The 72,089-nt window shown below is 47.3% G+C and overlaps 1 protein-coding gene across 1 annotated transcript; it reads left to right on the forward strand.

Moving 5' to 3' along the window:
- Positions 1-19,238: 19,238 nt before the first annotated feature.
- LOC139055798 (uncharacterized) lies at positions 19,239-48,507 on the forward strand. The gene is made up of 4 exons (XM_070533350.1): positions 19,239-20,830; positions 43,312-43,383; positions 44,846-44,864; positions 48,467-48,507. Exons 1-4 carry the CDS (start codon positions 19,490-19,492, stop codon positions 48,505-48,507), a joined length of 1,473 nt encoding a protein of 490 aa, XP_070389451.1. The 5' UTR covers positions 19,239-19,489.
- The last annotated feature ends 23,582 nt before the right edge of the window (positions 48,508-72,089 follow it).

A 72,089-nucleotide genomic window follows, 5' to 3' on the forward strand; every position in this document is an offset into this window, starting at 1 on the left:
GAATAACAAAAGCTGCAGGCCGATTATTGAAAAACGCAGGTGACAAACGTGTTCTGGAAGACAGTCCACACGAGCCAAATGCAGTGATCACTCTATGGCACGTAAAAAGTTTGTTCCCACAGCAGTTAAAGTTTTAGCAATGGAAGCCTATGGAAACAACGAAAATTTGTGCTCAATGTTTGAGGCAAGAACGATGACTGTAATAAAACTATCCCGTCTATCGTAATACGCAGTGCAGCGTATGTAGTCCGGAGACTCAGCTTTCGATTTATGCCTCTCTCGACTCTCCATATATGGCGTAAGACTGTTCCCGAAAGCGATTTTTGTGACACTGTCGTGAAAATTGCCGTAGTATCTATAAAAACATGAGCGTACCACTTGGCGAACCCTCGGTAGCCGTGGCCGAGTGGTAGAATAGCGAGCACCTTTCGTCCCGCATCACAGCGGCCGTGGTTCGATTCCCCCTTCGCAGCGTTTTTTTTTTTTTAAAGCAGCATAGGACCTAGTTCTGTAGTCTCTCACTAGATGGCAGAATCACAAAACCCAAGATTTGCTTTCGGTTTTGGTTTTTCAGCAGCGCATTTTTTGAAAGCCGCATAGGGCTTATAGTCTCCTACCAAATGGCATAAACACAAAACTCAAGAATTGCTTTCGGTTCTGGTTTTCCAGTGGTGCTCTTGAAATATTATGCTTTCTGTTTTTCCTTCATAAAACGTAGCAGTATCGTGCTCATTTGTTAAGTCATCGCTTTTATGAAGGTTTTATTCATTGGACAACCTAACTAGAAGCTTGCGCATGGCTTTGTGTTATGAAAAAAAAAAAAAAACTTTCGTGCTTTGTAGCGTGGAACCTGCAAGAACAAGATGGCTATTCTTATTGCGACCTTCTGGAAGGTCGGTTTTCTTCGACTTTCGGCTGTCCTTAATGGCACACACTCCGAGCGAATGACGTCCAGCTGTGCCACAATGTTACCCGGTGGCCAGTGCCATTCCTATGCAACATTCGTGTGGAACAAAGGGTCTGCTAGGCTGAGTCGCTGCCCGAACGTTAATTATTTCTAAATATTCGTCCAAATAAGAAATGCACCAACTAGGAGATGTGCAGCGTCTGGATTAGTAGCTACTGTTAATGTGTTCCCTACAGCCAAGTGGTATCAATCCGTAGGTGTGGCCGTAAAAAGCCATTTGAATAAATGTCCTTCGTTCGGTGCATTTGATTTTAATGCGCAGCATTCTTTGTCGAGTACTCCTGCAATTTGGTAGCAAAATCGTGCAATATCGTATCTGTAACGCCAAAAGCTTGACGCATTTCCCATATAAATATATAAGTCTTCATAAAAAGGTTTGGGGTGACCAACCTGAAATTGGAAGTGGCATCAGCATAAATTGGGGCCAAGGTGAATTTAGCAGTGATATGGGAGTGGCCCTACCTAAATTTGGGGTGAAATGGTAGTGAGCCAAGCTGAATTTGAGGCTGATATGGGGGTGGCCCAAGCTAAATTTGAGGTGATATAGGGGTGGGTAAGCCTAAGTTTGGGGGAATATGGGGGTTGGCCAGCCTGGATTTGGGGATGATATGGGGGTGGGTCAACATCGATTTGCAGGTGGTATTGGAGTGGGCCAATATAAATTTGGCGGTGTTGTGGAGGTGGGCCAATCTGTATGTGGGGGTGATATGGGGTTGGTCCTACCTAAATGTGGGGGCAATCTCGGGGTCGGTCAATCTGAACTTGGGGGCGATGTGAGGGTGGGCCAACCTAAATTTTGGGGTGCGTCGACTGGAATTTTGGGGGACGATTTATGGGAATTCGTGGGTGGACCAACTTGAAAATTCGGGGTGGCCCAATTGAAATTGGGGATGGGCCAACTCCAAGTTAAAGGCTGGGCGGAAAAAAATCGGGCGTGGCCGACTTAAAATTAGGGGGTGGGCCAAATTTAATTTGAGGATGTGCCAACTTGAAATTTGGGGGTGGGCCTATATAATGTTTGGGGGTGGGCCAATTGAAATTTGGGGGGCCTGTTTACGAATAGTTAGACAGCACCAGTGGTGTTTCTGCATCTTTTTCATCATCACAAAGTATGTATATTAATAATTGTTACCTAATACTCCTCAAGGTGAGCTACCACTCGAGCCTTCCCAGCCCACTGGGCTGATAATGTCACAGAAGTACTCTCATCGTGACAACTGCGACGTTCAATGCGGAGATCACATGAACAAATCGCAGACTTAGCTGACCATTTTCACATCAATGTCATTGCTAACACTACTCGCTCGTGCTAGAGGCAACACAAGCTGACAACTGTCATAATTCAACTTTCACTCGCACGCTAGTCGACACGCTCTCAGCGCAATATTTCGCCAATCATTGGATAGAGCCTTGCTGGATGTTTTACTGTCATGTTGCGTCGTTTTTCACGAAGGCCGTCTCCCGAAAAGAGAATAGATTTTTGAGATTGACGAGGCAAGCTAGTATATAACTCATACGAAGCAAATGTATAAACGGTTATAGTGATTTTTCAAAAATGAATATAAGTAAATAAGATTTCAGATGGTATTGTTTCGACCGGGCATGACAACGAGTTTTTCCCGCCTGTCACAGTGCTTTGACCGAAAACCTAATCATTTTGCTCAAACGTGTTGCCCAATACTACATCTGCTAAATGTAGAAAAGTGCGGTACGTGGTCACAGCTTCAAAGCCAGTCTATTTTGTGTACGGTTGTTGATATTGTAGTAATGTGGAGTTTTCTTCTTTATAAGAGCACAAAAAGAAAAATATAACAAATGGTAGCTAAGTGCAAAGTAAATTGGAAGATCTGAAACCAGCAATTATTTTTAATTTGTGGATTGGTCTTCTCCACCGGTAGATCGCTGTCGCATTACTTCAAAGAATTTTGTTTGTGTGCAACTGCAGCAAAAACGAAAATACTACGATTTCATTGCCAGGACCTTTATGCCCTCCACACACACAAGGACACCAGATACTTGGCAATATCAGTTTATAAATTGACATTCTTTTGCTAATTTCAGTGTAGCGTGGTGCCTGCGGACGGCGTATTTTCTTAGTATCAGTCCAGTGTTAGCAGTGAGAAGCATTTCGGTCTACCATTCCCATGAGGGCATACTAGCCATTGTAGCGCTTTACTGTATGACAAATTAAGTGCTAAAAACTTCGTGTGCCTTGTCCTTTCCGCGGGTCGTCCATCCATTCTGTTATGGTGACGATCAATGTTGTGTCCGTCAGGCCTCCTCCTCATTTTTAGCTTCACCATCGCGAGAGTGGACAGAGAAAGGAAGCTTTCTTCACTATCAGCCCCAGCGGGATTCCACCACTCGTAACTGCTGCAATTTGCATTCAGTGACTGGGCATGCTAAGCACATCCTTAGTTTCACAATGACTAGAGTACGCAGAAAAAGTAGAGCTTTGGTCGCTATCACTACCACGAACCCATGTCAATGCAGATATAAGTAGGTGCAGGGGCTGAGTATGCTAACCTCTCCGCTACCACCTGCTTCCACCACCTTAGATTTTCCAGGCATACCTGCTTCTTGTTTTTATCGCAGACGCATGCAGGATAAACGCGGATAACTAAAAAATCTCAGCGCCCTTCCACTCTGTGAAGAAACATGACCTGCAAAGCTGTGTATGTGGGTCCCTTAATGGTGAACTGCACCTCCACCGTATGTCGGCCCCGCATTGCACTGTCTTCGGGATCGGCCCACGTATGGGGAGTGCTGAACGCCTGCTTCATATCCGCCGCGGGTCTCCCCGTCATGGCGTTACATTCGGGATCAGCCCACATATGGGGAGCGCTGAACGCATGCTTCACCACCGCTGCGGGTCGGGCCGGTATTACGCTACCTTCAGGATTTGGCTCTACACGCGGACGCGATAGTGGAGAAAGTAGCCCTTAAGAGGAAGCTTTAGCTCTGGTGGTTCTATCTAAATAAATGTAAAAGGAGAATTCGTTTTTCTCGACAGCCACTGCATCTAATTTGACAAGGTTTATTGCATTTAAAACAAGAACTTAAAATGTAGTATCTGTTGGTTTCGAATTCTTGAATTAGGCCATCATTTGTTTATTCAAAATTGTCCAAAATTGCAAATTTTAAGAAAACGAAACCATCAAGTTTACAACTCTCTTTCGGCAAAGAAAACTGATATCAAAATTATGTACATTGCATCTAACAGCACCTCTAAAGCAGACAAAATTTATATATTACGCATGAATCTTAAAAAATTTAGTAATATGGAAATACAGCTTTTCTACAACCCTTGTTCGCAACGTAACGACTTCACGTAAGATATAAACCGGCATATTGGAATTGTCTAATGGATGCTGTTTACAGAACTGCGATATCAGTTCTTGATCTGGAGTTAATAATTTGTAAACTTCGTGCTTGTGTACTTTTCGCACTTTCGAATTGATGAATATCTTTTACCAAAATTCAGGCCCTAAATAGAAATTCCGCTTCCAATGGTCACTAGAATTTACCTTTCTCTCCCGAATCCAACAAATTTCATTAAAATCGGTCCAGGGGTTATCTAAGAAAAGCGTTTCGGCTTTTTACATCTATTTGAATAGGCCGAGTCGGAGTAGGGCCCGTGTTAAAGCTTCCTCTTAACGACTTCGCTGTAAAAAAAGAATAAAAGAAAACAAAAACGCTGCATCCATCAATATCGCCGGCTCAGATTTCGTCATGATGGCACCGTCCCCATCGGCACGGCTCCGTGAGCAGCTACCAAGCTGTTCACTTTCGTTATCTTCCTTCCCTCGGCGGCCGCGCATTGTCTTGATGCCAGGGGCGCGCTAAATCTGCACCATCATTCCGTCATGCATCGCTTCTGCGACCAAGCAAGCTTTCGGCGGCACACGTACACTGCCGCATTGACACCAAAACTTTAAACTGCTTGCTTTCGAGAAAACAGCATGAATAAAAATGGAAGGCGACTATAAGGCCACGGGGAATATGTTCTCGGGGCCATACTATTGATGACAGCATCCCGAAAGGCTAGATGTGGTCAGGTTGACTTTACAGGTTTGGAAGGAATGACTGACGGTCTAGCTGCTTCATTATCACATAAACAGCGCTTGAAGTTGTTAGCGCAGTTTGTGTGTGGTTCCTCCTTTGTGTCCCGTGGTGAAATTCTGTTCTTTCTGTGGCTTTACAGATGTTCCTTTCCTGCTTCAGTTACGCCTTCCAAGAGCGTTTACTTGGAAAATTTTTGTTTGCATGACTCTTACAGAAGCATGTTTTTTCGATTGGCTGCATAATCTCGAGGACGGGCTCCAAACTTCTCATTTTCTTTAGCCACGTAAGAACCATTACTGAAAATTTAATTAACGTAGCTTTGTTAATTACGCAAACAACTTCTCAACTTACTCCGCATCTAGACTACCAATCTGATCACTCGAATGATAAAATGATGTTAACATTGTTTGTATCGTTTCAATAGTTTTGTTTAGTGCAGTTAAAAGCAGCCGGCATATTGATGCTGTTGTGGACTTCTTATAAAGTAAGTGTGAAAGCTTGGACAGGTTATCTTGACACAAATCAACTTCATGAGCTTAAGCACATGTGCCCAACGTTGCACGACTGCCTTTACAACCGATTCTTATATATTATACAAGAAGCACCTCAGCGCTACGGTACATCCCACAAGGTGTGCGAGAACATTGTGTGCGCTCCCGATTAAGTGCCTGAGCGTTGGTGGCATCAGGCTCGGTTTCCTGGCATCATAAGGAATAAAAACTGCTGCCTGGAGGAAAGCATTGGGTACATTTTCAATACTTTGTAACATATGGATCAGCACGGATGTGCACGTTAGAACGAAAAGTACTGAAATATTAAGATGAGGCTTACGCTGGATGTATTTTAGCTGTCTAATGTTAAGATCTAAAGAAGAAATACTGTGATTTTGTGACAAATAATGCTGACATGAAATATGAGCTTCGACACAGTACCCGTGGTGGAACTGGCCCCTGGACTATTGGGATACATTGAACCACGATACGCTGGTTTGATAGTTCGCGCTTGAATTTCCTGTATGTCGGCGCCGCTGTGCAGTGTTGGAGGCCCTTTTTAAACGACAAGCACTATTTTTCAGCTAATATTGAAAGCAACTGTATTCCTTTTTTAGGGGGGGGGGGGGGCTTTTTTTTTAGCGTCTAACCACAGTTCCAAAGTTATCAGTTAGCTCAAGATGCGCCTGCATGTGTTTCTAATATCCAGTATGTTGTCACGGATTCAATAGCGAAAGAGCGTTATCTTATCAGATTGCGCGCGTGAAGCAAATACTGGCCTACATTCGCCGTCACATTTGAGGACCCGAGATTGCGCTGCAATGTACGAGCATTTCAGTCTGACGAACTGACGCTTTGAACCATAGATCGGAATCAGAGGAAGCACTTTGCGCGCAGCCATCGTTGCGCTTTGAGCGTTTTCTTTTCCAGCGCAAGCTCACCTTATAATGAGATATATTCGTGACTCACTCTTTGGAAGTGTTTTGTTCTTGACATCCCTACAATGTGAGAGTATAGAGGCGCTCCATCTTCATTGAGTGAATACTTGGAAACGGACTAGGCCTTTTCTTGCGTCTGCGTTTACATACTTACCGCATCAATTTATATTTTATAAGCTAATTTAGGAGGCTGGAAAACGCAGCAACCTTTTATTAACAGGACGTTTTAATAACACAGAAAATATAAATGCTTATTAGTCGGCTTTCACCTCATGGTAAGGAATTTCAATAAAGATATCTTTATGATAATTAAAAGCCTATCCTCTTGACAACGTTTAATCTGAGTTCCTCTTTGCAAGCTGATACAGACTTGCAGGTGGTTCGTATCGGGGGCCCTCAACATATGTCTAACCGTCAAACAAAGAGTTATTCCGAATGTTTAATTTCAGGAAGGTGTGTTACCCTCCTGTCTTTCATTCCCGTTCGCAAACACGCATAAGACGAAAGTGTTGCATGAAGAGCGTCGTTAGTCAAAACCAATGAGCTAGCGTAACTCACCTCGCTTATATCGCTGTCATTTAGGCTTATATAAGAAATATATATATTTTATATCGGCGCATCACGAATCCAAAAAGAGCTGTCCGTGATCAGCCCAGCTAGGTTTCTTTCATTTCGTACTTCGTAGTAGCGGCTAATAGTAGCTCACAAAGCAGAGCACCGAGTGTGGATATTGCAGAGAAGGTGTTCTATATACTGTCTCGTCACCCACCGAAAATTGCCCGCCGTGCTACTGGCCATTCCTAGGAAATTGTATATGTGACGACCAGCCATTTGCAACACCGCAACTTTGTTTTGCGATTGGAGAGTCCAGGTGAGAGAGAGGGTGGTTATGTAGATAAAGACACGCTATTTTCTGCAGTAACATAGGAATGCATGAATGAATGCCTTCATTTATTGAGAAAAAAGAAGAGCAAGCATCAGTGGAAGCCCGTCTCAGCAGATTGGGAAAGAAGTGGGGGACAAAGAGGAAAAGCTGGAGGTCGGGTGGCAGGCAAAGTCGCAGTTTAGGGGCAAGAGAATATAAGCAAGAGTTGGTGAAACCAGTTGAATTCTAGTGTAGATCTGTGATGTGGCGAGTAAATGATTGGAGTCACCGCCAAGCATCCGTCATTTGCGGTAGTATAAGCACCCGCCGTTCTTGGTAACAAACTTTTACTGAAAACCAATCTTCGCAATTAATTATTCATCAGCCATACTTCGCCACGTATTTCTTAGTGGCAGGGTCAGTGGATTTCAACTACGCTGTCGCGACAAGTTACGACCATAACGTGACGCTTGCGGTTACGGTTGCCATACTCGTGACTCTTACTATTGCGCGAATACTATAAACATGGGTTTACTGCACAAGTTAGTGAACAGACATTTTAGAACCGCGTTTCTCACCTTACATACGCTCAACGCAAGCACCATTGCAGCATGTTACGGTGCGCGTCCCTTCAAGACAAAGACGAAAACAAAAGAACGCGTTGGAAGATAGGGTACCGACTTGGGCCTCGTGCCAAACATATCCAAGCCAATAATATTTATTTTATTTCAATACCCTAAAGGCCCAATGCGGGCGTTACGTAGGGGAGGATTCATCAAAGAAAACTTAACAATATACAACACAGAATATGAACGGCTGAAGACAGGAATAAACAAGTTAATAAGCCAGGTACAAGTTGACAGGGGAAAAAATGGCTAGGAACAGGTACTGAAAAAATGCACATGTAGCAAATCCCACAAAACAAAACAAAAATCGCACCATCAGAAGTTACAAAACATGTCATCTAATATTCCACGGAACGTTACGGCCCACACGCACACAATGAAAAAAAAACGAAAAAAATGCACATCATTCTACAGTGGAATTTTCTAAGCATGACCAAAGAGCTGTTTGAAATGATGATGTTCCAGCGATAGCCGCAATGCTAGAAGGAAGCGAATTCCACTCTTCAATAGCCAGGACCAAAAGTGAGTATTTGTATCGTTCTGTCCGAGCGAAAATGGGTTAGTCTTCTTCATGTGATCTACACAAGCCGGTGTGTGCGGCACCGGGAGAAGATGTGAACTTGCGGATGGTGTGTTGCTGTGGTAGAGAGTATGGAAAAAAGATAAACGGCTGTGCTTTCTGCGCATGACCAGAGGTGGGAGACGGACCGATATTTTCAGTATTGTTACACTTTGATACCGAGAGTAACGGAAACGGATGAATCGAGCAGCCTTGTTTTGTATAGATTTCAACATGTTAACAAGATAGGTATAATGATGGTTTCAGATCACGGATGCGTATTCTATCACAGGCCTGATTATCATGTTGAATGCGTGTAGTTTTGTGTCCTGGTTGACTTGGTGTAGTCGGCGTCTAAGAAGACCAAGTTTTTTTAAGTGTTTGGTAGTAATCAGTTCAATATGAGTGCTCCAGGATAAATACGAGCTAAAATTTACACCGAGGTATTTTACCGACGCTGAAGTTTCAATGATAGTATTATTAACTGTGTGGGCATTAGGAATCGTCTTAGCAGCGGAAGTAAACTTGAGATGTATAGTTGTGTCTGCGTTAATTACCATCTGCCCTACCGCACCAATGAGTTAGCTCATCAAGATCAGTCTGGAGAGCAATAATGTTAACAATCATGCCGTCGTTTCTATGCAAAGAGGTTATGTATTTAAACTTCTGGAGTGACAGTCCAATCCGCCAGCTACGGGAGCGCTTGAAGCCTCCGGCGGCCATATCGTTAGAGGAAAAGGAGCACGGCTACAGTACGAGGCTGCAAGCACGCGCGACGCAACTGTGCTTGCGGTTCTGCGATGAAAAATGAAATGAGACCCCTTTAGGAAGTATCAGTCAGTCAATATCAGTCCGGCATTGTGTGTCGCTGTTGTCAAAAAAAAAGAATGTCATGGTGGTGGGTGCCTTGTGCTCTGTGTACAATATGTTGCGAGAACTGAAAAACAGTCGTTTCCTGTTTTCTTCATTCAGTAACCTGCCGCGTGCATCGGCACTGTGATGCCCTTTCGTCGATACGTGGTGCCGGGCCGTATTGGCAAAACATGACCTTGATATATAGTATCCTTATGCCATTTCTTAAAAAAAATTCACTATTTTTGTTAATGAGCGTTTTTGCTTTAAACCTAGAAAACAATAAAAATATTCAACGGTAGGTCTCATTTTTGTCCGGCGTTTCAGTTCTAGCTGAAAAGAGTTGGTGAAAGCAAATTTACAATAAAGCTAAGGCGACCTACCAACTGCACGAAGCCGCAAGCCTACATGCGCTCCAATGAGGGTAACCTGCCAAAGTTAATGTCATGCGTCAATGGCGGCTCAAGCAATCTTTACTTTTTTTTTGTTTCTGCATCCGTTCTTCCTGCGTCTGCGGCAAAAACGAGAAGTGGGAAGGCAGATAAACGGAAATTTGTGGAGGCAGGTGGTAGCGTAATGGTTAGAGTGCCCATCTCCCAAATGCAGGATGCTGTATTTGGGAGATGGGCTCGAATCCCGGTGGTTTGTTTGGGAAGACAGCTTTCTGTGCACTCTGGTGACTGCGACGCTCAGAATTAGGCGGCAGCCTGACGACAACGGTCGCCGTCAACGTAACAGAATAAGCGGGCGTGCAAGGTCCCACTTAAAGCCGAAAGTACATTCAGAGGACATACGCTATACTCTTGTCGGCAAAAAAAAAAGGGATCAGTAACGAGCGGTGTTGTTGAGCGACGCTGTAGACCGATAATGTCACCATAGACAGGACCATGCTCCAATCCCGGTGCTCAGCGGAAATATACGTCGACAGCATTTCAACTAGCGTGTTATTGATACTTCATTAAGGTCATTGCATGTTTGTGTTGTGTCTTGCAGGAGCGAGTAGTATAGGAGATGACACTGGAGAGAAGGCGGTGAGCGAAGTCCGCGAAAAGTAATTGAGGATAGCCATATTGAACGTCGACACCGTGTTGAAGAAAGCCTACGACTTCAGTTGCTCACCCGACAGAAAGGCTTGAGTGGTAGCATACCGCTGGGCGTATTTGGTAACCACAGCGATAGACACACACTTTGCGGAAGTAAACAGAGGAAAGGCACGTAGTGAGTTGGCCGCCCTTTTCGAGCTCTGGTATAGCTTGAAAAATGAATGTGGCGAATTATGACGTACCAAATTGTATATGCCAATCCAAATGAATCAGCGTGGTCATACTTGCGCGACATGCCATGGTGGCCTGCCACCAGGACATCATGAAGTTGCAGCGATGACAGTTTTCATTGGGTACTTGAGGATAAAAACGAAAACATCAGAGACGTCCGAGGTATGTTTCTACGGTATAAGAACACATCGCTCTCGCCCCTTCCCCCCCCCCCCCTCGAATAACTAAATCAGGAATGTAAGCTTACGAATAGGGGCATCATAACATCGAGCACTAGGGCGCTTGTTGATCTTGTTCAGGATGACGTCAGCGTTTCATTCAGCGTTTATTTCTGAGAAAATGAGCTGGAGTTACGTTTATTTGCATCACAATGGCGGGCGTAATCAGGCAAACATTGACAGCATTTCATTAGAGGGTGCCTGACTACTCTGTGGAGATTACGTTTAACAATGACAACAAACACAGAAAGCTTTGCTTACATCGATTCGCACATACGTGGGATACGCATAATTTTGTGACTATCAATTTAGATGCTTCAGAATGGCGCTCATTAGCCCAACATTTCCATCCACAGTGAGCAAAAGCGGCTGTCGTATCCACAGTAGAATTGATTTAAATGGCTTTAATCCCATGGACATATCGCCGCCAACTTCCGTGGGGATGGAGTCGTCAAAATTGAATACAGCTGACAGGGAAATCAGGAGGTTGATGAACGACAAGAAGGCGGAAGCTTGCACAAGACCTCAGGGATATAAAATGACTTTTTGAGCAGCTTGGTCAGGGGGCCATGCAATGGTTTTCACGTCTATTAAAAATCCTCCAAAATATTAACAGAGGCCGACAAAAATGCGCCAATTTTGGGAAAAGTGAAACCGCTGGAAATTTCACGACAGCCTTAGCCTAAATATAAAAGATGACTTAAAAATAAGAAACCATAACGTTGAGAAGGTGGTCAAATTCTGGCACAAATAAATCGGCTGTTGAAGCAGTTCAGCTGAAACGCAATGGTGCGAAATAAGGCGAGAATGTCGGCAAGTGTTGAAGAAAGGTCAAGTAGGTCCTGTGGCCGACGCCAGCGCTCGGCAGCTGTCAAACGACTGCACGTATTAGCGAGATGCCTGGTCGTCAGTAATTACAGTATGATTCGGGTCTGAAATATTGGTCGCGGATTCCATCACATTGAATACAGTGCATTCTACGGTGTCATTCTTGAACAGATGGTACCCATTCTCTCGCAATGAGGATGGGAACAAATTGTCTCACGTGCCAGCTGTCCCCTTCCTCCTACTGCCAACATTCCTTTCCCTCCGTAGTTGCTTAGCTTTTATTGGGTTCGGCTGCTAATCACGAGGTCTCAGGATCGAATCCCAACCACGGCAGCCGTATTTCAATGGGTTTGAAATGCGAAAACCCGCATACTTAGGGTTAGGCGCACGTTTAAAATCCAAGTGGTCTAAATTATTCCCGAATCGTCCACTACGGCGTGCCTCATAATGAAATCATGGTTTTGGTAAGTAAATCCTCATAATGCGTTATGTAACATTCGATAAGGATGCCCTGGGCAGCCGCACAACTCTTGAATACAATTAAGTCTCAGGAGTTCCGCGCGAGGTCTTTGAATATGTCATCATCATCATCATCATCATCATCATCATCATCAGCCTGGTCACGCCCACTGCAGGGCAAAGACCTCTCCCATACTTCTCCAACAACCCCGGTCATCTACTAATTGTGGCCCTGTCGTCCCTGCAAACTTCTTAATCTCATCCGCCCACCTAACTTTCTGCCGCCGCCTGCTACGCTTCCCTTCCCTTGGAATCCAGTCCGTGTATAATAGCTGTGTCTTACCAGTACTCACCTACGGGGCAGAAACTTGGAGGCTTACGAAAAGGATTCTACTTAAATTATGGACGAGGCAACGAGCTATTGAAAGAAGAATGATGGGTGTAACGTTAAGGGATAAGAAAAGAGCAGATTGGGTGAGGGAACAAACGCGAGTTAATGACATAATAGTTGAAATCAAGAAAACGAAATTGGCATGGGCAGGACATGTAATGAGAAGGGAAGATAACCAATGGTCATTAAGGGTTGAATATGTGGATAGCCTTTATGGCGTTCGATAGGTGCTGGTCTACATTGCGGCTATATAATAAAGGCGGAACGGCAACATGGTAGCGAATGTGGAGAACATACAAATCCCGCATATATTACTGCACAATAATTTTAAATAGCGTTCTTGCTTCACGCACGTGGATAACCGACATAGGAGACTACTTTGGAAGCTAACTGCAAGTACTGTATATATCGTACGCAAGGGTGTACCTGGCCTGGTGGCAAGTACATGTGACGTAATATTGCGAGCAGCTTCGGCCATAGCATGCTAACGGATGACGACATGAAGTGACTAGCGCAAGAGAGGACAGGGGACACTAAAGACGCTACAAGGACAAGCGCCCAGTTGGAATTTTGCGCTTATCCTTGTCGCCTCTTTAGTGTCCCGTGTCCACTCTTGCGCTAGTCACTTTAGTATGAAATACCAACTAGCCCCCTCTCACACCCTGCGACGACACAGGGACAGTTTGCTCAGGTCTTGTTTCGTGACTTTTGTGTCAAGGTGAAAAACCAACATATCCATGTATATGTCTTAATAAGCACATCTAGACTTGCAGCTGCGGCGATAGCCCATGAGTGCGCATTGCAAAGTCGCTAGTGAAATAATTGTGTGCACCTTAACGAATTCGATAAGGGAAAATCAAAATCCATCCACGACGGCGTCTCTAGTAGGCGCTGTGTGATGTTCGGACGTTAACTATGTATGCCGATTGAAGAAAGGCTGCCCCGGAGTGCTTCTGACGGTTAGGCTAGCTTCTTTACTCCGTAGAACGAAAAAAAAGAAAAGAAAAGAACCGCATCAAAAGCCCAGAATCAACAATTGCTCGTCGCGAGTAAACGCTGGGTGACGAGTAATTTCCAGGCGACGAGCGAATACGCTTGATCAAGAACACTGATAACGCCGGCGGGACAAGCATTGTGGCGAAGTTCAATGCGCAGGGATAGCTTTTACTTTTTTATTTTTGTTTGGTTGACGTCATCACGCGTCACCGCGGGAAGTTTGAAAAGTTTAAGGTGAGTACGCCACGTGGTGGCATTCACGGGAACTAAACCCTTGTGTCCAGAAAAGCTGGATACGTATTCCCGAATATTTGTAAGAAAAAAATTGAATCACCTGACTTCCAGAGAAACCACAGAGCAGTCGTTGGGTTTAAAGTGCCCTCCCAGAGAACAAGAAGTCTGCGCCTGTCCCTCCTTGCGCCACAGCTGAGGACCAAGCTGCAGCCTTGACCGCATCCCCGACCAGTATCGCGGTAGCCGATCCTGCCATTCCTGACAGAGACTGCACCTCCGGAGATGCTGTGATTGAGCGGACAATTGGTGGTGGTGGTAAAGTGTTGCATACATTTGTTTCCAGGGACGATGCCATTACTACTGCACATATCAATTTTCTTTTTATCCATTGGATTCAACGTACTAATGCTGCAACATGTGGGTCCTCCCAACGTTTTGTAGCAGTGGAAAACGCAGCTTTTTTTTATATAGTAGTTGAAGTGGTGAAGGGAAAAATCACATCTTCTTCTGAAAGATGCCCGTCAACCTTACGTCGACTTTTTGCGAGCAAGCGCACTATAGGCGATAACTTAAGCCAACTGTTCCGCAGCGGTCTCCTACCTATTACAACTTTTACGAAGATGCGGATATTTATCTGACGGGAGTAGTCTGGAAAAACACAAGGCAAAAAAAAATTATTTGCTCTTCTTATGAAAACGCCAGAACCGCACTAAAGCAAGCAAAGGTTTCAAGGAGGAGCTTTTGTTGCTAGACGAGGATTATGTATCCAACTCCGCTTGTTTTTTACTGGGCCTTGCGAGAAAAAGAAAAGGAGAGCGGTGGAGACAAGGAACAAGAAGAAAGAAATACAAAAAGAAAGAAGAGTGAAGCTGCTTGCTGCCGGAAAGAAGGGTTCTGCGAAATATCCTGAGGAAACCTGCTAGGGCTCACACTAATGAGAAGCAAGGCTTACCGCGGAAACAGGCGGGTCGTTACCTCTCGGCGCCGCATAAAGTGGTGAGCGAAATTAGGTAGCCTGGAAAGGGATACGAAGACAAGGCGAAATGAGGATAACCGAAAGGATAACCTTTTTCTTTCGCCTTTTCTCTTTCTATGCAGTTGGGCCTGCATTCACTTTTCTTCTTTCATTGTAGAGTAGTTAATCCACAGGGAACACATCTAAAATAGGCTCTCGCAGCGTGCGGGGCGCATTCAATGGGCACTCAGGCTGCGTGTTAAAGTTTTACGCACCCGTGCGATCGCAGGAAGCAGGCGAGTAGGAACCATATATAGGAACTGGAAAATTCAAAGAGTGAAGTGAGCGGGACTGGGTATCGAAATATGTATTTCTGGAACATTGTATCAGCATTATATGAAGAAGTGAGAACGACAGAAAGCTGAGCTAGTTGGTAAGGATTCATTATGCCAAAAAAGGAGGTGAGACGTGCAGCCAGGACACAAGAGTAGAGAAGTGGACAACACGAACGCCGACTATCAACTGAAAAAAGCACTGAACGTCAGTCTCCCTTCAGTTGATAGTCGGCGTTCGTGTTGTCCACTGCACGCCTCATCTCTTTTTTGCATAACCAAGAAGTTACTTAGTCATACACGTGCGCATACGCACACGCATGGGGACATGCAGAATATATGCGGTGGATCGCCTTGACGAAAGCCCTGCCACAGCTGAAAGCGTTTGTCAGCTTGCATATAGGTGTTTAGTGCGCGGATCCATAAATTGTCCGGTGACATCTGTTCTTTGTGTGGCTTTCGCATTCGATGAGCTGGTCGATGGTGTGGCACAAGCATGCAACTCGCTGCCTAGAGAGTTTGTGGCACCGGGCCACCATTCGCGCGAGCCAGCATTGTTGCCAATACGCAAGGTGAAGAGAACGGCATGTACATTAGCCGCTTTTATTTACTTAGTTTGATGAGCGGTGAGGCTTGGGTCGAAGGAGAAAACGACGACGTAAACTAAACTGCTGTGTGTGAGATGTAATGAGAATGATGCAGCACGCGTTAAAGGCTTTTCGCTGATGAAATGATTGGCTATGCCTACCTCATATTGGGATTCGATCAAAACGTCAATCAGTAAGAAAAAGAAACGTGGGAGAACGCAAACAAATATAGCGTTTTACGAGGAAAACTTAGACAAGTAGAAGTTCGAGCGAGAAGCTTGAAAATAAAGGAGAGCGACAGAGAGCAAAGAGAGACAAGAAGGAATGAAACGACGAAAAAAAAAGAAGTAAAAGAAGTCCGACGATTACGATACTCCTCAATGCGAATTTTGAGTGCCGCTGTATACATGCTTTCCTTTCACCCTCAACCCAGGAACAGGCGCCCAAGAGCTGCGCCCTAATACTATGGCGCCACTCAAACGTCAAACACTTGCGCGCTTTGCTCAGTCTTTGACAACTCAGAACACGAGCTTTGACGGCGCCTCGCGTTGCGGAGCGACGAAGACACGTCGTCCAAGTGGGAGGCTGCCCTACGCAGTCGCGAGTTTTAAGCCCAACTATACGCCGTCCAATGGGTCCGCGACGTGGCGGAGAGGCTAAGCCTTTCTGTCCCGACGTGGGAGTGGCCCGCTACGTGCTAGTGCATGTTCCGATGTACCTCAATAAAGTCTTTCCATCCATCCATCCATCTCATAGTCTCGCGCGGCACTGTCTTTCTCCTCACCATTTCACCACACTCCCCTCCTGCACTTTCCCTTCGCGCTCTCTTCGCTATCACCGTCTTCCATCTCCCGCTGTGCTCCGCGTTCGTTCTTTCATCCTTCGCGGTGCTCGTTCACTCGGTTACGAGGAACGCCGAGACACGCCGACGCTCAACGCAGGAACGGGCGCCTAAGGGCTGCAGTTTAATATGAAACTTGACTTACACTTGGCCGAGGTCAAAAACAAGTTGCTGAAGTGAGGCTGCTGCTTTCGGAACTGAGTTGGTGGGATGTATGGGAGAGGTTGCACGCATGCGTACGTGTTTGTGTGTGCGTGCTTGTTTGCACGTGTATGTGCGTGTACATGTGCCTGTGTGTGTGTGCATGTGCGTGTACGTGCGTGCCCATGTATGTGCGCGTGCACATGTGCGTACGTGCGTGTGTGTGTGATGGAAATTTTCCAAGAAAATGCGTTTGGTTTATCACTCAAGTATGAATTGCCAAAGGATGGTGGAATTCGGTTTTTGGATTTATGTTTGAATATTGAGCCGGAAAATGTCTGCTGGTGTTTTTCGCCGCGAACGAAAAGGTCGTTCTTGAGCTATTATTATTCACAGCATTCCAATATAGTTAAGAGCGGTATTCTGTACAACCCTCACAATTTATTATTCAGTACCGGTCCATTTCATCGGATGCTGAAGTTAGGATTGGTTAAGCTGCGGTACGCGTGAGGAAGAGACAGGAGCCCCCTGCCAATCATCACTTCAGCAGCAGGGCAGATGGACAGGCCCAGTAGGTGGACATTTACGGAATACCTTCCCCCCCCCCCCCCTGTTGATCACTTCTAGCGCGTATGTGAACTCTTCTTTCAACAGAGACCCCACAATGGCGCTGTCCTCGCGCACAAGATTCTCGCAACACATTGAATAGCAGGTTGCTCCTGGCTTAGTAGAACTTAAAGACTGGGATAATTGTTATTGAATTAAAATTAGGTAGAGTAGATTGAAGTACGGGTCACAAAAACATGGTGAGAGGTAGACCTGCACTCGATAATAAGACTTATTGAAAAAGAATATTACAGAGAAACGAACACAGTAAACCGTAGTTACAAATATGTATATTTCTTTCGCTTGGGTTGCCACTTGGCACAACGTCAATATGGAACTAAATATAAGCATGAAGGCCCACTTCATAGAGATACTGCAATACTGATTTATAAAATGTGTTGTCCATAATCCCTCTTTCATATTCCTCAGCTTGATCACTGTTCAATTTCGCACATTTAAGCAAACTTTCGCCAATCGTAATTGTCCCAGGACACGTCCAATGTAGAAGGAGGTCATCCGCTGCAGACGCCGAAGCAGCGCACTTCTTCCACTGGACAATGTCTTCGTATGGGTGACCCCAAGTGGAAGTGACGGTTGGTGCAAGTGCAGCCACGCCCTGAAATCTTCGGAGAGAGAATGGTTGCACCAGAGAACGATTGTGGGGAAGGGAGCAGAGATGCGATTGGATCACGGTCTACCTACTACGGAGGCACAAAACACGGAGACAAACGCGGACCTGCACACATGACGCCTCTGCCACGGCACGAGACCGACGGAGCAGCTCGTGCAGGAGCACACACCGTCATGCCTCAACCTCCATCATTGTGCCCCGACAAGAAGGCTACAACGGATAAAAATACCACGTGGCTTCCTCCGCACATTTATCCTAGCGCGTGGACGCCGGTGGATGGATTTTTCTGGTACTGAAAACAGAGCGGGGGTCCGGAGGAAGGGAAAGGGTGGAGTTACGGGTGTCGAGAAAGAGGGAACAATCTGGTCCACGAGCTCATTCTTCTGATCATGACCACGTGCCTGCACCCAGTGGACAGTAATGTTCGCACGTTTATAATTGTTAATTTTGTGCATCTGCTCACAAATACGTAACGTTTTCGTTACTTGTTTGAGATGAGGAACTGCGCCGAGGCTGTGAGTGTATATGTGGTCTCCGTTGATATTAGGCAAGTTGACAAGGTTTTCTATCGCATCGTGTATAACCTGCAGCTCAGTTATTAAAGGGTCTAAAAAGCCCACTGCATAGCTGTGAGTGGGTGGATGTCAGGGTGTCCAGAACTTCGTAAGGCTATTTGTCCTCCTTTTGAGTGGACTTTATTATTGTTTCCTATCTGTCACCGCTACAGTAGATCATGTTAAACGCAGCATGTTCCTGGCGGCTGTAGCCTCCAACTAAGTAACGTAATGTCTTGAAGCAAAATGAGTAAGCATGCTTCGCGTCCGCGTTTGATTTCCCCATTTCCACTTCTTTGTTTTTCTACTCATTTATTAAGCTAAAACGTTCATCTGAGAGACAGGGCCGACAAAACGCATTCTTTTGAAAGTTTTCTTTCATCTTATCAGATGAAAGGTGATGATGGTGATTACGTACATGGATATACAATGCAGTGCACACTCCGCGCTCACAGTAGGTTGATTTGCGCCATTGCAAACCGTCATGAATTGTGGCTCTACTTCGCTTCTGCAACCAGCCGGGAAACTTTGTAAGAGCAGAAAACGTGCGAAAGCATGCCAACGTGTTTCTAGTTCACGTCGGCATGGCGTTGCTATTTTAGAGGAGGCGGGCGAGGCAAGAAGATAAAAAAGGAGGGCCTGTCTGTTTGCTGCAATAACTTCCGCCGCCTTTCTAAGACCAGGCAACTCTCGCCTTAAGTCTTCTTTCCACAGTTTCCTTTTCATTTGCAAAAGCTCGTGATGTGCGGTTACAGCGTCGGAAGCGAGGTGCGTTTTCTCGAGAAACGTTCTCAAGAAGATTTAGGGAGGAAGAAGAAGAAGCGGAGCAGTGCGGACGTTCGTCGCATGGGCTTCGTAGATTCCTACCCTCACGGACTATCTCGACCCACCGGGCCGCCAACTTTTGGGTTGGATCTGAGAGAGCTAACAAGCTGGATCAGCCGGACACCGATTTCAAGACGGTAGGATCATTTTTGGCAAATTACCGGACTTTGACGGGAAACGCTCGCCGCTAAGCCTACCGAGGTTTAGCACGACTACGGGCGTTTGCGGGCAGCCAGGCCCGCTCAGCGATAGCGATGCAGCCTGGACCCGACTCCCGCTCCACGAAATATCCTAATGTTGAGCCATCGACGAGTAGACTAGCCCAGAACTTGCTAGAAGCACAAGAGATGGACGACGACCACCTCGGCGCCTCCGACTCCGAGAATTCGGCGGACGGGGAGATCGAGGACTCCACCATGCAGGAGCAGCAAGACACTCACAAAGAAGACGAAGCAAATTGGGAATTGGTTATGACCAAACGCCAAAAGAATCGACAAAGGAAGAACGGACGGAACGCCGGCAGCGCCGGGAATTCCCCGGCCCCACCGCCGACAGCTGGCGCGCCAGCTTCCGGCGCGCTGAAAAAAGACGGGAAACGAGCGCAGCGGCAGTCTAGGCAGAGGCTGCCCCCGCTCCCCAGGGACGATTTCAAGATTATTTTGCGACCGAAGGGACTCGTAGTCAAGTCGCTCCAGCAATTTCAAGTGGCCCGGGCCGTAGCCGCGGCATGCAGCAACAAGTTCGAAGGAAGAGACCTGATCACGAGGCTCCGCACAGGGTCCAACATAATAATCGTGAGCACGCCGAACGAGGAGGCCGCCCAGCTCGCGAGGCGCATCACTAGCCTCACGCTCGAGGGACGCTCATATGACGTGAACGCTTACGTGGCCGCACCGGAAAACACCCGGCGTGGCGTGATACACGGAGTGGACCCCGGCGCGACACCGGAGGAACTGAAAGCCGACTTGTGGACGCGCACACAGGGTGTCACCATTCACAGCGCCCGAAGATTAGGCAAGACCAAGACGGCCGTCATCACCTTTGACGGACCGATCACACCGAAACACGTCATCTACTGTGGAGCCGAGTACAAGTGCTACCCGTACCGGCCCACAAGACAAATCTGCTACGTTTGCTGCCAACAAGGTCACCGCTCCGACGTGTGCCCCACACCGGACGCCAAGGCTTGCAAACAGTGCGGGATGCAGAACCCACCAAAGGATCACCAGTGTACCCCCAGATGCCTGATCTGCGGAGGCAACCACACTACCGGATCGCGGGAGTGCCAAGACCGACTAAAGAAAGCCAGGGACCTGCGAGGCAAGGCCAACGGCGACAACAACGGCGGCGGACGCGGGAGCAGACGTCGCAGCCGGGACGACCGCGGCAAGAAGCCGCGATGGTTCAGCTCGGAGGAGGAGACTTCGCGGAGCCGTTCGAGATCCCGGGCGTCGCGGAGCCGTTCACGGAGCCGGTCACGGTCCTTCCCGCCCCTGCCGCCCCTGGCCATTAAGGGAGCAGGCCAGCTGCAGCAGCAGCAGCAGCAGAAGAAGAAGACGAAGAAGGAGCCTACCCGAAAGAGCGGCGGCGTCAAGGTGAGCTGGGGAGCCGAAAACCCTTGGTTTGCTCCGCACTCGGGTGGGATAGCTAACGAAAAGAACAACACAAACAGCCACCGCGAACAGCCTAGACAGGAGGACGCGGAGAAAATAGCGCTGAGACGTGAATTAGAGCTATCACGCGCTAAGCAGAAAGAGCTAGAACGCCAAATAGCAGAGCTAACGAAGGCAGTGCGAGACCTTAGGTCGAACAGCCCTGCGCAGCCACAGACCGTACAAACCCAAGCCCCATGGCAAGCAGGCAACGAGGATTTCGCCACGTTTAAAGCAGAGATTCAGCAAATGATGCAGCAGATGATGCAGCAACAGCAGCAACAAATGCAGCAAGTGCAATTACAAGTCACAGAGCTCCGGAGCAGCATCCGCAAGCAGAAGTTTACCGAGAACATTAGAGAGAAGGCCTACCACCGCCCCGCGCTGGCATCCCTCGCCGACACATCCGCAAACAACACCGAGGCTTAAACATGGCCAGTACAACTTTAAGCAAGCAAGAAAGCTTAGATATATGGCAATGGAACTGCAGAGGCTACCGTAAGAAGCAGGGCCTCCTCCAACAATACATTCACACGCAACAAGCACCGCCTGACATCATATCGCTTCAAGAGACGGGCACGACACCAACACTCGCCGGATACACGTGTTACGAGACTCAAGAGAAAGGAAGAACGGCTACCCTAGTCAGCAAGGCACTCATCGCCATAAGCCACGACAGGATAGCCGACACCGACGTAGAGCACGTGATTGTAGAAATTATACCCAAGAAGAAAAGAAAGAGGGGCAGTATATTTATTGTAAATGCATACAGCCCTCCGAAACAGAGGAAGGCCAAATTCTACGAGCTTTTCCATGGCGCACGCAAACTAGCGAAAGACAGCACGCTAATCATCCTAGGAGACTTTAACGCCATGGACAAAAGCTGGGGATACCAAACAGCAAACCCAAAAGGCAAAACGCTAGCGGAGGCAGCAGAGAACAGCGACTGCAACCTACTCACAGACCCAGACACTCCAACCAGAATCGGAAACAGCGTTAGCACCGACACCTGCCCCGACCTCACGTTCATACGAGGAGCGGAGCAAGCAGTGTGGGAGAACCTGTTAGAGAACCTAGGTAGTGACCACTACATACTCAAGACACAAGTAACTTCGGACAAGCTAAGGCGTCAGCTGGGATCGGCAAAAATTACGGACTGGAGCGCTTTTCGAGAGGCATGCGATAGGAATCTCGCCGAGAACGGGATCCAATCGATAGAAGAGTGGGGGAAAATTCTCATTGAAACACAGCGCAAGTACACCAAAGAAATCACGCGAACGACGCAGACGCCCGAGGTAGACGCCAGACTGCTCAAGCTGTGGGAAGCTAGACGCGGGCTCACCAAGAGGTGGAAGAAGCAAAAATACAACAGGAAGCTAAAGATAAAGATCGCAGAAGTCACAGCGAAAGCAGAGGAGTACGCTGCGCAATTGGCAAGGCAAAATTGGCAGCAATTCAGCGACTCCCTCAACGGAACTTTGAACACAGCGAGGACGTGGCATATCCTCAAGGCTCTCATAGATCCGACCAAGACCAAGGCAGAAAACAACAAAACCATCTACCGGTTCATCCACCAGTACGAGGGACCAGACTCCGAACTCCTGGAGAAGGTGCGCGTTAAATGCTTCGGGGACACAAACCCAGCAGCTTACGCAGAGCGCTACCGAGGAAGAGAAAACGTTAACCTGGACAGACCCATCACGCGAGAAGAGGTCTACGCAGCGATTCGAAACACAACCAGAAACACGGCCACGGGTGCAGACAAGATAAATAACGCACTCATCCGCAACCTTAGTGAAGAGTTAGTCGCAGAATTTACCGACTTTCTCAACAAACACTGGGAAGCTGAGACCGTCCCCGAGGAGTGGAAGCATGCGGAGGTAGTGATGATTCCTAAACCGGGCAAGAAACTGCAAATTGAGAACCTCAGACCGATCTCGCTCACATCTTGCCTGGGAAAACTGTACGAACGAGTGGTGACGCTGAGACTACAACAGTACATGGAGGACAAGGAACTGTATCCCCACAGCATGTTTGGATTCAGAGCAAAATTATCGACCCAAGACGTACTGCTTCAAATCAAAGAAGAAGTACTCGGGAACGTCCCCAGAAGCGGGGAGAATATAATAATGGCATTGGATATCAAGGGGGCTTTTGACAATGTAAGCCACGAAGCCATCCTCACGGGCATGAACGACCTGAACTGCGGGAGGAGAGTCTACGGCTACGTCAAAGCCTTCCTTTCAAACAGAACGGCAACGATTGGCCTCGGAGGGCTCCGATCAGAGAAGTTCCTTACTCCAAACAAAGGGACGCCTCAAGGGTCGGTCATCTCCCCCACGCTTTTCAACATAGCAATGATTGGCTTGGCAAAACAGTTAAAAGAAATCGACGGCATACACCATGCCATGTATGCCGACGACATCACCATCTGGGTTAACACAGGCTCGCTCAGACAGAAAGAAGAGAAGTTACAAGAGGCAGCCACCTGCGTAGAGGACTACGTCAGAGCAAGAGGGCTAGCCTGCTCCACTGAGAAGTCCGAGCTCCTGAGAGTTTGGAGAGGAAAGCAAAACCGCACAGTCCCCACCAGCGACGAGTTAAAGCTCAACGTCTACCTCGAGGGCAAGCCGATACCGGAAAAGACGCTCATCAGAATCCTGGGGATGTGGATACAGTCAAACCAACGCTGCACCCACACCCTCGCCCTACTCAAGGCATCCACCCTACAAGTGGCCCGCATGATCAAGCGCATCTCACACAGACGCCACGGCATGCGAGAGGAGGACACACTCAAGCTGGTCACAAGCTTGGTTGTCAGCCGAGTGGCATACAGCCTCCCATACTACAATCCCATCAAGAGTGAGGTACAACAGGCGGACGCGATTCTACGCAAAGCCTACAAAACCGCACTCCACCTTCCCCAGAACACCTCAACCGAAAAGCTCCTAGCCTTAGGACTACACAACGCATTCGACGAATTGAAAGAGGCGCAACTAGTCTCCCAACAACGCAGACTACAGCAGACCCCATCTGGCAGGGAGCTCCTGAAGAAACTAGGCTGCGCCAATCAACTGCAAGAGATCCAGAGGACCGAAACAATTCCGGACGAGTATCGCAACACTCTAAAAGTAGCACCCATACCCCGGAACATGGATCCCAACCTCCACAAAGCACGCAGAGAAGCGAGGGCTGAATACCTACAAAAAACACTAGCACCCCAAGAAACGACGGTATATGTGGACGCAGCCACATACGCCAGAGCAGCGGGGCAGAGCAACAGCAACGCGGTAGCAACGGTGATTGATTCGAACCTACGCGAGATCACCAGCGCATCACTACAAGGCTGTACGATAATCGAGGCTGAAGAAGCGGCCGTCGCTCTAGCGGCAGCGGAGGGATATCGTTCTAAACGGTCTTTAACAATCCTTACAGACTCGCAAACAGCGTGCCGCAACTACCTACGCGGCAGAATAGGGCACGGAGCGCTCCGCATACTCCGCTCCGGAGACCACATAACACAACGACAAACAAAAGAAGAACCAATTAGGCATACAATAGTATGGACGCCGGGACACATGGGAGTCGCAGGGAACCAAGAGGCGGACAGGATAGCTCGAGGGCACACTTATTACCGAGCATCCCACGTAGGCGACCTCGAGGAGACCGAACCTGTACCCCAAGACTATTCGGCTGTACTAAATTACTACAAGGGCTGCAGAAAGCGGTATCCACCACCGCACAGCTCCCTTAGCAGAGAGGACTCTGTCGCGTGGAGGCAGCTACAAACGGGCTCTTACCCGAACCTACACGTACTCAGCAAAATTTATCCGACACAATACAATGACAAATGCCCCTGGTGCCACGAAACACCCACGCTGTATCACATAACGTGGGCATGCCAGAAGATAGACGTGGCACCCGTTATACCAAACCCGAGTGCGGAACAATGGGAGGGAGTGCTCTCCAGCGATCGCCAGGTCGACCAAGAAGGTCTGATTCGGCGAGCACAACTGGCAGCAGCATCCAGCGGAGCCCTGGACTAAGGGCAACCGACCGTTGTGTTAGAAGATGGACGATTCCATCTGAAGACCGCAGAAGACCAGCGAATCTAGAGCTGATAAAGTTTTTCACTCACTCACACTCAAGAAGATTTAGCTTCGCCTCTACATACATACGTACGCATCCTTCTACTGCGAGGGCACCTATACTGCCCTTTGTGCAGCTGAACTCGATACAGCGAGCACACGCCGGCGGGCTCCCTTTCCCTGCGTGAGAGCGATTATAGGCTCGAAAAGCAGTGTGCGAAAATTGCTTCTTTTGAACTTAGCGCATGGTCGAGTAAACCCTCGAGAGAGAGAGTGAGGGAGAAAGGAAATGGGTCGCGTGCACTTGCGCCGGACACTTGCACGAGTCCAGAATCAAGGTAAACAGAGATAGTGGTAGCCAGAACCGAAAAGAAATGAGACTCTCTTTTTCCCTGATTCTTTGCACCTTCGAGTGTAATTTGTCGCAAAACCTTGCTTGATTAAATTGTCTCTTTGAGAAAGTGCCTAGCTGTTTGATTTTCATCGCTCTTGCTCTAACGTCGGACATCGTGCCGTTGCGCCTCTGTGTTCTTGTTTTCTTGCGTGTTCGCTCTGTATTTTCTAACAGATCACCTGTCACGTTTATATGCATATATATCTCGCGCAGCCACAGCTATAAACGTAATCCTGGTGCTCGCCAGGCTCGCAATTGTACGCGGCCATGCGAGATAGAGGGAGTAACGTTTGCATACACATGAGAGGAGTATACGACACCCATAATGCGCAGTGACGGCGGAAAAAAAAATTGCTGGTGACACTCCCCTGGCACATTCTTTTCTCATTCGGGTACACGTGGAAATTATGCAGATACGAGACGTCCGACCTTTTCAGCGGGCTTACCGCGTGTGCATCCCACAGAGGACGCGAGTCTAAGGAATTCATCGCCCGTACTGCAGCCTGGCGTATGGCGCAGACCCGAGTCCTTTCAGAGACGACAGTTATTTCATCTGCGGAGCAGTGTGCTAATTGATCTTCCTAGGGTTTGCCCATTTGAAACTCTGCCACTTTATTTTTATTTTTTACTACGTTCCTCCACATGCAACATCTTGAGACGAACGAGCCAGGGCCATAGATGGTCATCTTTTTTAGAGGAGTGTACGAAGGCTATGTGGAAAGTATGCAACATCACAGCAGGGCGGAGACAAAAGGAGTCATTCGCCCGTTGCTGAAGATCGGTTGCGCGCGATGAAAATGTGGGCACGATGTCGCTGATGGTGCTGTTACTGCACCTTTTTTTATGCGAAGCATGTTACGAGGGCTCAACCCAGCTCCTCAGGCGCGGCGGTGACCATGAAATCACGTGACACCGTGACGTCACGACAGAGGAGAAGTGGCTTTGGCTCAACTCTTGCAAGACGGGCTGGGTGGGAATCGAACCAGGGTCTCCGGAGTGTGGGACGGAGACGCTACCACTGAGCCACGAGTACAACGCTTCAAAGCGGTACAAAAGCGCCTCTAGTGAATGCGGTGTTGCCTTAGAAACGCGCTGTTTCTAAGGCGTGCGTCTCTTGCTCAGGCGCACATTTCGTTGCCGCGCCGAACGCTCCTTTGCTCGACGCTCACCGCGTCCAATGCGGGGCGCGTAGTCGCTGCCCTGTAGCCCATTGTCTTACACCCCTTGGCGGGTCGACGGGAACGCTGTCGCGTTCCACTCTTGATGGCGAAGAAGTAATGCATGAGTTGTTTCTTCGTCTAGCCGAACCAAATATAGCCAAGCAACAGCAGTTCACCAGGCTAAACAGTGGTTCAACAACTAAAATAAAGGCTAGTATGCTTCGCATCCTGGGCTTAACCTTACCTAAGCCACAGCCATTTTTTGTTTCTTTCTCAAGAGGGCATTGGCTTGGCTTAGAGGTGGTTACATTCGGCGAGAAAACTTAGTTCTTGGCAGCTGCTTTATGGCATGGCCGAGAGTGCCGTTACGACATCACGTTTGAGTAATTTTCAGAAAAGATTTTCAGAAAATTCCCAAGGAGATAAAAGAATGAAGACGGGATTGAAAGGACTAGTGTTCTCATCGAAACTCACCGAGACTTACGGTTCCCCGAGGGTCATATGGGAAAGTTTATCGGCGTCTAATCAAAACGCAGTTGTGGACATCACCGTCACGTTTCAATCCCATGTAGCCATCATTCATCGAAAACTCACTAGCCCTCTCAGCAAACGTTGCCTTAATCAGTGATGCCCCCAGAAGATAGGGCAGTAATAGAAAAGCACCCTCACCAGGTATTAGTTTTTTCCCCTCTTATTGCTTACAGCGTCTCTGCTCACAACAAAACTGACGTGTTTCCTGCTTGCAGATGCCGCGGAACTGGCAACAGAATCATCGGCATTGCCAATGGAGGAGGGATTATTTTGCTCAACTACAAATGCTGCGCAGTTACTATGAGCTGTGTATTAGCATGTGCGCTCCTATCAAAGCAACCAGAATAATGCGACAAGCTTTGAACTACGGAGATTTAGACGCGCGACTGACGCGTCGCATGTCAGCCTGATGGGCCCTTAACTGATATCACGGCAAAGGGACGTCGCCGCAGTTTCTCAGTAGGATATTGCAGCGACGGAAGCGTAGAATGACGATTATTAATTTACGGTGGAGGCAGACTGCTTACATGCAAATGTGTGAAGGTCATGAAGCTATAACAGAACTTCGCCTCTTCTGTTTTTCTTTCTTTCGCTCTCTTTCCAACGCTTCCGTTGGAAAGGGGCTGCCTCACTCTGAGTATGTATACGGGCGAGCGGCGGCTGCGAAATTTCGCAGAAATGCATCCACGCACGTGGCGCCACCACTCGGACACTGCGCAAGCGGGTTCTACGTGACAGCGTAGCTGAACGTAGAACCCAGAACAACGCAATAGATTTGGTAAGTAGCAACGATGAGCCCTTAGACTGCATATTGCACTCATCATTGCACGGGGTTATTAATTGAATTTTCTGGAATTGGTGAAGATCACCTTTCGTAGGTAACATAGTTCTTATCCTTAAGCTGGATTATTCAGAGGCCGACATTACCTTCACGAGAAACCGAAACACGTATTCGATAAAAAGAAACTGAAAAACTTAATAAATAATTACTTAACCGTATATATTGCAATTCGCGAATTTTAGCCGGTGAGCATGTAAGGCGTATCTACTTGGAATTAATTTCCAGAAAGACACTAGTTTGAAGATAAATAAATCAATAAAGAAAGAAAGAAAGATATGCGCCATCAAACTCGGTGTAAAAATGCACTGTTCCACGTAGTTATATAACTAAACGCTTTTTTATGCATTGAAGCATGAAAGTAACTGTAACGCCCGTGTATTTAGACCCACAGTTTGGGAAATGTCTCCAAACTTGTGTCATCCCGGAGATTGATTTGAGCGTAGCTCCCAGGTGTGAAGGTTTCGCATGTGCTCAAATCGGGAAGAGTAAAACATCTAGCACTCAATGATCTAATTCGTCTTATTATGCCGTTGTACGTAAGATGTCTATGCTCTCTCTTTCCCTGCTTAAAGCTAGCGCGTATGATAAGCTTGGAACTATCTTAAAAAGAGCATGTGTCCTTGTGTGTGCGTCTCCTTTGCATCTGTAGCTTTCGCCTTCCTTCCCACAGAAAGTTGTCCGCGAGTACAGAGAAGAGACTTTAGAGAGCAAACATGCTTTTCTCTATTCCGTGAAACGCGGAGGAAGGGAAGGAGGGCCCGCACCGCTGGTGTTGTGAGAGGTGGGCATCTTTCCTGGTTCATGCCTAATAGAGGCTTCGCAACACCTCTGCGCCGCACTCCTACAGAATTTTCCACACTTTCTTCGCAAGTGTCGTTATATTGGGTGAGCGACCGTGCCGTTCACTCGATCATCATATATCTCCCTCTTGTTGCTTACCGGTCTTTCCTTCTTAAGTTCCTCACGCGTCCCTCTTTTTCTTCATTTTCATTATTAGCACCTGATTTTCGCGAGTCCTCCGGTGCCAGCCTTCTAACTCCCCTGTTCTGTGCCTCTTTCGGTCGCGTCGCAAGGAAAGGTTATATACCTGCCTAGATTGCGCGCTCCCAGCGTTCTCGTAGCATTTCCTTCCTATAGCGCCACCATGGTTTCCTTCTTTCCTTGTTTCTTTTCTATTAATTCCTATAATCTTCTTTTCTCTTCATTCGTTACATATTTTCTTTCCTCCCTTAATTTGCTTCTTTGTTTCTCTTTTTCATTTCTTTTTCCTTTCCTTCTTTTCCTTTCTTTCATTTTCTTTTACTCACGGATGCGTGGGCACCACACCTCCACTGGAGCGTTATAGCCTCGTTTTTGTATTCGCTCGACTGCCGCGCCGACTTAACGGGAGGAAGGTAGGAAGCCTGTGGCGTGGTACGGGGAGGCGTACCTGGCGACTGGTAAGAAGTTAAGAAATGCAGATGAGAGGAGTGAGCAAGAATGTGAGGGGAAGGTTAATAAGCAAGAGGGCGACGGCGTTGTTAAAGGAGCGATAAATCTGAAGGCATCGCGGCCACGGGCGAGCAACAAGAAGTGCTTGTTGGAGATGAGACTGACCTCAGCTCGTAGGGAAAAAAAAAGAGAAGTCGACGTCTAGTTGTCGGGAGAACGAAAGGGCACCGGTAATGCAGTGTGAGCTGATTAAATAAGCGGATAAAGTAGCAAAGATGAGGAAGAGGATGCAGAGAGCAGGCGACGGAGCAGCGACGAATGAAAGCGCGGACGGGTGTCCCAGAATCTGGGGTTTAACCGAAAAAGAAAGAAAGAAAGAAAGAAAAGAAAGAAAGAAAGAAAGAAAGAAAGAAAGAAAGAAAGAAAGAAAGAAAGAAAGAAAGAAAGAAAGAAAGAAAGAAAGAAAGAAAGAAAGAAAGAAAGAAAGAAAGAAAGAAAGAAAGAAAGAAAGAAAGAAATGACTGCTGCAGCCGCGTGGGGGCACGAAGATCGCCGCGAATGCTTTTTGGAAATGAGCATCTCTTGTGTTTCGCCGCTCTTTGAGGAAAAGGTGGAGGCCGGGGAAAGTAAAGGAAGAAGAGCCAGATTTCGTTCTTCTACTTAACCGGGGCCACTCATCGGTCGGTCAGAGTCTTTGAAGCGTCAAGCTGACGCCGAGGTGTTTTACCGTGGTCTTTTTATAAAACACTGTCATTATTGTTATATTTTTTCAACCTGTTCTGCATCTCGTTCAACATTTTTTTGTCACGTTCGGAATGGAAAGTGAGTAAATGACGAAACTTGGGCTTTGGCAGGTGTGCGGGCGACATACCGACGGATGGGTCTCCATTCTCGCTTTAGATTTCGAGAAGAAAATTGTTCTCGACACTCCCTAATGTTACGAGAAAAAAACTCGTTCATTCTCATTTCCTTTGCAATTTTTGTTTTCAGATAGGCTGTTTGGGACCGTGTGGCGTAGTTGGTATAATTATTCGTTTACCCTCAAGCGCACGAAGATTTACAGAGGGGAGTGGAGTACACAAAAATAAAAAATATATGACAAGAAACGTATAACTATCTGCAGGCACATAATGATACGCGATTTTCAAGGCTCACACAACTGAAAATTCAAGTACAATGCGAAGTACAGTGCATACAAACAAGGCAAAAAGAAAACAAACAATAATAAATTCATGCGTCATTATTCAAACAAATGTGTATCGATGAACGAACAAGTCAGTGTATTTAAACAGAAACAATATCGGAAGGAAGATGGTTATAGTCTTTGGACGTGCACAGGAAGGACGAGCAAAGGAAAGTGCGATAGAAGCCCTAGGTAAAAAAAGGTACTTGCGCGGGCACTCAACTGGTAATGAAGTGGCGCACATTTTCTGCTTCATCTGCGGTTGTGTCTCCTTGAGCCTTTTTAACGAGAAGATTTGGGGAACCCGCGAGGCCACTCCTTATATATATATAGTCATACCATAAGTAGCCAACAAAGACACCAAGCACAACACAGGGGGATATTGCTTGTACCTACTAATTTAATTAAAGAAATCACGAATTAATGGAAATGAAAGTGGATGAAAAACAAAGCTGGCTGCAGGTGGAATATGAACTCACCTCTTCCCATTACCCGTGGGATACTCTTACCAATACTCATACGCGCGCCGTTTTTGAATCCGCTTTCTGAAGGGTTTATGTGCTACTGCTAGAACTATCCCTGGGAGTGTTAACCAGCGCCACCACTCAGAAACGTTCTTCCACATATATACAGGGTGTTTCAGTGAACACTTTCAAAAATTTTTAAATGTTGCCTGTGGCAGATAGCTCAATTCTAGTTTATGAACCGGTCTACTCGAAGCGGCGGACTCTACTTGCACAAAAAATTGAAACGCAAAATAGACCAATTAATAAAAAAAACACTAATTAGGTTTTTAGCTAACTGTATTAATTATGGCCCTTATTGCAATTTACAAATTCTAGATAGGGAGTTCGCAAGGCGGATCCACTTTGAACGAATTTTCAAGATGACACCAGCTTCGATATATAAATTCCCGAACTTTGCGGAGAAATGCATCGGCGTTCCAGTTCATTCGTTAACAAAAGGTCGCTTAATGCACTGAAGCACACAATTCGAAAGCCAATTCATTTCTCCACAAAGTTCGGGAATTTATATCTCGAAACTGGTGTCGTCCTGAGGATTCGTTCCAAGTGGATCCGCCTTGCGAAGTCCACTGCTAGAATGTGTAAATTACAATATGGGTCATAAGATACTTAGCTAAAAAGTTAGTGAATTCTTGTTAATTAGTCGATTTTGCGTTTTAATTTCTTGTGAAAGTAGTGTCCGCCACTTCGAGTAGACCGGCTCATAAACTATAATTGAGCTATCTGCCACAGGGAACCTGCAGAAAGTTTTGAAAGTGTTCGCTGAAACCCTGTATATATATGCTGGAAAGAGACGGCGCACTTTTTGGAAGTAAGGCGTGCGTGCTTGACGTATTCGGCGGGTGGACTAGCCTTCACCAGAGTACAGTTGTGTCGGGTCCAGCGTGCTCAATATTGAACAAACGTGCAATATATATATACACACACACATATATATATATATATATATATATATATATATATATATATATATATATATATATATAAACGAGAAGAAAGGGGGTTAACCGAGGGACCCGATATTTATTAGTCATATAATGAGAAGCCAACAAACACTGACACCAAGTACAACATAGGGGAAATTGCATGTGCTTAATAAATGAAATAAAGTAATGATAAATTAATGGAAATTAAAGTGGATGAAAAAACAACTTGCCGCAGGTGGGAACCGAACCCACAACCTTCGCATGTCGCGTGCGATGCTCTACCAATTGAGCTACCGCGGCGGCGTTTCCCCATCCACTTTCTTGGGTATTTATGTGTACTAGTAGAACCCTGGGAGTGTTAGCAAGCGCCCCCACTCACAGACCTTGGCGGCGGACGTGGAACGTCTTTTTTGCCGCAGGCAAAATCAGGCGAATCCGGCAACATTGATGCCTTCAGGTAGCATATGTGGGTTTATTGACCAGTTGCCTTCACCCGAAAAGATCACGTTCTCGTGACGCCTGCGGCAAAAAAGACGTTCCACGTCCGCCGCCAAGGTCTGTGAGTGGGGGCGCTTGCTAACACTCCCAGGGTTCTACTAGTACACATAAATACCCAAGAAAGTGGATGGGGAAACGCCGCCGCGGTAGCTCAATTGGTAGAGCATCGCACGCGACATGCGAAGGTTGTGGGTTCGGTTCCCACCTGCGGCAAGTTGTTTTTTCATCCACTTTAATTTCCATTAATTTATCATTACTTTATTTCATTTATTAAGCACATGCAATTTCCCGTATGTTGTACTTGGTGTCAGTGTTTGTTGGCTTCTCATTATATGACTAATAAATATCGGGTCCCTCGGTTAACCCCCTTTCTTCTCGTTTATTACATAACGAGGGTCTCGAATCCGGCAACATTGATGCCTTCAGGTAGCATATGTGGGTTTATTGACCAGTTGCCTTCACCCGAAAAGATCACGTTCTCGTGACGCCTGCGGCAAAAAAGACGTTCCACGTCCGCCGCCAAGGTCTGTGAGTGGGGGCGCTTGCTAACACTCCCAGGGTTCTACTAGTACACATAAATACCCAAGAAAGTGGATGGGGAAACGCCGCCGCGGTAGCTCAATTGGTAGAGCATCGCACGCGACATGCGAAGGTTGTGGGTTCGGTTCCCACCTGCGGCAAGTTGTTTTTTCATCCACTTTAATTTGCATTAATTTATCATTACTTTATTTCATTTATTAAGCACATGCAATTTCCCCTATGTTGTACTTGGTGTCAGTGTTTGTTGGCTTCTCATTATATGACTAATAAATATCGGGTCCCTCGGTTAACCCCCTTTCTTCTCGTTTATTACATAACGAGGGTCTCGAATCCGGCAACATTGATGCCTTCAGGTAGCATATGTGGGTTTATTGACCAGTTGCCTTCACCCGAAAAGATCACGTTCTCGTGACGCCTGCGGCAAAAAAGACGTTCCACGTCCGCCGCCAAGGTCTGTGAGTGGGGGCGCTTGCTAACACTCCCAGGGTTCTACTAGTACACATAAATACCCAAGAAAGTGGATGGGGAAACGCCGCCGCGGTAGCTCAATTGGTAGAGCATCGCACGCGACATGCGAAGGTTGTGGGTTCGGTTCCCACCTGCGGCAAGTTGTTTTTTCATCCACTTTAATTTCCATTAATTTATCATTACTTTATTTCATTTATTAAGCACATGCAATTTCCCCTATGTTGTACTTGGTGTCAGTGTTTGTTGGCTTCTCATTATATGACTATATATATATATATATATATATATATATATATATATATATATATATATATATATATATATATATATATATAGTAACAACAGCAATCAAGACAAAGCCCCGGAAAGCATCCGTTTATTTTGTGTGGAAGGACCTTCTTGCTCCCGTATTGGTTGCGTCCATTTCTGATAGCTATTGTACCTTCGATCGAGTACCACTACTATGCTTGCGTTCAGTACGAGCAAGCGTGCCCCTCTGCGAGCAGCATGTGTCTCCTATAACTTGTCGCACTCGTCCTCTAGTGTAAAGCGGGCTGGGCGTATTGTCAGATATCTGCAGCATACATTATTCGATGCATCTCTTTCTTTTTCTCCATTGACTATAAGAGAAGCGAAAGAGAAGGGAGTGGGTTAGAATACTTGCGTAAATGTAGATAAATGCGAAGCGACATGCATATGATTGTACCAGCAAACGCAAGACAGGGGTAATTGTAGATCGCTGCTAGAGGCCTTTGTCCTGCAACGGATATAAAGTAGGATAATGATGACGACGATGATGATAAGCTCGATAACAATACAAGAAGCTACGCCCCAAAAATAGTCGTTAGCACTTCCTCTCTTGTCAGTATGTATGGCTTGATTGATATACGTCGGCGAAGCTGGAAATGTTTCTATTATTGCATCGACTGGCGGTTCCCTCGAAGAATTGTTCAGTTATCAGGGGATCACAACCTGGTAATTTGAAAAAGTTCCGGTAGTAAAGCATTTCTCGCACGCGTGGTTCATGCATTTACATTGCACGCTTTATGCCAAATAAAAAAAAACTGGATTGAATTTACCTGATACGAGAGGACACTCAATCCCTCGTCTTAATTATAGAGCTGCTAACCAATAGTCGACGCCATTAATTTACAAGCCCGAGGTAGGGCTTAGTCTCCGCCTGTCTGAGTGACAATGCGACCTTGCGTAGGCAACGGACGGCTCTGATCTTCCGAGAGGGCGCATTAGCGAAATATGGGAGGGACACCATAATAGCGCGCCTAATAAGTAGAGAATGAGACGGGGCAAGACGCACCCCCCCCCCCTTTTTTTTTGGACGCCGGTATGTGCGCGAGCGACTATGTTGACGGGCGTGACAGCAGTCAGAAATGCCAGGGATGGCATTGAGCGTTCGTGCGGTCGCCGGCGTCTCGTGGAGACTCGCTCGCACGACGGGTTCATGCAATCATCTCGGGTTGCCATGCTCTCCAGGCAGGCATCGAGATTCCCTAGCGCGCCATGCAATCGAGTTGCTGCTTCACTTGTTACCTCAACTCACCGGCGCTGCTGCCGATGGGGTGCGTTCGTTCTTTTCCAAGAATTACGCGAGCTAAAAGCAATCTTCTTCTTCTTTGAGGCGTGACGTCACGCAGGCCGTTTATGCGCGCTTCAATTACTCTGGATCAGTTCATTCGGGGGCAACTCAGCCAAGTCTTTGGTGCTGGCAAAAAAAAAAAAAAGACGGAAGATACAGAAATAGTAAGAAAAGAAAAACCAAAATATATTGATGCTTAACCTAGCGCGCTACTCTGTTACAGAAATATAGAAATGGCGATGATTTCTCTACATAGTCTTCGATGCTGAAGATCTCGTGAGTCTGTTAACCCAAAGGCGCCTTTTTCTTTCTTTTTTTTGTCCTCTTTCGACTGATTATGGCTTTCATAGGATGAGATCTTGCGCTTGAGGTCTGGGGTTGCGTTTCGGGCCGTATTGTTTCTCCAGCTGCTGCTGCAAAAAAAGAAAAAAAAAGACGCGCGCGGACTTTGTTTTGAGCTCACAGTATTTAAGTACAAGCTCGTTATGCGAAGGTTGCGGACTCGGCTTCCACAGGTGGCATGTAGGTTTTTCGTCCACTTTCATTTCCCTTTGACGCATCATTTTCTATGCTTCGATTAAAAAACTACAAAGAAATGACCCCGTGGTATCTTTTGCTTCATTATAGCTTGCCTCCTTGTTGTGAATAACAAATATTGGGGCCCTCCCATACCCGTTCTTCTCCTTGAGCTTCAAAAACTGTGTCTTAGTCTATGTGTTCGTTCAAAATACTATCTATCTGTCTGGCTGTTAGACACGCAGATAGATAGAATGACAGTTAGAAAGACACCCCTCTTCAAAGATAGAATTTCGGTAACGCAGAGCCACTTCGGCTCCTTGTTGGAAATAACACGTTGTCATTTGGCACTTAATAGGTTGCACAATGCGGTGTTAACTTCTAGCTAATACAGCATTCATTGATTGATATAACCCGGAGGATGTTTCGCCAGTGCAGTGAGCGTCCCTAATTACAAAGGCATGCTGCCAAGGCGTGTCTTTATGTGAGATACCGCCGTTGATTTAACCGGTATGGCATTGTTTGTTGCACCCCGCATTCCCGGCCACCGCTTCCGAAGAAAGAAATGCTTTCGGTCGATGTGGCGTTTTTAAGGCTAGCATGGGTACAGAAGTTTCCTTGCATGATGAATTGCTGAAGTTTTCTTTTCCTTTTTTTTCCTTTTTTTTATCGTTGGATCAAGATGTGCCAATAAAGAGGGAATGCTAAAGTTTCTAAGCTTTCCCGCCGCCTATTGTGATTCAATGCTTAAGAACGCTGCTGAGCAAGACGAATTGAGACGACTCGTAAGACGTCTCGGGAGCGCCACGAAAAGTGCAACGGCAAACCGTGAGCAGGGCAGTTTTAGTTGCTTCAAGATTCGCGCGCTCCGTCGCTAGCCCGTCGCGCTGTGATTAATGGAGATCTGTCCCCGCTGCCTCAGACGAGCCAAACGGAGTGTCGTCTGTGCTGATTAAGTGTTCCCTTGGATCCCCAGAGGGCAGCACAAAGCACCCCAGATTCCCATTCGTACAGGCACACAAACGCAAACACACGCACGTATCTATTCGGATGTCTTCGCATATGCACGCCTGCGGCTTGGTCTACGAGAGCATGCCGACGCCATCCATCACACCCACTTCCGCCGTTCGCTTTGCCCCCGAGCGTTGGTAGATGTAGCGTATAATAAACGTGCACGCATGCTTGCGCCTTCCTGTATCGCATTCGTCTGTATAAAGCTCGCCGCCGAGTTCAGATGAATGGTGCCGTAGAAAGCGCAGTGGGAAAATTTACGACAAAATGGCGTAATAATGGATTTGGAGCGGACGTCCTCCTATGGTACTTATTAGCTTTCTTTCTCGAGCTTCTGTTTTCGCTATTGAATCCAGCTGAATAAGAACCACAGGATTGGGACATAGACTTCGAAGCTTCTAGCTATTATTCATTGTAACTTCTCACTACTACACTTCAAGCAAAGGCGCCAACTATCGCCGAAAGCTATTTGTCTTTTGGTCCTACGTTTAAAAATAAACCCATTACTGGCACATAGTTTCTCAGGCCTAATGCGTTTTCGCCGCATGGCTGAGAATATAAAAAGAAATGATAGATTTCGCACACAGCTTGCTTATACAAACCCACAAAAGAGGCCGTTGTGAAGAAACCAGAGAAACTTAAGAACGTTCATTCAATGGGGTACAGCAAACACGGTCGACAAGGCGTCATTCAACTTGTTCATGCTATTTATAGTGCTAGCACAAGACTAATCATCGGACGTTTTTACACTCCCCAACGGTTGTTTAGTAGCTTTCTGCACTCGGTTATGGAGCACAAGGTCGCGGTTTCGATCCTGAGATACAGCAGCCGCGATATGATGGTTGCGAGAGCGAAAATTATCGCGTACTTAGCTTTAGCTGAAAGTTAAAAAGCAGCAGGTGGTCAAAATTAATCGGAAGTCCTCCACTGCGGCGTGTACTTAATGCGATGGGGGTATTTTGCGCACTTTTTCAGGCAATGTTTTGCGCTCGCGGGTAAAACATTGCCTGTAGTGGGTTTCGAACCTACGACCACAGCCTCAGAAGCCGAGTGTCTTGCCCATATAGTTTCTCACTACATTACCTAGAGGGAAATCTGGCGCTGCTGCGCTGTGGTAAGCATGGGAATGCCGGTATATTGTGGATTCGAATTGGCATCGTTTTCGTAGAGACAGGACACCTTGAAGACGCGCATGGCAAGTACCATTCCGTCTGTCACAGTGATTGATTTTCTACTAGAACAGCACGTGAAAAGCTGTTTTAGCTTTATTGTTACGCGAAAGCATGTTTTGTTTAACTATGAGAACTTGTTATTGTGTGTACGACTAAATGTTACGTAAAAGGTATCAGCGGGCCGCTAAAGTTGGAGGACAGACGACAAGGTTCGCGCTCGCTTTGAAACAGTTGGTCGTCTGTTCTTGCTTTCTTCGCTTGGTCATGCATCGTGGGTGAGTAAAGATGTAATATGCGTGAATGGAAATATTTTATGAAGATTTTACTTTGAGAACGCGTTATTTGCGTAGCCATATCCACGTTTTAGACGAAGCCTCTTACAACACCAGCCAACACGAGCCTCGCAGACACATATACCGTCATTCCCATGACGGCACGGTGCCCCCTTAAGAAACTCCCATAGACGGTGGCGCCAGATTACCCTCTAGGTGTTATAGTGAGAAACTTTATGGTCTTGCCCACTGGGCTAAACCAGCGCCTGCCGAGCGTCTCAGCATAACCTGAAAGTACCCTCAGCTGCGCTTAATTAGACATTAATGCTTTCGTATTCACAACTCATAAGTGCTTAGGTGCCCTCGGATTTTTTTTTTTTTTTTGTAATGAAGATAGAAGTTCGTCGCCGAAATTCACTGCGCGTCTCTTATGGTACCGTTCACTGCGCTGTGGAGCGTTTCTACAAGGTTAAAAACGTGGTGTGTTGCGACTCAGACTCTCTTAATGCTGACTAAATGTTCTAAATGTTCTAAATGACTAAAGGTGCACCATGGTGGCTGAGGTAGCATTCGTCACTGAAATCTGCAACGCGTCTCTGGTCGCCATGCGCAAGGTATCGCCTGCAATATCGCAACAACACAAGATTGGGTTCCTCAATATTTCTTATCTTCTTCTATATAGAATACAGGAGCCGAACTGGGCAATGGGAGATTGTAGTTTACTGTCGTCGAGACCGGGGAACCACACAGGGCACAAACACGCCAGCCACCGACACTTGCTGCCACCATTTGTTTCGGCGGCCGTGTTTACTAAACAACGGGGGAAAGGCGACACTCGTGTGCAACGGGGGTTTCACGCAACCGTCACCTGATGGCGGCTGGTCCTTCTTCTTTGAAAAATGTAAGCACACGTCCTGCACACCCTCTGTCACGCTCGGTTATTCTGGGTCGAGCGTCTTCCTTGCGGCTGCGAAGAGAGAACGACATCCCACAGTGACGTGCGGTGGCGACGACAAGGGGAAAGGACCGGGGCGACGGATGTTTACGAAGGAGTCACACCTTCAGCAACTTCGCAGTGTTCGCGGAGTTTGTTCTGTGCACTACAAGCCGAGCGTATCCGTTTAGGGATGTACGAATAAAGCAATATAGGCTAAACCATATGCCGACCGAGACGACTATGCGGGGTAGTAGTCTTAAGCTCTACGGATTTTTCTTTTGACCACCTCTGAAAGATAGCATAATTCATGTCCTAGGTCAAGATTATTTGAAGAGAAAAACATTACTAGTACGATAAATTGAAACGCATATTCAACGAACTAACAGAAATTGTCTAATTTACTTCATAATTAATTAATATTGACACATATTGCAATTTACAAATTGTAGCCGGTGAGTTTGCGAGATGTATCCACTGAATGATTTTCCAGAAGCACACCAGTCTCGAGATATTATTTCCCGAAGTGTGGCACGAATGCATGGGCGTTCCAGTTAATGTTGTGCTTCAAAGCATAAAGAGTTTTTTTTTTTAAGTAAGTGGAATAACACTGCAGTTTTATAGTGGGTAGGATGGCGCATATTTCCGTACTGGTGTCATTCTGTATATTTATTCCAAGTTGATACGCCTCGCGAGTTCACAGATGCAATTCGTAGATGGTAATATGCGCCTTAAAGTAGTACGTTAGGAAGTACATTAGTGAAATTTCGCTATTTAGTTGAATGCGTGTTTCGGTTTCTTCTGCAAGGAAAATCCGCCTCTTTGAATAATTCAGCTTAAGGACTAGAACGATGATGTGTGCAACAGGGGATATTAAAGAATTTCATGAAACATAAAAATGATCGCTCCTTATATATATCCCCTGGCGCCATGATGCCTCAAAGATAGGTGCCTAATGTCTCCTACCAAGAAGCTACGAATTGTGGCACATGACAAATTCATGCTTTTGTAGTACTGGTAGCAAGTCATATAATCAGCTTTTATCGCGATAGCGTTTACATGGGCGCTCAAGGCGAATGTCCGCCGTCGCCGTCGTCGTGGTGTTCCCTACCAAGTCCAAGGGCGATGACATAGTGGCCATGCGCCATATGTTGCAGGTGCGACAGACAGCTTACGAGGATGAGCCGAGAATGATGGTGGCTTGACGCGGTGGCGTCTTCTCGCGTGCGCAAGGGAGGAAGTCGAGGAGGATGCGCGCCATCTCCTCACGCGTGCACGAGGGGGGTGGGGATGGAGCGGGGAGATATGCGCGTGCTAACAGGAAACAGGGCAGGGGGCAGGTTAGTGCGCATCCTCTCCACCGGCTGCGGTGGCTGAGCACATGCCGCATGCGCCCTACCTGTCTTTGAGGCAATGTGCGGCGGGGTCGAAGGCTGGACTGCCGGACATGGGTGATGGCTTCGCGTGCGCTGTGTTCTCGCGCGCCTCATTCGCGTTCAGGCGAGAAGCAGCACTATTGTCGCTTCGCTCTATGCTGCTGCCACTCTTCCTCACGCCAGCGTTTTCATAGCGAATGTCCTCGCCCATCCAGTGAGATGGGTAAATGTTTGCCTGCGCGCGCGTGACACCACGCTCGTGAAGCTAGAAAGCAAATGCGTACAAGTTTATGCGGCCGATATAAGTGCTCTCCTTACTTCGTATAGCTGTCTTTAATTTGCCGTCGAAATCGATGCTACGTTTGCGGGCGAAACTGCGTCATTCTTATTCAAATTTATTTTGTAATAGTTTTCTTGGGTCCTTTCGCCCGCTTTAGTGGTCGTTGGTTGGACTTGAGCCACGGACACGATCTTGCCATTACAAAAAGAGTTGTGGGCAGCTTTTATTGCTGACCGCTAACTATTAAAGCGATTTGAGACCGCGTGTACACTCTACATATACTACCGCAACCGATGTGCTGGCTAATGGCGCTGTTCTCTGCGAAATTACGCAAATTATCATCATCATCAGCCTGGCTACGCCCATTCCAGGGAAAAGGCCTCTTCCATACTTCTCCAACTACCCCGGTCACTACACACAGAAACAGCATAGATGTTATCACTGCAACTAACCATACGTTCATCATTCCTTTAATAAGGCAACCAACTTCCCAGAAGCGTCGCGCTGTTCCTTTGCATTGACAAGCATCATCGACGATTCGTTCACCATCTTTTTTTTTCCTATAGGGAAAAGCATCAAATACGTTTTCGTCTTTTCTATGTTACATAGGCTTCCATTTTCTGCTATAAACACCTTAGCAGTCTCGAAGTCGTTGCGCCATATCCCTACTCTGCCTGCCATAACGTCCTCATTGAGTGGGTGCCTTTAACACGATCCCCTAAAGTGCAAGCGCGCGCATACACCACGCATGATCGCACGCATGTGCCCTACGCACTCACTCAAGCTGTAGTTCGCGCACACACACACGAAGACACACATGGGCGCACGTGTGGAAGCGCGCTACACGTTGAATTCTTCAGCGTGTCTTTCGCAATTACTTCGTGTTAAGCGTTGACTGCGGCATGAGTGTGGTTTATCGACGCCGTGAGCTGCGGCTGAGTGCATACCCTTCTTTCGCGTCTCCGGTTTAAAAATACGCGAGCCGCTTCATCGGCACTCTTTCGCGGATTGCGCGGAGACTTTGGAGGTCGGTCGGTGCGCTTTGAGTTTTGTCCTCTTGACGAAGAGCGCATGCCTATAGCCAGGTTCCACGCACGCGTGCCAGCTCAAGTGCGGCAGATAATAGCAAAGACGGTGTGTGTGAGAAAAGTGAGCCACTCTCACCTAGGCTACGCAAAAGTAGCGATTTCCGGCTACAAACAAAACACTCCTGATGGCGGTGAAAAACGAGGTGGCCTTCACGCGCTTCCGAGAGGTCTTTGGCGCGATAGACGCATGTTAAACTCGTTAGGCTATTTTGCCCCGACTTTCAGACTGATCGTTAGAATTTCCCAGTTTCGGCTTTTGTCAACCCCCTGGCTAAGATAACAGGCATTACAAATATCAAGACAAATGTTGTTCGCGCAGCCGCAGTAATTCAGTTACGAAAGCAAAACTTCACGCCGGTTTCTTGAGTCGCTTCCTTTGAGGGAAGACAAAAACAAGAACGAAACGAAAAACACCGTCTACAATCTAAGGCAGAAGAAGTCTTCCATACAGAGTGGTGGCCTCGACAGTCACATTCAGACTTTTCGCTGCAGATGTCATTGATGTCCTCCGTTCGTGAAATTAAACTTCGCAATTTCCAACGGCTCATGCGAAAGAGTCGAAGCTCCCTTCCGCTCGATTAGTTAGGCTTAGCCAAGTGCCGTGCGTCAGCAGCGTCTGCTACGTACTATACGCCTCCAGGTCCTAGAAGCTATTACAAAGTATTTTGCGCAACGCTCTCGCGAGCCGCTTTGATTCTGCATTTTAACTCGCAGAATTGTTTCTTGTCGGCGGCGAGTCGCTCTAGCTGGTGCGATCGAGCTTTCCAATGAACTCTCTTCGATTTCATCACGTCGCGCAATTTTCACCACATTAGACGACGCAATATCGACGTTGCGCCATGTCTACCGGGACAGGCCCTGAACATATCAGCATTATGCTATCTTTTATTTTTACATTGAAGCTCTACTGGCCTGCCATTATGATAAAGTTGGTTTGTCTCATTCAGGGACGTCAGTTTCTTTCCTTTCTGTATCTTCTTCTTGGCCGCGGGAGGTTGAATGATGATTAATTTTGTTTCTGCTTATGTCAGGTCAAGGCATTAATATGAGGGAAGGTATTGTAGTTAGATGCATTCCGCACCGATAGAGAAGGAGAATACCTTACTTTCTCCTCCTCCCCTTCGGAAAAGAAGAGGTGAGCTAGAAAGCGGGACTATATATATATATATATATATATATATATCAACAGGCGAGCCTAACCAATATCTTTTATTTTATCTTCGGCTTTTGTATGTGAAATAATTACACGAAACGTATTATTTTGTTTATTTTTGTATAATAAATTTAATCACTGCTTTCCTTACCCTTTCTAGACTTCAGCTAAGAGTACGGGTAAGTTACCCTATGCTTTCCTTAGCTTCATTACCTGTTGACTTCAAATGACTGCGTCTAACGAAAATCGGGCTCCTAGAACAAAAGCTGTGTCGCAGACATTCTTTATTGTCTGGCAAATTCCAGTCAACAGTCAAAATCAAAAATGGAGAAACTGTTTGTTGTCGATTGCTACCTCATGCATTCATTTGTTACACCGTCCCAGTGCTTTTCATTTAAGAACGCCTCATTAGCGTGCAGTAAGGCGTACCCGCTTTCATTGCAGATTGCGCGGACATGGAAGCGGGCCTGTCATTACGCAAAATGTAACTGGATGGTGAGGACAGGATTCCCAAAGGTGAGCTCCGCAATTTTGTGTCCACGGCTTGACGCTGGAGTGGCCAACTACCCCGCAAGAACCTGGATCCATATATAGTTACAAAAGGTGCCTGAAGTCCCCTTCACTATCTACCATAACTGCCTGGCAATCGTCTAGTAATTGTTCCCCTATAGCTATCACTGTAGCACACGCCACACGCGAGCCAATTAGGCGACGCCCTTGCCCGAGAGAATGCTCTAGCGTAACTGAATAGGGCGCCTGAATCTTCCCTGATTGCAACAGATTTAATGGCCGAGAAATCAATCGTGCAAAGAGGTAAAATATTTATTCTCAGAACGTGACATTGCAAGAATAAGCGGGACATCCGGTTACTGGCATTTGTTCAACGTTTAATGCGCCAAGTACTTTTGGCAACTATGGAAGAACACACGGCGGTTATTATTAGGTCTCAGTCTATGACAAAATGAACTCGCAACATCAGTCTTGTGCTCATTTCCTACCCGCCGTGGTTGCTCAGTGGCTATGGTGTTGGGCTCCTAAGAGCGAGGTTGTGGGATCCAATCGCGGCCACGGCGGCCGCATTTCGATGGGGGCGTAATGCGAAAACACCCGTGTACTTAGATTTAGGTGCGCGTTGGAGAACCCCAGGTTGTCCAATTTACTCCGGAGTCCCCCACTACGGCATGCCTCATAATGAAATCGTCGTTTTGGCACGCTAAACCACATAATTTCATTTCTAAGTTTCAAGGGGTGTACTGTATATCATATATTGTCTGTGTGCCGTTGTTCGGTGGTACATGTGCCTTGTTGTATGCAAAAGTTAGCTTGTCCAAGCTTTCATCCAAGAATTACATCCAGACCGGCAACTGCACCGCATCAGCGTGTCTCACAAAAAAGTAGATCGAAAGTCCCCTGTGACCCGATACCGGTGTCACGCAGAAAAGCTTCACTTAGGTGCAGCTCTACTGGAAGGAGAAAATAATCTTTGGAAAAGCTTCCTTCCTGAGGACTCTTACACCGGCCTACGTATATAGCTTCTTCGGATAGAATATTGAGGCATATTTTCTAGGAGTGCGCCTCATTTGCAGACGAAGGGTGCACGTATAGTGCGACGAAAAGGACTCGCGCGATTGTCACAGACATGAGTGATCGAGCGAGTAAAGTTACACGGAACAGCATGGAAAACTCGGCAAGTGTTCTTATCGAGTTGCAGGCCGTCCAAAGTATCAATAAAGAGCTAACTTAGCACGCTGCCAGTAAAGTACGACACGGACAATGAAGTGCAGCCGCAACAATGATACAGAAATGTTTATAGGACAATAGGAACCAAACTGTGTACTAGGCAAAGGAACTGAGGAGCACCCGGCCAGTTTGCGATAATTCGATAAACGGACAGGCCCGGAAGGCGTTGTTCGCGGGTAATGCAGAAAATACACATGGGCCGATGCTGGTTGGTTTGAGTGCATTTGCGTGCTTGCAGACAAGCGAGTCTTTTGGGGGTAAGCGTGCTGTCTTGATGGTTGCCAAGTCAGGATCAATGCTATTGGGCACAGCACAGCCGGCAGTGCAGTTAGAAAAAGGCGTTTCAACAAAACTTTGCTGGGCTTCTTAGATCGCGCGACTCCGGACTAGTCCCGGCATCTGGGGTCATATTTTGTGCAGCCTCTATTCAGCCGACTCGGCTCATTTCTTGTTGTCTGCCTCGTGGAGTGTCCAATCCCGGTGATAGTGGGCACACATCTTTCTTCCAAACCGAAGAGAAACAGGAGAAATAATTCGCAATGAAGAAAAAAAGTGCTTACAAAATACGTCCCATGTGCTCCTCAGTACACGAATATCAAGCGTACCGTCACGGTGGCTGAGTAGATGGGCATTGTGCTGCCGATCTCGAGATCATGCGTTCCATTTCCATAGGCGATGGTAGCATTTAGACGGGAAATGAATGCTGAAGAATTCGAGTAGCACGTGTGCTAAGTAACCCCCTTGCGGTCCGAAAATAATCCAGAGCTCACCACTATACGCGTCATTCATCGCCAGTGTGTTGCTTTGATACGTTTATCTCCATCAGCCGGTAGATCAAATAAAACAAATTGCATTTCGGGCATTGTGAAGGGGGTATAAATATTCTCTTCGTACCTTAGCACAGGCAACAGCGCTTGAAACTTCCTTCACCTGGGAAGCTTGTGAAAGGGGGGGGGGGGGGTCATATACGTCTAAAGACACCCGGAAATTGTTGATATCCTCGACTTCCTCGACTACACCCGGGGGGGGGGGGGATGACCCGTAGGCCCCGGGTGCCAGACGACCTAGCTACGCCACTGTTCGTGTGCCTCCTTCCGTTTCTTCAGAATTCATCGCTGGGTTCTGTCGTGTTTGTTCGATTTCATCTGTCACTCACGGCCTTATTTTGACTTGTTGCTTGACTATTTTTTCGCTACATTTTTCCATTGCTTTAGAATGCTCATTCAGTCACACACTCATACATACATACATACATACATACATACATACATACATACATACATACATACATACATACATACATACATACATACATACATACATACATACATACATACATACATACATACATACATACATACATACATACATACATACATACATACATGCACATTCATGCATATTATTATTATTATTAATATTATTATTATTATTCATATTATTATTAATTCATATGGAAACATACAAGTACACAAAGGAAACAGGGAGGGGGCAAGCTTACAACTGCCACCGAGAGTGCACAACGCCTGCCTACTCTTTCGGGAGGAGGGAATGAAAAGAGGAGAAGATAGGAATCAAAGAAATATAAAAGAAAATAGGAAATAAATAAATGACAAAGACACGGACAAAAGAAAGTAGTAACACAGAAAATATTCCACAAGCGGGTGGCCAAATCAGTTTTCTGCATGAAAGTTATCGAGGCTCTAGGGCCTTGTCGAGTTGAGCAGCACGCTCCCTCGGAAAGAGGCAATCGTCAAGTTTCGTACACTTGAATGCAATCAGTCAATATTGCTTAATTAGCATGCAGTGCACGTTCTGCGACGGATTCGGGACACTTATATATCAGGTGTTCAAGTTTCTCACAGGAGTCGCAGGACGTAGACAACGCACTGTCCACACGCGCTTGACGATACAAACGTTCGCGCGCCAACACAGAGCCAATTCTTAATTTCACTAACAGTACTCTAGCACTACGAGGCAAGCCACAACCACAAATAAACGTGCATACACATCTCAAACGCACACAACTCAATCAAAGCTGTAGCTATTATTAGGTGAACGCATGGCGGCCTAATTACCAAGCCGATAACAAGAATCTAACTTTTTTTTTTTAATTTCACTGTCAGCTCGCACTTAGTTTCTCGAAACTCGAGTCTGCAAGCTCACTCATTTTTCTCAAAGCCAGTAAACAGAACCAGGCTTTTCTGCTTATTGCATCAGTACTTAGAGCGAAGAAATACACAACTTTATAGATAAATGTTTAGTCAAGTTCGCCAAAGAAAGAAAAGTGGCACTTTATAATTGGGATCGGAAAATCCGAGGTAATTAAAGGATGCGCAAGAGTAGGAGTGTTAATTATGCGAGTCGTGGAAGGCAAGAGGCCAGAAACGAAAAAAAAGAAAGGAGGTCGACTTTTTACTAATAATTCAATAAGCAGCAGATTTGGCACTACAAAGAATGAAGGTTCGGCGAAGTCTCTCAATTAAAGAAGGAAAAATAAAATAAAAATAAAATTTGCGAAAGCTTCCTTCAATGAAAGTTTTTTAGTTCTGTTTCCTATCTTTTTTTTTGTAGATTGGTTGCCTAATGAACGGACCATCGTATTTCACGTTTAGCTATGTGTTTCTTGATCTCTTTCTTTCAGTCACCATTTGCTTCTTCTTCCCTCATTACCACGTTGCTCGCATCCCTCCACGCACGGCTCAATTTCTTTAATTAGGAAGAGGTGTCGTTCGCGGACTTTGCAAAGTAAACGACAGACCAAGGATGACAAGTGAGCACGAAGTCAGAATGGTGGAGAGAGAGAGAGAGAAAGAAACGTGTATTATTCGAAACAGTGACCCGAGCGAGGCCTGGTATCAGCCTTAGGTGGGAAGGCTCCTTAGTACAGGAGCCCTCTGGCTTCGACTGCCCTCTTGGTCCTGGCGACGAATTGTCGTGGGTCTTCCCGGTCCCCGAGGCCGAGCTTGGCCTCCCCCGTTTCGAATAGGTGGTTTGCTTCTTGTGCTCGTTTTGCGTCCGTTTCCGGACGCAAAATCACCGCTTTATCACTCCGTACAGATGATTAACTGGTTAATGGTTAACCAGGTGTTTACCACTGGGATAATCCCGACGGTTCATTAAACGGCAGCTTGGTTGCCTACGGGATCCTCAGTGCGCAGTTGCTGCTTGCGTACGGCTGCACGAGCCTGTTCTTGTGCCGGTGCTGCAGCATCGGCACGGCGTAGACGAGCTCGTTCCCGGTTCTCCTCGGAGCTTCGTTAATCGAAAGCTACCTGCTCCTTAGGCGTACGTATGATGCCTGGCCTACCCATTTCGGAGCCGGAGAGAAACTGCTGTGCGACCGCTCGGCTGCGACGGAGAGCAACGACGTCACTACTGGCACAGCCAATCGCGCGCCTCTCTTTCTCTTTTCTTCTTTCGCGCGTGCGCATGGGGTTGCGCCGAAAGAGCTTTCAGCGGACAGGCGACAGACGGACGGACGGATGAATCGGCTAGCCACATACAGCTTCGCTGTAAAAAAAGAAAAAGAAAGTGGCTCAAAGTTTGCAGCAGCGTATCGGCTCACGGTTTCTGAGATGAATACGGTGTATCTCACTGAGTTGGTGCAGCACTGTTGAGGCTGACTGGAGACGGTCTAATGGAAAGCCTCGACTGTAAGAAGTTCATATAGCGCTATGCAAGGTGGGGAAAAACGACTGACCGGTGTCTTCTTGCCTTGATTTGTTAACTGTGGTTGGGAGGGCTGGCTGTCAAGGGGGAAATGACAGATCCGCAGCTCTGGCCTAGCGAGAGAGAGCATCCGCCTCGTACGCAAGAGGGGATAAGTTCAAATCCTTGTTTTTTTTTTAATTTGCAGATATGTTCCCTGCCCGGGTGTTCGGCTTCTTCTGGGGTTGACATCTCGAAAGGGGTCCAATAGAGATTTCATGTGAGAGGCGTGGTCTCAGGGCGCCGCTTGCCGAACCACAGACGGCGCTGCTGAAGAGCATTTGTCGCGGCTGTGAGGGGCAAGTTATGCCGCCGGGTACCTAGCCGTAATAGGTACAGGCGCGCTGCCGGCCTGTTTCTCAGCCATGATGGGACTGGAGTGCTTTGAAAATGGTGTTTGTCCTCAACACGAAGGCGTCCCAAATTAAAGCTGTGCATTTAGGAAGATACATCGGAAATTGTCGCCATGGAAGCAGCCCAAACCTCTTTTTTTTTTCTGCTCACCAGGGTTCCGACGAGAATTTAGGGCGCAGGCTTGTTTCCCAAGCGTATAACCCCTGAAAAAGCGGAACGCCAGGCGGGCCTACACCTGTGCACATTTGAAACAGTGGGTGCCCGGCGGCGGTGGGAATTGAACCCACAACCTCTCGCAGCCGAGGCGGGTGCTCTACAACTGGGGCACGGCTGCAAATGGTTATCATATAACCATCAGTACGTGAGAGAGAGAGAGAGAGTGAGAGCACTCCAGTTGTTTCTTTAATTGACTGCGCCTACTGGCTTTCATACGGCTGCACCAATTTAACAGCCGGCCTAGGTCGCCTGGGTGGCAAAAAAAAAAAAGGAGCCCTGGGCGATAAACATAGTGTGCTAACCAAATATCTAAACGTGAGCGACTCAGCTCTGAAAGCCCTTTTCTTGTTATCGTTTTTTCAGTATACAGTTTGTGCGTGCATATGGCTAGGCGTCGAACATGTGCCCCACGTTGTTTGGGCTTGGCGAACTCATTAGTGCGCCAAAGTTTTTTATTACATAAGGTTGCTTTGAACTTTCTAGTTTCTTCGTTCTTTTTCATTCTGGCCATGCAACCATAGAGGTGCGAACAGTTTCAATTAGAACGCGCCAGATGGAACAGCGGCACTCGATCACCCGACATAGCTTTAATGCAAATGTCCTTACTGGATTCACGAAAGTTGCGTTATCAGAGGCATTAACATAGTCGAAAGAAAATTAAATTTCTTGACACCCCCCCCCCCCCTCCCAACCAAGTGCATGAGACCCGGTAACATGGGCTTATTGTACTCTTTACTTTTTCTAAACTGCATTTTTCTCAAAGGAAGAAATCAGTCCACAAGAAATAAAAGGCACTCCCAATCGACTTAATGAGATGGCAAACGGGATATTTTTAATAAGTTTCACCTAGGTAGACACCCGTTCAAAATAAAGTGTATCCATCTACGCGGCACTAAACCTTTGATTGATTCTTTTTCGTTTTGTTTTCTTCTGCATGTATGCACTAGCCGTCAACGCTTTCTTTGAGTAATTTATGATACGGGCAATGATTTGATGTTTGAAATTATCCTTTTTTTATCATTCAAAACTTCTCCAACGTTCGGTAAGGAGTTGCTAAGCCCGTAATTTTATAATCACGATCTTTAACCGAACTGGAACTGAGCCGCAAACCGGAACCAACCGCTCTTTTCAACTCAACCGGAACGGAACCGAACCAAATCGATACGTTTTCGACATCGTGGAACCGAACCAAACCGCACTCCAAATGACCATTTAGCGCTTCATCTGTGGTTTCACTGATATGTGGAGCGACTTAGGTAGCACAAGTAGCACGTGTTCCACGGCACACCGCGAGAAGTAAAGTTCTCTGCAGTCTGCATTTTTAGGCGCTTTTATTCACGCATTAGTGTGGATAGAACAATTGTGCAGTTAGCAAGTGAGTAAAATAACTTAGAGTAGTAGAGCAGCTGAGGGAGCAGCTAATAGTGAAACAGTCCTTTTCTGTCGCAATGAGTGCTCCGAATTTTGGGCAAAACTGCCCAAATTCTCCAGTACAAGAAGTATTAACCGCGCGATCACAAGAGCTTCATTCAGCATCCAGTAGCACGAAAAGTTGGAGCTGTAAGCTTAACGAAAACGAAGGAGTCACCAAGAGTTGCATTATTCCTTATTTTCAAGTTTCCAATATTGCTAACTAGACCTCGAGGCTGTAGTTGCAGTCTAGCCAGAGCAAGCATGGAGGCTTATGAATATATAATCTCTTAAAAACGCCTGGTGATCATTGGCACTAATGTGAGTAGCACGTGGGCGTAGAAGGTTCCTACACGCGCAGTGTATTGGCTGGCGACTCAGCTTACGCATGCCTGTTGGAGGAAACCCGTAAAGCATGTATATTGTTTAAATAATTAAAAACATTGCTATCGAAGAATGCATCTAGCATGCTTTAAGATGCCACAATCTGAAGCAATGGCGCGTCCAACTATGCTTAGAAGGCGACCTCAGCTCTCTCCATAAACTGCTGAAATTTTGCGCGCCCCTCCATCACCTGAAGGAGTGAACGTGGCAGTGAAGTCTACGAAGCGTGGGGCAGCCCCTAGGCCAGGCTGATTGCCAGTTGAGATTTGCCTCGCATTATCGAATGAAATCAGTGCCTTCTTTTCCGCGGTTATCCGCAGGTGCTTTCAGGACTGTGTTTTTAAAGTCAGTTTTCGAGATGGTTGCATTGTGCTCATCCCGAATCAACATAATTCCTCTGTTTGCTCTGACGAATGGAGTCCTATAACGCTCCTTAATGTTTATTATAAGATTTTCTGGACCATTATCGTTGGGCGCTTGGATATCTGACAAGCAAGCTAGTTTGTCGTCACCAGGCTTCCTCGGTACCTGGAATTGAGATACACAGCTTGTCTTTCAAGACTCGTGACATCATAGCCTGTGCAATTTTGTGGTTGGCGTGATATCTTCTTGTTTCGTTACACTACGAAAGAGCATTTGAACGAGTAGAACACGCGTGTACGTTCATTGCACTCATGTTTTCTGAATTTCCGCAATGCTTTGTTTGAATTACTCAGGAACGCCCACACCGACATACAGAGCATATTGATCCCTGATGGCTGGGAAAGCGCCCGCTTTCCACTTACTCGCCGGGTTCGTCAAGAATGTCCTTTTTCTTTACCTTCTACTATTGGTTCACGATAGATCCACGAGAGATCCACGACCTGGGGTAATAGAAAAATAACTTTACAGCAATTATATCGATTAACTGATTACCAACCGCATTTCGCACAAATCTAGAGAAATGTAAGAAAATGTTGCATTAAAGTTAGAGGAAAATAGGCTTAAGATATTGGCAGCACTGGCCTAAAGCCACAGTGTGCTTGATTTAGTGCGTAATTTTAAATACACCCAGGGTATACATCGGCTCGGGTCACGTAAGTGTAGAAATTGTTTCGTTCAAGTACGTTCGGGGGTGAGTCAGAAAAAATGTCATTTTCTAAAGCGTTTCTTTCTCCTTAATTCCGAACCGGGATCAACATGTGTGAACGGGTTCAATCGTTGTATCTTTCCTACGGAGCAAAACGTAAGCCGTGCTACTAAATATGTTGGACGTGTGTGCGCCAACCGAACCCGATAGCCTGTAGATCCGGCATTTTGACCACAATTGCATATTCTTAATTTACCTTGAATATTTACCTTCATGACGTACCTGAAGTCCTGTTAAGGTTAGCCAAGTGTTGCAAATATAGCGGTGGAGGCAGAATTAAAAAAGAAAGAACTTGTTTTCTTAGATATAGGTGGTCAATAAAAAATGAAGACATGGGAGCAAAATTATTAGAAAGACCCTCACTGCAGCGGCGTGTGAAGTACCATACGCAGTTGTTGCCTAGGAACATTAATTTAATAGTTTAGGAATGCAATTTTATCATATATAGCTACAAGCTTGCACTAGAAAGACTAGTATACCATAGTCCAAAAATGCCTAAAACGCAATAGCTCACAGTGAGGTTGTAATAATTACATACCTACGAATAAGGTTCTTTAAAATTTGTTGGAAGTCTCTGCAATACATTTTCTCACATTTCTCACCTTTGAACATGGCTGACGCTTTCGGGCTCGCGAGTCTGATGACGTTGCGCAGAGAGTTGACATTGCGTAAGAGGAGAGGGTGGTTACTTTAGCTGGCCGCCAAGGCGGCGAAGTGGTCTTAGCGTTGCGCTGCTAAGCCTGATGGTGTGGGATTGAATCCCGGCTGAAGCGACCGCATATCAATGGGGGCGAAATGCAATATGAAAAACCAGCCAAATAAAGATGCACACAGGAAACAGGAAGCCTCTTTCCTGTCTTCTTGTGCGTTTCCTGTGTGCGTCTTTATTTGGCTGGTCTTTTCTTAATGCAGTGCACCAACTAGTGCACCAACTGGTGCACCGGTATACGTGCACCCGTTGGGTGCACGGTAACGAACACCCGATGGTAAAAGTAAACCCTGAGTACCTCACTACGGTGCCTCACATCGTGGTTCCGGCACATAAAGTTCCATACCTTATTATTTAAAAATAACCATAGGTGGCACCGGCTACTCCTCGGCACTTGGATAAAAAAGATGTACTCACGAAATTTGCCACACGATGTGTCACAGAAGCATCACGATATAGTCTGTCAGTATGAACAGCAAATGCTGTACATGAGTCCAAAAACTTTGTGAAGGTGTGATGCATATGCAAATGCATTGACCTGCCCCAAAACACATACAGAAGCAGAGTTTTGCAGGCGAGTGCACAAAACGTCTGTACAGCTACGTGCCATACAACGTAACTATTTCACAACATAAGAAGCTTAGATTTACTTCACACGTATGTTTTTCAGAGGACCCCTATATTAGTATATACTTATTGTTATTTTCGAAGAAAGCTTTTAGGGCACATTCACACCGGCGACTTGAGGAGGTCGCGCGACCATTTGCGACTCGCAATCAAAAAGCGACCGAAGGCGACGGATGTTCACACCGGCAAGCCCGGCTGAGCGCGACCCGCAAGTCGCAATCCCGGAGATTATCGTTCTCAGCGAGAACTCTCGGAATCTACGCGGAATTTGAATGCGACGCCGGAGGCGGCCGGATGTAGACACACGAAAGATCACTTCCGGTGCGCCGCTGATTGGTTTATCAGTTTTGCGACCACGGTCGCGCGACTAAAAAATCGCGCAGAGAGCGACTCGCCCAAAATGGTCGCTTTTCGAGAAAGGCGACCGTTTGCGACCATTTGCGACTGGTCGCAAAGCGACCAACTTGGTCGCGCGACCTCCTCAAGACGCCGGTGTGAATGTGCCCTTAAAGCGACAAGCGCTTTTCGCTGGACCCCTACTGTTGGCCGTGTGCCACGTATTCTTTCCAGGGTGGGTGGTAGTGAGTGCAATACACGAACCCTTCACTGATATGTGAACCACAGGTTCACATCTCATTTGCTTTACATCTCGAGTGTGAAACCAACGCACCCGGAGTTGATGCATCGGTCGTTGTGGTTGCTTCCTATCAAGCATGTGGCGCCTACCCACTATAGGGGATCAGCCAAGAAATGGGCACATCGGCCTGTCTGCCCCTGACCGACCTTTGAAAAGGAAGCGAGTCCTGGGCCGAACATAATTTAGCTCATCCTCTGTTCCTGCTTTAAACCAACAAATCATACTTACTGTGTCTCATTTAGTATTGTCCAAGGACATTTAGCCAGAAACTTTGGGCTCATTTTTCTTTCCTTCTTCCCCTTCCCTTACGTGGAATAGCAGGCCAGATGCTCCATTTTCCGGCCGACCGCTCTACATTTTCCAGTAATTAAACTACTTCTTCTTGTGCTCGATACTAAAACTCAGCAAGAACATTTATTTTTCTGGTATGTTGCCTGTAGGCAACATTCTTCAGTAAAGGGTTGAACATGCTCTTAATGTTGGCCGGAGCGTTTCCTATCTTGACGATTCGAGAAGGATGTTGCGCACATACTTATCGGGGGCCACAAAAGTATTGCTCCTTTCGCGAAGCACGTTTGAAATTGCTGTCACTGGTTCGCGAGCACAATGATAAGCGAGCCAGGCCCAAAAAAGAAAAAAAAGTCAAAAGACGATAATACGTGCACCTACAAGATATCACTGCCATTTTTGGTCTTCATACGTGAAGGGAATATATATATATATATATATATATATATATGTGTGTGTGTGTGTGTGTGTGTGTGTGTGTGTGTGTGTGTGTGTGGTATGGCCGTGCCATATTTCCTACATAAGGAGCAGCACGTCCCGGCAACACGCAAAAGTGAAGCGATATTCCTTTCAGCAGATCTGGATCGTGCTTCGCAACCAGACGACACTGTGTACGTCTGCGAACGGCGCCGCAAGCAAAGGCGTTTGGCGACGAAAACGGAGCCACATACTAGTTCTTTTATGCCTTTCGCCGTCCCCGCTTTTATGGCGCACGATAGATGGGAAGGGAAGCTGCCGTGGAAAGATTACACAATATAACAAAGGAGAGATTTATTTTGCAGTCACAGGAGATGATGTTTGTCTGTATGAAATGGCAGCACGTATGCGGAACTCCGTGCCACGAATAAAGAAAGAAAGAAACGAAAGAAACGAAAGAAGTGAAAGAAATAGCGATGTATCCCCCGCCAAGAAAGAAAGAAGCAGGGCGGAAGAAAAGAAGAATAGACGAAAGGAAAGACAGGAAGCAAATAGGAAAGGAGGAAATAATCCACGAAAAGAAAGGAAACAAAAGAAAGGGATGAAATTCAGTAAATAAGAAAGAAAGAGGTGAAAGAAAGGCGACCGGATGAAGAGTCCGCGCGAAATCATACGCTTCTTTTTGGGTTGCCCTGACAGATGAAAGCGATGATCAAGGAGACGACAATAATGGGATCTGCATCTCCACAGAATAGCAAAGACAACAAAAATATGATTGACCAAAGAAAAGAAGGTCAATTCAACACTAGGATGCGCACATTGTGTGTCTTTAATACAGAGCATATGGCGCAGGCGAAACGTCGACTGACTGAAATGCTAGAAAAGAAAAAAAAGCATATGCTCAGAAAAAGAAAGCTATATTAAGTAAAAACGAATCAACCACGATGCTTTACACATTGGAACGCTTGCACGCAAGTCTTGATATCAAAAGCATGAAAGGGCCAGAAATAAAAGGGAAAATTTAGGTAGAACTACAACACGACACAAATCCGTTTACCAGCCTTTATAACAAAGATTGTCACTCACTCAACCATTCACAGAACTGTACAAAGTAATATATCAACCAACACAGCCACCGGCGCTACCAAAAAAAAAAGAGCTCTCGGCTGAAGCAGCGCATACAAAACTAGCGCGTAATAGATATGCGTCACTAAAACGTTGAGGAAAGAGCGATATTGAAAAATCTGAGCGGTGAGACATAGAACAGACGTAGAGAAAGCGGTTGGCGAAAAACGAAAAGTAGAAGCGACGGTGAGGCTAAGACAGCGCACTCGTCACATGAAGCAATGTGATGCAGAAAGGAGGCTGGAGATGGGCTTAGGCGGAGATGCCGGTCACGCACTTGCATTTCGGGCAACTTGCAGCGGCCTACAGCGCCTGCTCTGCAAAAATATTGCGCCGCTTCGTGGTCTTGCGCCATTATACACAGGAAGGGAAGCGGGCTTTGTTATGTTACAACGACGGGCTTGTTTGTGAGAAGCAGGAAATAAAGAAGAAATTCAGCTTGAAACATCGGGGTTTTCTAATGTGACTAAAGGGGGCTGGAGAAGTACGTTCTTCTGCACTACAGGCTGCGTGACGCATGCGTAGAATATTCTACACAAGTGTCCCAACTATGTGACCCTATTTCCATGGGGATTGGTAGGCTGTGCTAAAGCGGGAAGATAGGACCCAGGTATAGCTGGACTCTCGCCTGTATACCAGTCGCGGAACGACGAGGTTGAAACAAGGTCATTTCAAATTGTTTTTCGGTGCCAGCTCTGTACGGTGATGTTGGGATTTCCTGTGCTCAATTCGAAGTACGGTTTCGCAGGATTCCCTCGATTCCAATGCAGCTCATCGTTCTCGTCTAGGGTTTATTGCATATGTTTTGTTATAAGATTGTATTTGCCACACTGTAACAGCCCGAAAACGGCTCACAGTATGGACAAATAAAAAAATAATATATAAGGCCTTCTTTGACCTCACTTGGCTTCGGAAGTGCACGATGGCGTTGTAGTATTTTCCGAAAAAGAGAAAGAAAGATGTCGATTTTAAGAAAAAGTTGATGTTTGCCTGGCTGACGGTCCTGCGTGCTGCCTTGTACTACTATGTGTGATATATACTGCAAGTGTCTCTCTCTTTCTCTCTCAGACACACGCGCGCACGAACGCACACACATAGACGCAAGCACACGCAAGCAAGCCCGCACGCGTCCACGTACAGATTTGTAGCAGACAAAGGTGCGGAAGGATCAGAGCGCGGGCTGTGCCAGCGCCACGAAGCGAGACCTTCCTCTTTCAGCAGCGCAGCGCCATATTACTCATACAGCCATGTTGGATCGCCGTTGATTTCGTGTAGACTCGAGGATTGAACGTTCATCAGAGCGCGCCTTGGCCATTAGGAGCGGCATGCGTTTCCAGAAGTTCCTCGTTGCGTACATATTTGAGAAGAACCGGCTGGCCTGTACACGGCGAGTCACGCGTTTAAGGACTGGGAACCTGCGATCTTTCCAGTCGCGGCGTGTAGCAGTTAATGGTAAACCTGACGTAGCAAAGTGAGCGAGTGAGAGAGTTGCGTTACGAGCTGTTTGATAGTGACAGGTTCTCTGCGCATGCGTGGGACCCCAGTTTCAGTTTCTGTCGGCCTTTGTCGCTTACAGATAAAAACAGGGTACAGTTACTGTGTATACGGTTTATTGCGACTGGAATTATACCGGCACTCCAGGCGCATTTCTGCCGTCGGCGTTGTCGTGAAGTTCCGTATAACGTCTAAGGGCGATAACATCATCGCCGCACGTAGAATGCTGTATGTCCGAGTCAAAGAGTGCGCGGGTGCGCCGGCAATCGCTGCGCAATCTCGCACACACAACGGAGGAAAGTGGGGATGAAGCGCGCCGCCTTCCGTCGCGCGCAAATATCCGGGGAGGGGGGGGGGGGGGGAGGGCGCCTTCTACTCTATGTCTTGAAAGCCATCTGCGACAGGTAGAGTCCGCGCTGCTTGTGTTTAGCGGCGTAGTTCGCGTTGATGCGAGTGGCGGCACGAAGGTCAATTCGCTCGCTGCTGCTACCACGTCACATCATTGCAGCGTTTTGACAGCGAGTTTGCGCGGTCATCGAGCGAGATATGTTCCCGTTCGCTCGCGCGCGCGTGACACCATGCTTGTTAATTGATTATGCCTATGTTTGCAAGTTTATAGGGCTGATAAAACTACTTTTCTTACTTCGTATAGCTGTCCACTAATTTGCTATCACAATCGATGCTTCGTCTTTCGGGCAAAACTGCGACTTTTTCGATAACAAACGAATAGACTGACTTATTCACTGATTGCTTACTTGACCGATTGACAAGCATTCGCAGTTACGCCTGAAAGGCGAAGCACCGATTGCGACAGCAAATTAGTAGATAGCTTTACGAAGTAAGCGTAGTAGTTTTATAGGCCGTATCAACTTGAAACATTCGTTAACTAAACTAACAATGATAGAACACGTAAGCGCGACTAAATGAGGACTTAAAAATAAGCAGGCACACAGAGACAGCGCTGTCTTTGTGTGTCTGTTGCTTTCTACGTGCTTGTTCAGTCGCGCTTACGCATTCTATCATGGATTGAAGCGAACTGGCCCTCCAACACGTTTTAACTAAATTAACCAGCACGGCGTAACGCGAGCAGAGCTAAACATAAACATATCTCGCTCTATGAGCGCGAAACTGTCTGTGACAACGATGGAGTTAGGAATCGCAACAGCAGCAAGCGAATTGACCTGCATGTATTTCTCCCTGCAACGCGAACGAAACGTCTAAAGGACAGCGCATACGAAGCTACGGGCACTACACGCACTCTGCAAACACCGCAGAATGATTTGAAGATAAGACCCGCACTTGCGCGCGCTTTGGCCACGTTGCAGATCGCTTTCAAGACGCACGAGCGCCGGCAATGCGTATACGGCGTCCTCCAAAGGCGTCTACTGCGGCGTCCGCGATTCACGTGGCCAACGCCGTAGTAAACGCCGCGGTTGTCTCCATTACGTACGGAGCGGCGGGCGAGGAGGACATCGAGGCACCATAGTAACAGCCGGAGAAGAACGCCCCTCCTTCCTCGCCGGACCCCCCTGCCTCACGCACGACAGAAGAGGGCACGCATCCAGGCCGCGTTCCTTGCTCGCACATGCGAGATTGAACCTCGTTCGCCGGCTCACCCTCATAGGCTTTTCATGCGAAGCATATTACTGGAGCTCAACCCAGCTCCTCAGGCGCGGCGGTGTCGCCTTCAATATCACGTGACACCGTGACGTCACGACAGAGGAGAAACGGGGCTCCAACTCGCGCCGTCGCTCGCGGCGTCGCCTTCAAGGCTGACCATATGACACCGTGACGTCACGAGAGAGGAGAAACGGGGCTCCAACTCGCGCCGTCGCTCGCGGCGTCACGGCGGTATATAAGCAGCTGCGCTTGCCTCTGCTAGACACTCACGAGGTGAGATGCCTCCTGGAGACGGAGCTGCTCGTTGGAATGAGAAGCGAAGGTTGCGGCGTGCTACAGAGACTGATTTTCTAGGTGGCTTTGGCTTAACGCTTGCAAGATGGGCTGGGTGGGAATCGAACCAGGGTCTCCGGAGTGTGAGACGGAGACGCTACCACTGAGCCACAAGTACGATGCTTCAAAGCGGTACAAAAGCGCCTCTAGTGAATGCGGTGTTGCCTTAGAAACGAGCTGTTTTTAAGGCTCAGGCGTGCGTCGCTTGCTCAGGCGCACATTTCGTTGCCGCGCCGAACGCTGCGTTGCTCGACGCTCACCGCGTCCAATGCGGGCCGTCCAAGGCGAAGCAGAGTAACGCATGAGTTGTTTCTTCGTCTAGCCGAACCAAATATAGCCAAGCAACAGCAGTTCACCAAGCTAAACAGTGGTTCAACAACTAAAATAAAGGCTAGTATGCTTCGAATCCTGGGCTTAACCTTACCTAAGCCACAGCCATTTTTTTAACGCGCGCTCAATTTTCAACGTGAGCCCGTACCACATAGCTCGGCTTACCCCAATGCTGATCCCGGTTAGCTAACCTGCAGCGCAGAAGGGTAGAAAGTGGACATGAACGGCGAGAAGGAGAGAACAGTTTGCACAAGGCACGCACGCAGGCAAGCATGTTCAACCGTTTCTTGTTCCACCCCAAATGAAGTGGCTTCCCATGTGACTGGCTTAAAGCATCTCGGTGGCGCCCACGTCATGTAATCACCGCGCCCTCTTATTCGTGATGACGATGAATCTCTAAGCGGGAGAAGAGTGGCGTCTCATGGGAAATGGTAGTCGCGAACACAACTTTTCGCTTTGATCAGGACGCCGTCCTGTTGCGAGCTAATGCGTGTCGCGTCTCTTCGGGAACAGACAATGTGGGGCCGCTGTGCCGAGCTCCTTTCCTGTGCTTAAATCAAAGAGAAACATTCGCGATAGTTGACAATGTAAGACAAGTGGGATCTCTTGTAAGAAGTCGCGAGGGTGAAAAAGAGAGAGAATCCGTGATGGAAGTGACGTACTTCGGCTTAATCTAATCTGGCACGGAAGTTGGTACTTGGCGGGGAAAACTGAAGGTTTTGTTCGTGTTACTTGTTGCTCGTGTTGCTCGATCAGTATTGCTGCTCCTTTTGACTTGTGGAATGCTTCAAAAGCCGCAAGAAATCGGAAGAGGATTCAAGTAGGGAAGTATCTAAGCTCCTTCTATTATGCGTATTAATGGTGCTATATGTGGGTATGCTTACAGTTTGGCATGGCGTTGTTTGTTTGCTTAACAAATCGCACGACAATTTTGTCTGCGTTGCGACAAAGAAATTTCATTCTCGGAAGCATTGTGTTTAAGATCATTTAAATTTAGCTAGTTCTTTGTAGTCTTTCCTGTAAATATGTTAGTGTAGCTGTGTAATATATATTTATTTATGTTCATTCGCTTATTCCGATTTAATTTAGTGTCTGTGAGCGCTGTGGTTGGGCGTCGCGCTTACCAATACCTACGTGTTCCACATAGAGATGGATAACAACGTAGCCAGTAGGCATTGCGGCGACGAGGATGACACGCCACATGCCAGTGCCCGCAGCACAGTGGGCAGGTACAATCGCTTTCCGTGATGCTCAACCAGTTTCACGACCGGCCTCTGTCGGAGTAAAGGTGCCTGCAGAATTAACGGGACAAAACATCGCACCAGAAGCCCGTGCTAGTGATCCTGCAGTTCTTGCGATCCACCTGCCTATGTGAACGCCTCTGATTAAATCGCCCTGAAACTTTTTTATTCTCTCTCTCTCTTTCTCACCCTTTTTCCTCTTTGCCCACGTCTATTTCCCCTGCCGAAATGCAGGGTAGTAGCGTAGTAGGGTAAATGCAGGGTAAATGCAGGGTAGTAGTGCAGGAGAGAAATAGGAAACTCGCGTCTGGTTAACATCCCTGCCTTCCTTTCCTCTCGCTGTCTCGATTTTCCGAACGGATATTTCTTTTTCTTGGTTTTGTAGTTTTACACGAGTTCGCGTCGGTGTGTGATGGTGCCTTTTTGTTCCAGAAAAGTGTAATTATGTAACACGAAAAGTGTTGCTTCGCATTCCTTCGAAACTTTCCATGCATAGTTTTCTGGTGAACAGCACAACAACAAGAAGAAAATAGCAATTCATATGAAGTAAAAGTCAGCACTAGCTGCCCAAGCACCACTAATTTAAAAAAAGGAAGTCACAATCCAGCGTGCAGGGCTGTCTTGAAACGTGTGGCGCCAGTTAGATAAAGTGATGATATTCGAAAGTTCTCCTGCAAACATGTCGGCGCGATCCGCACCCCAGAGCTTTATTGAGAGATAGAAAACAAGGAGAGAGAGAGAGAGAGAGAGAGAGGAATAAAGGCAGTGAAACTGGATTAGGGCTGAGACGCGCTTCGCGGCATATTCAACGTAATTGCGCTGCGGGCGCTCAGACTGATTGCACGAGTACGCTCTTATAATGGTGCTTTATTTCAATTGCAAATTTATAGTGACACCTTTTTGCTATGTATACATAGTTGAGACATGGGTTATACAACGTGACATGTTGAATTTGCTCTCGTTGTCATGTTCGTCGTCTGCTAGCGACCGCGCGTTCGTTGCGCGGACGCTAGCGGACACCCAATTTTTGTAGTGAAAAGTCTGTTTAGTAAATATTTTATGGTTTTACTTTCTTTGGTGCACGCGCGACTCTTGTATACCGGTAACAATTGGGGTTTTAGCCAGATGAACTATATCTAACACTGTTTTCTGAAAGTAACACGTAATGTTCGCCACAGAAGTCGCTTTCTGCAACATGAAGCTACGTAAGAAAATTTTATTGTTATTTGGTCATTTTACGAGCGCTTCTTATTGGTGAACTATTAACCTGGGACAATAATCTAGGAAAAAAAGATTATAGTGAAATAAACCAGGTTTATTAACTCCGTGGCGCGAAGAGATGCAGATGACCAATGCAACTAATGCACTTCTAGGTAAATGTAAGGGTACATAAACATATTTATCCACGACATATATATTACAGAAAAATTCTCAAATATTCTGAATGCACTGATTGAAGAAGTCCCAACTCCCAACGAGAATAAGCGTGCTTCTTTTAAAAGCTTTTGACCTTAGTATTGGACCTTAATATCCACAATAGACTTATGGAAAAGATAATGCCTATGTACTCAGACTGAATCGGGGATACCGGAAAGTCATTACCATTGCAATCTCCGCCGCTTGTCTGGCGATCTCCTTCAACCTGTCAGCACGCGAAATGATGTAGAAACATCCATTATAATCGACTGGTATTTGCTATTCAGATCGTATTCGTCTTCAGACAGGCTATGGTGTTAGGCTGCTGAGCACGAGGTAGCGGGATCGAATCCCGGCCACGGCGGCCGCATTTCGGTGGGGGAGAAATGCGAAAACACCCCTGCACTTAGATTTAGTGTTGCACGTTGTTAGGAATGGCCTGCCGAGGTGCCGACATGCAATGTTTCTCAGCCAGCTGCTGCAGCGGGGTTGGCGTTTTCTAAGAACCGGCCGTCCTTCTCCAGCCTCTTGGCGTCACGATGTCTAATGTGTGAGGAGGACAATACGCTGCGTCAGCGACTCTCCGCCTCGGGAAGGCCGAGATGAGGTCCACGAATCAGGCTTTGTTACTGAACTCGCCACCGCCGACCTCGTCTGCCGTGGGCGGGGGAGTTCCCGAGGGAAGGTATTCGGCGGCACCTTCCCATGCGCCTTTCAAGACGTAAGCCCCGAGTTCTGCAAAGCCCGTCTCACCTCGGTGGGGGCCGTGAAACCAGTGCGTACGTGTGTGTGTGTGAGCCCTCCTCCTCCAAAAAGGCGGGTCAACTACGCTGACGTTGGCCGCTACGAATTGTCGGTGAACTGCCATTTTCCCTCACCAAGGGATCTAGGGAGGACGGAGTGTTTATAAGCAGCTGTTGTCGGCTGCTAGAGTGTGCTCGCGATCGTGCTCGTGAGCAGTGTGCTCGTGCTCGAGAAGCAGTGTGTTTGGAGCTTCGTGCTCGTATGCTGTTGCTTCTTCTTGCGTGCTCCATTTGGTAGCCACGCTGGGCTTTCGAATGTATTGTTCTCTTGTTCTAATGTAAATATATAAATATATCCTGTATGCCTAGTTCCTCCCAAGTTCCTCCCCACGAGCTCCAACCCTGACAACGTTAAAAAACCCCAGGTGGTCGAAATTTGCGGAGTCCTTCACTACGGCGTGCCTCATAATCAGAAAGTGGTTTTGGCACGTAAAACCCCATAATTTAACCATCTTTCCAACCTCGACACCTGTGCCTCACATGAACCGTCGATAGTAGGTCAGCGCGATGGCCGTAGTCCCTGGGTGAATGGGCCTAGAATATCTGTCTAATTGCTGATTGCTCTCCCAATTATTCTAAAGAAATAAAAAATAATTATCTAAGACAGAAGTCTACAACTTAGCACCACTAATTTTCTAAGTATTATACCTAATACTGTCAATGTGATGATTGTGACGTCCAAATATCAGCACACAGGGCGCGTCGCAGGTGAACATGCAGTCTCAATTATCATAGTAACGTTTCTGTATCTCGTATCGCTAATCAACTTGCTCGGCGTGACACGCTCGCGCACGCTCAGCACACGTCGAGCTAGATATCTCCAAAATCGATGAAGTCTGCTCATAATTAATCCTGTAAAGTAATGCATGACCCATGGTGCTATCGAACATGTCCCTTCCAGCACAACAGCCAACTGCTCTAACCATTCGCGCACAGTCAAAGCAAGTTGATCGCAGGCATGCTTCACTCGTTGAAGATCCTCGAGTGTGCGTCACGTGCCAGTTTGTAACATTTTCCCATCGTGACAGCTTGCTCTATGAGACGCTGCGTTCGACTGCTCTGCCTACGAAGCTGTCCCACATGTTTCGTCCTATGAATACCTTCAAATTGAGCAAATCAATGCAGGAAACAAATATGCGCTTCATACGACCTCACGCAAAAATGAAGACGTAGGGATTCGACGGTGGCTGCTGGTAGCGGCTGCCTGACCGGTGTTTTAAATTATGTTGTATCAGCGATACACGGTACATATTTTTTTCTAGCATAAGTTGGATAAACGTTTTATGCTCAGTGTGCAACTGTATTGCGCCACATAAGTTTCGCTTGTAAAGTAATGAGATTTAAAAAGATAATCTAAAATATTGTAGGCAGGCACCTTGGAAAACTATGTTGGTTTTACAAAGTGGTGTGTTGGAGCCCTACGTTATGCGTCGGCTCCGAAGAATGTCGAGAGTGGAACGTTCTAAATGGCAGTGGCCTAGCTCAGCTATGCTAGGCTATACGTAGCGTAAAGGTACGGTTATGCTTGGTCAATCTCTTGCCTTGCTTGCTAACCTTAGCTTATCTGGCTATGACCTTGTAATTCAAATGCCACAGTCTTTCACATGCGTCACAAATATGACCAAACGGATTGTTCACGAAGTCCGAGAGGAAGAGTGTAGACGCACTCGCACTTTGACCAAGTATCATGGCTTGTTCAGTGCACCGACGAGTCTTGGGATCGTCTGTGACACTCTCTTGACCCTGCCGCTGTTGTTGGGAGGCCATAGCATGGCGTTGAGCTTCTTGGCGAAGACTTCTCGCTAGCGTTCTTCGCGTTGCTCCGGTGACTCGACCGCACGTTTTGCCTTGGCACGCTCGTTCTTTCGACGCTCGATGGCCAACTGCCAAGCGACAACCTCGGGGTCTGAAGAATTGAGGTTTTCCACTGTTTTGCGCCGACTGGCAGCGGCTCATCATCATCATCATCAGCCTGGTTATGCCCACTGCAGGGCAAAGGCCTCTCCCATACTTCTCCAACAACCCTGGTCATGTACTAATTGTGGCCATGCCGTCCCTGCAAACTTCTTGATCTCATCTGCCCACCTAACTCTCTGCCGCCCCCTGCTACGCTTCCCTTCCCTTGGGATCCAGGCAGCGGCTCGACTCTCCTTAAGGCGCGTTTATAGTCCGACGTTATCGGCGCGCGGGCGGCCTCGAGCTCCACCACTGGAAAAGCTGGCGCCACCGTCGGCGTGACGTGCTAGGAGGGATCACATGGACATAGCGGCCGCGTCGGCTGCTTCGGGAGCGCCGAAGCGAGCTGAAAACGAGTTTAAATTCCCTCGTACGCTGCGGTCCTCATTTAGTGGCGAAACTTTCCCGCTTCGAGTGTCTCCTTTACAACGCTTGAAAGCACTACAATAGGTAGTGGCTGCCTTTGAAGGCGCGCAACATGGTAGGCTACTGCTCGGTGCCGCAGGGCCGAACGCACGCAACGGAGGCCGGTGTCAGCCTTATTCACACGTAGCCGCAGGACAAGAAGCTGCGTGAAGCTTGGCTCGCGAAACATAAAACCGGCAAACAGTCATCGGCTACAACTCGGGTATGCAGCAAGCACAGACGCGAGGAAGATTTCTGCTACGGCGCCGGGTCTGCAATGTTCGGAAAAGGCGCACTGAGACGCTCGCCCGAGACCGCTGCCCGACTAATGTCATGACGGTTTGGTCTATGAACTTCTCGATGCTATAGATACTGGCAAGTTCAGTGGAGTGGAAAGGCAACGGTAAGAAGCACATTTTAAAAAAGCATGGCATATGGTCATGTTTGTGTTATGAATTAATGCACTGGATTACAAAAAAGGAGCAGCGGGAAATTGCACGCTGAGAACAGCGATAAACATACAGTGCGACGCAACTCGAGAAATAATATTGAAAGGTCAAAGAATTTAGAAGAAAAAAAAGATTTAATCGTCGTGACGGCATATCACAGTCCCCGTAGGCGTCGAAGTCTCTACAATGAAATTATTTTTGAACAGCTCTGATAACGCCCACGCAACAATGGTTGCTTGTTTACTGTCAAATGCTCATATTCTGCGACCTAAAGCTCATGGCACGGTGCGAAAACGCGCGCGCGGAGAAAGCGAAACAGTGCGCGGACAAGCATGTGGACGCGCAGTCGGTCGCTGCGAATCTACGTGATCGCTGCATTGAGGCTTCGTTTCTGTCATTTAGTTATACAAACACTATAAGACCTTATTTCACATAGCTTGCTCTCAGCGTTTACCTACCTTTCACGCAAGAAGCCGGTTCGGGAGACTCCATCGCAGCTACCACGCGCAGTGGCGTTCACTGGTAAAGAGATAGCGTCTGTAAACGATTGTGTGCTTTCAGTTTGCCCAAGATTATTATTTAGACAGTAAAAAACTTCTCTCGTTTCGAAAGTGTTTACAGAAATGTCCGGGAGAGCTCGCGCGTGGTGTTTTCAGTCAGCGCTGACAGCAAAACCTATGAGGAGCGCGCCGCGTGATCCCTCATACTACGCCAGCGAGGCGCTTCCGCTAGATGGCGACTCCGTAACTCCTCGCCGCCAATACTTCAACGCGCGCGCCGTAGGCTGCTATCTTCGGAGCATGCGCAGAAGGTTCACCAAGTCGCGCGCCGTCCGCAAAAGCCGTCTGCGGAGTTGTGTTGGCGCCTTTTTCTTCGCGCGCAATGCATTGTGGTGCGAGAGTTCCGCCGACTTCGACGCGCGAATGGCTCAGGAGCCAAATCGGCGCAGGGCCCGTCGGGGCGCGTTGGAAGCCGCCGGTTACGTTAGCTGCGCCGGTGCGCCCGACTATAGACCAGAACACGCTAGTCTCGCACCCAGACTAACCGAACGCATACTCTCGCACCCGGGTTGCCCGGTCGACCGGCGCTATTTTCTACTGGGCTGCCAAAGTGTGTTCGCCGGCGACCAGTAGACATGGAAAGCGCCAGCTCTAGGGCTCCAAAGTGCGGAAATGTGCCCGTTCACACGGATCCAAAGTAGAAGAAGTCATCTGGGCATCATTGCGTCGTGTTTGGATGCCAAAACAACCAGCGGAAAAGGAGCAGGTTGCTTAGCGCTGTTTGCGAAGAGCACAACACACGTAGGGAATGGTGCCGGTGCGGTGTTTTCAGCCTGCGCCGATTTCCATCCGCAACGAAGAATGCCAAGCTGCGCCACCGGTGGATAGCTGCAGTGAATAGGAAGAACTACCAACCCAGTGAAAATGCACGAGTGAGTATTCGATCTGTGTATATTTTGGTGCCACGTTCAACTTTGCGCCCTACAAACGTAATACGCAGGTTTGCTCCGAGCACTTTCTGGGCAACAAGCCTACAGAGCAGAATCCCGCGCCGGTGCTTCGCCTTGGCTACACTGTAAACGAAAATAAACCCAGTTGAGAGTTTTTAAGAGGTGATGTGCCCTAAAACCTCCCCTCCTCAAATATTTACTCCGATGTATGGGAGCAAAACAGCGCCATTCCCTCGTTTCACTCCGCTGGCTAGCTGCCGGAGTACTAAGGCGACATGACGCGATTTTACTCCGCTTAAAAATTTTGTTCTCCCGTGAAACTCCGACAGGGAGTTTTGAAAAACTCCCCTCCGCCGATACAGGTTAGTCACGTGGCGCTTCCCATGAGGCTGTGCGCCTCGCCAGCGACCGGGCGCGTTCGGCGGAGCGGGCAGTGCTCATGGCTGACGGTTTGTTTACGTCTGTGAAGTGTCGTTCCGTGACAGCGTTTCGTCAATTTGTTTCCCGTATCTCCTTCCAGAAAGTGTTATAGGCATGCCTGAAGCTCACTGTATCTCAGCTTCAAGTACATTAGCTGTGATCACTTTGCTGACAACGATGATTGCAAGAACCACGTTTTCAAGTGCGGAAAAAGGCTTAGGGTATACCTAGAAGCTGCTCACTGGCTCGTGATGTCGGCTCACGTTCTGGCTGTGTTTCCGTGCTGCGTCACCCTGTCTTGTGTTCTTCAGTACGTGAAATGCCACTTCTATGTCCTTTTGAGTACATGCTGACAACGTCCGGTGTAATGTTTGTAAGGACCGCGTAGCAATGGCAACAGCAGCCACTGTTCGAGCGACGACATCCGTGCTAGTCGCGCATGAATGGCGTAACCCAAGTTCGTTGCGGTGCTGTGTTGCCAGTGAGAAAGACCGGAGTGCAAGCAACTGTTTTTATTTATCTGTGAACGGATATCCTCGCCCGAAGAAAAACGGTAGGACATAAGTATATATGTGTGCTTAAAATAAAGCTTCTTATTGAGCGATGTGAATCGAATTGTTATCGCGCATATAGGTTTTGGTCACGTCATTGCTTCCGATATTGCATTAACATTACGCTCTATCCGAGACACTGATTTAGACGCATGCCTGCTGGCTACGAGTTTAGGGGTTCACTCGACAGATCAGCGATGTAGCTCCTTTTCGCAACCGAGACAGATTGCTTGTACTCAGAGCAAGTAGTGCGGTGTATAAAATGTATGTCTGCGCATTTTTCGGTGTTACGTCGGCTGCTGCGGGTCATGCTCGCACGTTATAATTTCTTGCTACGCTACCACTATACCGAAAAAATGAAATTTTGCTATGCAGCACATGCACTTACATTTTTCTAGCTTACTGTAACTAACGCACTACTTTTTGGCCGCGAACGCCGGCAGTGTGCGAAGTCGCTTCAGCACTCACAGAATGGCATAGTTTTGAAAAATAACGCCATTACCTTTTTTTCTCTCACTATTTTGAATTAACAGTTTTGTGTTGATTAAGGTATTCTGTTAGTTTCAAAGAGGCAGGTCTCGTATGAACAAGCATGTGAGTCGTAATTCTGAAAACAGCACAGCTGCTCCCTTGGCGGTTTCGAGGCACACAGTATCGTGGCTATATATACTGGCACCGTTGCATCTTGAGTATCGCGTGTACGTGGGATGTCTTTCAAATTTCTGCATTGGGCGTTTCTGGAATGTTTATGTATGTCATGATATATGTGCTTTCATTGACTTGTTTCATCGAATTTGACGCGGTCTCGTGTGCATATTTCGAAATTTGACCAGCAGCTTCTGCATGTAAACATGTTCGCGCAAACTGACGCGATGCCTCTTTTTATACTCCCGTTGCACCTCGAAAAAACTCCGTCAATTGCAAAGCAAAAAATAAAAAAAGACAGAAAAAAACCTCCCATAATTCCACGCAAAAATTCCGCTCGTACGGAGTAAAAATTCTACTCCGATCATACGGAGCATAATAAACTCCGAACCGGGGGGTCGCTAGAGGACAAGCAGTATACTCCCACCTCGGAGTTATTTCCGTTTACAGTGTATAACAAAAAAGCAAGCCTTTTCGTGTTTTCATTCAGGCAGAGCTCCCGACGGTTAAGCGGAACAGTTGAGTTTGCGGTTAGCGATACTTGCAGCTGGTGCACGGAATGACCATTAAGCGTGAACGACAAGTTGTAGGCCTTGCTGGTGAGCGTTATTGCTAATGAAAGTAAACCGAAGTCTGCTCGTCACGTAGCATGCGTCCACAAAAACGTAAACGACGACTACTCGTCGCCGAAGGTGTTCTTGCAGCGCACCTACCTTTACGAGCTGGTGTTGCAGGTGTCATTCGTAACGAATTCACTTGAGCCTCCTGAGCTCTAAACTGCGTGCGGGCTGTTATGCGGGATAAAGCGCAAAATATTTCCGTTCATATGGCGAGGAAAATAAGGTGCTTAATTATTCTTGTATTTTGTAACAAAATTTTGATTGTTCTCACTAGTTGTTTTTTTTACTGTTTTCTTTTCTAAGGGAGCGCCAACAATCCGATGGCCTCGCACAAGCGAAACAGGTCTGGTACCAGGTAGCTGCGGTTGGTGGGGCTAATTTCTTGAAATGCAGGTACGGTTGTTGTTTTGTGGCAAAGGGGTCCTGATGATGCAGCTTTAAGTAGGGATGGTAATTTTACGTGCCCTGTCATGGTTTGTGCAACTGTACAACACCTGCATCTGTCATGCTCGCCCTGATATACGGGCTTTGACTGCACATGTAGTTGAACATTATAACTACTGTAGTACCTCATTTTCCAATGACTGCAGGTTTAGCATCATATGCTGCTTGTTCGAGTGCTGTAGGCTTTTGTTCTGAATGTTGTACTCTTAAGTGGTTGCACGATACAATTGGCCTGGTGTATTTTCTATTTCATTTTGAGATGACTTTATATCTTCGCAAAAGTGATGGCATGGGAAAGAACTACAGCCCTTCTTACTATAACATCTATTTTGTTTTCAGTGTGCAGGTGGTGAAGGGCAGGCGTCTGCTAACCAGGCAGTCAAACGACCTCGCCAGTTGGTTGCCAAGCGCGGCCAACCCAGTAGAGACCATTACAAACAACACCAAACTGAAAGTGCAGATGGCAGTGTTCTGCGTGCTTTAGTAATATATGGCACCAACACAGTGCTGTAAATTCCTTCACAGGTTACGTGCCAAAAAGCTCACAGGTGTTCTAGCATATAGCGCGTGGTTTGTACAAACGTAATAGCGTACCTACCCGATGTATTCGCTTCTGCAGTCTGCACAGCACTCAGTGTGTCCATTGTGGACTTGCACGAGGTCTTGAAGTTTGATTGAATCCAGAGAGCCAAAATGACAGGTTAGAAAAAACGTGAAACACGCCTTCCGCCCAGCCAAAAAGCCCAAGTTTCGCTTTCGCGCCGGGTCGCATCTCCCGGCGTGGCAGCCCAGACCTGCTACTTCGCGGCGCTTGGGATAGATGGCGCGACCGGCGCTCATCAATATGGCGGCGCCCTTTGAATTCACGGTGTTCTGGTGTATAGACAAGAACGGCACCGAGAGCGGCGCTGCTGCGCCGGCGTTGAGAGCGCCGCATGCGGAGCAAAATTCTATTAGCCGGTGGTACCCCTCTCCCATCTCTCGTTCGCGCCGCCTTGATTGCCTCCTGCACTGCGCGTGTTTGGGCACGTTTCGCGCCGCGCGCGGTGTGTGCGCGTGGACATTTCTTTCGAAGGGCGGTGTACAGTCTCTCTCACATTTAGGGGAAAACTCGAAGCGCATTGCATCGCGATGCGGCGAGCGCTTGAGTCAAGCGGCGGCAGCAGCTCGCGCAGATGCTCGAGGGGCGGGATCTTGAACGGCGTCGTCTGCTACGGCGACGCACGCTGGCCGCATTGTCGAGAAACGTTCTACTGTCAGGTGCAGGGCGCTGATCACATCGTTACTGCGTGAAAGGAGCCGGTATTCTTTGCTAAGCGTTGCGCGACGCCCACTGATACGCCTCGAATGTAAGTTCATCGCTGCATGGCAGTCATAGACGACGTACTGATTCCATACATTCTTGACGGCCCGTTTCTGGAAGGCGACTATATATTCTAACGCGATAGGACGCCGATCCACACTGCTCGTGCTGTGCAAGAACTGCTAGAAGAGCGCGCAGTCACTCTCTTGGAGCGGCCGCCTCAATCCCCGGGCGCCAACATCATTTAAAATGTCTGGGGCTCGTTGAAAGTATCGCTGGCGCAACATCCCCTCTATCAGTCGCCCGAGGATAGGCTTCGATCCACCATCGTCAGTGACTGAGACGTGCAGCGAATGAACACATCCCTGATCAAGTCATTCTACATTCACTGCCTTCCAGGATGAGCGCTGTCATCGCTGCCGCTGGGGACGTGACGCGATACTAACTGAAGTTCCGAGCGTGACGTGTCCAATTCCCCACCGGCGGGCAGGGTCTGTCTAGTGTAGCGAAAGATTATCGAGAAAAATCACTTCCAGCTCATTGTCTGAACCTAAAACGTTCATTTAATCGTGTCCGTTTCTTTCACCGTGTTCGACTCCCATTGTTGAGTGCTTCGTTTTCCTTTCGAGTCAAACAAAGACTGAGCACGTTGCGCGCACATCTTGGTGCGTTTTGTCGCTGCTCATTACGGTAGCACACACAGTGAAGAAATATACGTGCACACGCTCAGTACTCCGGCCTTTCGAAAGAACAAATGAACCATGTTGTCAAAAGAAGTTTGTGGAACTCCATTATCGCCAATGAAGGATCAGAGTGTGGCGACGCACAACGTTTAGTAAAGAATATCAGCTCAGTTCCCGCAGTACCGATGAAATCGGTGCATTGCCCCTGACAGTACCACGCTTCCCGAAAATGCGGCCAGCGCCCGCCGCCGTAGCAGACGACGCAGATCACGACACTGCCCCTCAAGCGTGTGCGCCTGCTCGAGCTGCTGC

This window comes from Dermacentor albipictus, chromosome 2 (assembly GCF_038994185.2).
Source record: "Dermacentor albipictus isolate Rhodes 1998 colony chromosome 2, USDA_Dalb.pri_finalv2, whole genome shotgun sequence".
NCBI classification, from domain to species: Eukaryota; Metazoa; Arthropoda; class Arachnida; order Ixodida; family Ixodidae; genus Dermacentor; species Dermacentor albipictus.

Bases quoted from the DNA above. Each gene is read 5' to 3' on its own strand.
- LOC139055798 (XM_070533350.1), top strand. From the start codon at position 19,490: ATGCAGCCTGGACCCGACTCCCGCTCCACGAAATATCCTAATGTTGAG. The intron at 20,831-43,311 runs GTGAGCTGGGGA...CTTTCATTGCAG, and splicing joins GAAAGAGCGGCGGCGTCAAG to ATTGCGCGGACATGGAAGCG.